Genomic DNA, 70,971 nt, shown 5'->3' with positions numbered 1-70,971 from the left:
CCTGGGGGGGAAAAAAAAAGCACAAAGAAGAAAAAAAATAAAAAGGCAAGCACCTCAGAACCAGCCAAAAGACACGAGCCACTGCCAGGAGGGTGGGTGGCTGCACCCTTTCTGTTCAGCCTGCTTGCGCGAATGGCCGCGCAAAACCCGACAAACAGCGTGCCAAAGCCGCCGTGCCAAAGCCGCCGTGCCAAAGCCGCCATGCCAAAACCGCCGTGCCAAAACCGCCGTGCCAAAACCGCCGTGCCAAAACTGCCGTGCCAAAACTGCTGTGCCAAAGCCGCCATGCCAAAACCGCCGTGCCAAAACCGCCATGCCAAAACCGCCGTGCCAAAACTGCCGTGCCAAAACTGCTGTGCCAAAGCCGCCATGCCAAAGCCGCCGTGCCAAAGCCGCCGTGCCAAAACTGCCGTGCCAAAACTGCCATAGCGAGCCCCGGTTTGCTGCGGTCTGGGTCACTCCCACTCCCCAGAGCCATTTTAAATTGCCTGCCAAGGACCAGGCGATCGACCCTCGCCGGCTTGAATGGATGGCAAGAGAGTCCTTTAGTGCCCTGGGCTTCTTGGTTTTCTGCTGTTCTCTATCTACTTACACAGTATCTGACTTCATGCAAGCTCTGTGTGTTCAAAGAAAATCCCCTGACATTTTCTGGCTACTTCCCTGGACTGTTTATTTCCATTTTTTCCCACTTGCCTGCCTCAGCCTGGACCCCAAGTGATCCACTTTCCTCTCAGAAGCAACTAGGTTTCCCCACAGTTAACTTCAGCCTGGTTTTGGTTTTGTGGGTTTTTTCCCAATTACATTAGTTTTCATGCCAGTTTGTGTCCTAGACTTCGACCAGGACATTTTGTTTTTCCTTACTTCCAGTCTTAGGAATGGTTTTAGCCCCAAGGCCACTGTCATGCTGTCGGAGAAGCTTGTGAGATCTCAGAGCAGAGAGGACATTTTTATGAGAGGAGACAGTGCAGGATCCTCTCCCTCTCAGCACATTCTATGACCATGCACTGGGATGGGACCCAAACAGCCCTGGATCATGAAAAAGTCTCTTCAGGAGTTTGCTGTCTCCCTCCTGCATGACAAAGTCCCTTTCCTTCTCAGGGCCTCTCTTTTCATGCCTATAAAACCTTGAATGTCACTGAAGGGATGCAATGTCTGAATTCACCAATTGCCTTTGGAAGTGCTCTGGGATGCTCTCATGGAAGGCAGAGTAGGGAACAGGGCAGGTCCAAAATGAAGGAAACAAAGAGTGATGCTGGTGACCTGTAGCTGCAACCCAGCTTCGCCTCCTCTTCCCAGGGAAGTCCTGCAGTGGGTGCTCCTTGATCTTGATCTGCTTCCCCTGAGGAGCTCAGTGGTAGGAAAAGCCACTTGAGGTGGCTGGTGGATTCCCCTCAGCTGTGGCAGAGGTTTTGGGCCAGGAGGTTCTCTTGAGGGCTGCTGGCTTTCGAAACCTCTCCTGAGCTTGTAAGTGTGGAGTAAAACTGCGTGCTGTGCCAGTGAACAACAAGTGATCCTCTGATCCATTTGGGACCCTGTGGCTCGGGGTCAGCCCCTTGCTGAGGAGCTGCTGCTGCTACTCCCCAGGTGCTTTGCTCTCCTGCACTTACACTGATCTCTGCAAATATGTGGCTTATTAAACAATCTGCTGGGTTTGTCTCTCCCTGTGGCTGCAGGCTGTATTATTTGCTTAGTCCGGAGAAAGAAGTCTGGCTGGAAAATTTACTGGAGGAGAAAAGAATAATGGAGGAGTGGGGCACTTGTGAAGATCGCACTGCCAGGCTGAGTGACATAGTCGATGAGGAGATGGCAAAGGTGCAACAAGACCCCATACTGTTCTTCAATGACATTTTTTCCATTGAACCACTGGTGAGTGATAGCTGAGAACCTCATCTCCTCTCCCTCTTCCTCATCCCTCCCCCCTTCCCGTCACCTCCCCCCCCATGTGGTCACTCGGCAGATCCTCAGCTGGCTTGATGTGCTGACAGGGAAGACACTGAGTTTCTGGTGAGGCTAGAGAGCTCGCTCCTAAAAGCATTTCTGCCCTGCGGGCTCAGGGCAGGGGTGGGAGCCTGACAAAGCCAAGCCCTGCTCCTGGGGCTCGACCTCAAGGGCACTCCATGCGTGTCCTTGCCATGTCCACAGGGACCAGTTATTGTAGGTAGGGGCTCCCCCAACACGTGGTGTGTGGGGTTTAGCAGGGGTGCTGGAGCACTGCCAGTTCACATATTGACCTGAAGCATGCAATGGTTCACTGGGAAAAGGAGGCCAAATTCAGCGCAAGTTTAATCACAGAAATGCCAATCCCTTCGTGTAACCACGACTTGCACTATTTCTGAGTCTCCCTTCCAGTGTCATCTGCGAGCCTGGACACAAGGCTGGCAGGTTTAAATGGGCTTTTTGGGTTCTGTTGCATAGAGGGACAGAAAACCTTTTCCTTTTCTGTTTATGCAAGCAAAGCCCCACCTCCTTCCATCAATCAGAGCCCTGATTCTGAGTACTGGCATAGTGAGAGATGATGAATGCCTAATGTCTGCACAGTGCAAAATCCCTTCTCATCTTGGAGTAAACCCTAGAATAATCCCAAGATCTGCTTTCTTTCAAAACAGGTTAAACTAATATTTTTATTTCCAAGGAAGGGGATCGTGTTCTCTTCATGGTTACTCCTGGTGCCCATCTAAGGCCAAGAGCTGCCAGTGCACAATGGCAGTTACACACCACTGTAGCTGCCAGCAGCGTGAAATCACCAAGAGCTTGTGTCAGAGCAGTAGGAATATTGTGGAGAGTGGGAGCTCATCAGCTGAGCATTAAGAGCTCCCAGCGGTGTGTTGAGCTTGGTTTGGTTTCCTCGGGCTCCTTGTGTTGTTCACTCCTGCCTCAACGTTGATGCTCTAAATAAAGGCTTACAGGACTGTGGGTGAAAGCAAGAAATGTGATGTTAGAAGATAAGTGGTTTGCTGTCTCTTTCTGTTTTAGGAGGGAGAGATCGGGCCAAATTGTTCGGCCAAAATCAAGGTGACCTTTAAACCCCGAGAAGCGCTAGAGTATCGAAGTGTGGCTTACTGCAACATCACAGGTACAGTTCCTTTCTCTTGCTCCTCTCACCCACAGTGAAGCCATGGTGCAAGCCCGAGCCTGTTGGGCTCCCACGTAACTGCTGGGAAGAGTCCGTGGTCAGCAGGGCAGTGCTGGCAAATCCCCACTGTCCCTGCAGCTTCCAGGGAGTCTCCTGTGCAAGGCCAGGGCTCAGAGCACCCATGTCTGGATTACTGATCCCAGAACAACCCAGGCAGTGCAGGGAGAAGCTTTCATGCCATGGCTTTGCCAGCATTTCCTCAAAGGCCGAAGAGCTACAGAGCAGAAGAGCTTTAGTGAATGAGCACTGAGTCCCTCTAGACCACTGACCTCCAGGATGGGTCCATTTTACATGGATCCATCAGCAGGCAGTGGGAGCTGAGTTAGAAATGTGCTCCCTGACCCTGGATCCCCTCCCACTGCCCAGACACCACCAGACCAGAGGTAGCTGAGGCCTGCTGAGCCCAGGGTGTTTGTGGAAGGACCACCCTTGGCCAGCACCTGCTTCTCTCCTGTGTGGGAATTGTCACCTTGCAGCTCTCAGTCTGTGGAAGTAGAACACAGTGCTGAGTGTCAGAAGCTGAGGGCTTTGGCGACAGAGTCCTGTGCTGCTGGGCCACCTACAACACCCAATTTGCCAGGTAGCAATTGCCAAACTCTTTCTGAGCTTTGTGCCTTCACTGAATGAATTTCAAAGCTCCTCTAAGTGCATGGGAAGGAACCCATAGAATCACGTTAAATATGTTAAGGATGGAATGGACCTTAAAGATCCTCTAGTCCCAAGCCCCTTGCCATGGGCAGGGCCACCTGCCACTAGACCATTTAGCTCCAAGCCCCATCCAGCCTGGCTTTGAACACTTTCAGGGCTGGAACCTCCACAAATTTCCTGGGCAACCTGTTCCAGTGTCTCCCCAACCCCTCAGTAAAAAATTTCTTCTAGTATCGAACCTAAATTTCCTTTCTTTCAATCTGTACTCATTACTCCTTGTCCTGTCACTACAGGACATCAGAGGTGTTTTAAACTCAGCAAACTGGTGGCTAAATGAGAAACCAGCCCAAGGAATGGGTTAGAAATTGGAAGTCAGCCCTAAGGGCTATCTCCTGAGGGAAGAAAAGGGTCCATATCAATAGCCAGAGATCTGCCGGGATGAACCACGCTTCTCATAGAGATGTGATGGAACTCCATTTATTCTATTGTCAGGCCCACAGTTACACTCTAATTCCTCAAGCACGCATAGGCAAGCTCCATACTGTTGGATTACAGCTACTGTTCACACGGCCTTTAGTAGCAAGTGATTGGTTATAGATTAATATGCACGCAACTAACTAACATGAGTCTTTCTCTTTCTATGGTCAGCATCCCCCTCCCCAACATCCTGTTGGCTTGCCACATCAGCATTGCTCCTCTCTTTTTTCCCTAGTCAAGGACAGTTCACTAATATAGCTTGGATTGTGCACGTACACATGTCCCTGTTCACTCAGCCATTTCTCTACACATATCTTCTCTTGGAGCATCAGGAGCTGGTTGCATCCAGCTCAGAGTCAGGGACAAGCATTGAGGCAGCCTGAAAAATACAGGATAACAGAGAGAATTACTGTACTGAAATGGACATCTCTCCACAGGCCGTGAGACCAGGCTGCCCCTGAAGCTCAGAGGGGAAGGCAAAGGACCCTGGGTTGAACTCAGCTATCATACACTGAACCTTGGGAACATTTACATCAACACACCCCACGCCTATGAGGTGAGCAGCAGGGTTGGGGTGGATCCTGATGGCTCCTGAGGCAGCAGTGAGCCTGGTGGACCTGTGGAATTCCTGGCAACTTGGGCAGTTGTGAGCAGGGAATATTTGACGTACTGCTCAAATCTGGAGGGATCAGAAAGGCATGTCTGCTGTTCATGAAACCCCAAGCCCTGATTTTTGTCAGCCTTCCTTGGCCATCAGCTGGGAGGCTTCCTGCAAAACCCCTTGGCCCATGAAAGCAACACTGAGTCAAAAAGCTGCATGTGCAGAGGCTTTTGTTCCAGTCCCAGGCACAAATCAGCTTTGTGCTCAGGCTGTCCAAAAGCAGCTGGAACAAACTGGCTGCATTGGAGTTTGAGTCCAGTGCAAAGAGTTTTCAGTCCAGTGCCTCCTGCCTATTCCTGGCAGTCGGAGGAAAGCCATGCACCCTCCTGGCTCAGCACTGGTCAAGGGGGCTTGGGAGTGCTTTCCCTTGCTGAGCAGTCCCTCACCACACTTCAGCCTTGGTGCATCTCTGGCTCTAGAAAGATGAAAGTGTTCCTGGGAATAAAGTAAAGGAAATTTCTACCTATTTGCCTCCACCCCAATACTGTCAAGTTTGCAAAAAACAAAACAAAACAAAAAAACCACAACAAAGAGAGCAACTGAAAGAGGTAGGAAATGAGGCACTACATCATGCCAGACACTTTCAAAAGCTTGGCTGGGGAAGGGAAAGGCACCCTGAGTTTTCTTACCAAAAGATGGTGCTGTCTATACATTTTCATGCTGGTGCCTCATTGTTTATCAATGAATTGTTTCTGTGATCTGAGAAAAGGCGAATGAGTAGATGGTCCTGTTGGAGCTGTGCTAACCAGGGCAGCAGCAGCAGCTCTGTGGTGATTTCACTACGCAGCTGCAATCACCTCACGTTGCTCCCAGGGCTAGGTCTGAATGAGCCTGGTGATGCTGACCAGAGGTGGACTGCTCTGTGTCCATGGGATAACCCCAGGGTGACTCTGGTTATGTGAAGTTACCAGTGCTTTGCATGAAAACCCAAAGGCAGAACTTGTCCTGTTGTATTTTTTTGTCTTCTGCCATTCAGCAGCACAAAGCATCTTCTGCCTTTTCCAAGTGTCAGTTGCTTCATTAGAAAATAACTCCCAAGAAGGGAAGATTCCACATGTATTTCCATTTTGCTTTCTTGCTGCTGCAGGTGGATCTGATTAACAAGGGCCCTATTGATGCTCCCTTCACCTTCGTGCCTCCAACCGCACACGTGGCCAACTGCTTCAAGTTTGAGCCCAGGAAGGGCATCATTGCACCAGGCGAGAGACAGACTATTCAGATCTCCTTCAAAGCCACCGTATTGGGGATGTTTGATGAAGAATTCCAGTTCAGTGTGGCTGGATCTCCTATGCCTGCAGCACTGAGAATCAAGTAAGGACCCTGGGAGCTTGGTGAGCCCATCTCTAGCTGACTCTGGGACATCCCCCACTTACCTCAGTTTGGGGTGGAGCAGAGAAACAAGATGTTTCCTGAGGTCATAATCTCTGCTCTGATCCTGACATTGCCTTAGTGTGAGGATGCCTGCTGGCCTGTGTGGGTACCTGGGAGCTGGAGCGACTCCCCCCTGCAGGGATCTCTCTCTGCCTTGAACCATGGCAGGCAGTGGGATGGATCAGCTTTGGGCAGTAGCTGCTCTGGCATGTCCCACCTGAACAGGCAGCAAGGCCTCCAGGGCTTTGGAGATGGGCCAGCCTGGGTGATTGTGCACCAGAAGCAGCATTTTTAAAATCTTCTGATAATAATTGGTCCCAAAGGGGCAGCAGCAGCCTCACCTCAGCTCTCATGCCCATACATGGAGACAGGCTGAGCTCCCAACTCCTGTGCAGAGAGTGCTCTGGTACCTCCTCTCCACAGCCAGCAAAGGGCTGATGTGGGACAGGGAACTCTGCAGCAGGGACTGTCACAAGAACTTGGCCTTCATCCCATGGGCTGGTGCCACTGCAAGAGATAATCCTTGCCCAGCAAAAGGGAGAAGGGGTGATAATAGGGGAGGCAGAGCTCACTTCTCAGAACCACAGCAGCGTGAGGGCTTGTCCCTGCTAGCCTGAGCCATGTGTTGGTGGGATAATGTAGTGTAAGCAGGAAAGCTGATGCTGGCTGCTCTGGAGCTTTGGAGCTAGGCTGCTGCTGCTGTTGGAGGGCACTGGGTCAAGGCAGTAAAGAAATGAAAGCAATCTGCAGTCGATTGTACCTTGTATCGATAAGGGGAAATGGATGAAAGAGAACAAGAAGGTTATTACTAAGCAAGAGAAAAGTGGTAAGTAGGTCTGCCCATAGTAGAGAAACAATTCTGCTAGCTTTGTTTTTGGAGGAAAAGTGCTGGGTTTTTATTTTGGAACTCAAGAGGGAACCTTTTAACATCAAATAATTGATTCTCCTCTGTCCCTCCCCCAAACTGGTCAGGGGCTGTTATTGCATAAGCAGCTTTCTCCTTGAGCAAGGCGTCTCTTGTTGATGTGCATAGAGCAGAGCCAGTGGCAGTCCTGTGAATACAATCGAAGGCACAGTTCACTGGTGCTTGATTTTTAACCAGAAGCCAGAGTGGGCATTGAGTGGCATCAACCATTAAATAAACTTGTGAGTGTTGTGCAGCTCCAAGTGCTGATTTCAATGGATGTTGGTGACTTTTGGAGATTGTGTCTGCTGAGTTCAAGGGCAGGTGAGGTGGTGTGGTAGATTCAGGACACCCATGTTTGGTTGTTTAAATCACTGCTCCTGGCTGTGTCAGCTGATGCACTGGGGACGAGCTGGTCCTTTCCTCTTAAGATTCATTTGTCCACTGAGTAGAATTGCTGCTGCTCTTTTCAGAAGATGTTTGGGGCTCCCCTGGCTTCATGTCTCAAAACTCTGTCTGTAATTACTCTGTGGGTCCTGAGAAAGCTCCATGGAAACACCAGTTATATCAGCTAAGAAGTAGCAAATCAGGGAAGGTGTGGCTGGAAAGGCTGGTTACAGAAGTCCATCCCATTTCAGATGGGGAAACTGAGGCACAGAGCCGTGTCTGGGTGTGTGTTCAGGGTCTTTCATGGGACCAGCAGCAGCTCTGGGGCACTTCCTGCCTGCCCTGTGTTCAAAGCCCCATCAGGGGCTGTTGGCTGCTGACCACTTGGCTTTGGCTGCCTCCTGTCCACATGGACACTGTGCTGAGCACATGGTGGTGTGTTGATTTGAAACCATGGTGCCCCTGACACCAGGTTTTCTGCCCCTGAGCCACGACAGGTGGATGCTTTGCAATTCCCTTTAACCAAGCCATTGCCTCCCTGTCCTTGTCATCGCAGGGGGTGCATCGATGGACCGAATTTACACTTGGACGTCAAAGAGATCGACTTCGGTGACATCGCCTTTGGTGAGTGTTCCCTGGGCTTGGACGCAGCGTGAGGGGTCTGTGCATTCCAAAACTGAGCACGTAAGAGCATCCATCACTCACGTTCTGCCTCTTCAGGCTGTGAACTCCAGGGCTGCTAGTGCCTCAGGTAGCATTTTGCCATCGTGAGATCAAATAGAACCAAGGAATAGAATGTCGGTATGTTCTGGTGTGTCTCTGTCCTGGTTTAAAAGACAGATGTCTGCCAAGAAAGGCAGGGATCTTCATGGAATGGAAAGATGACCCCCTCCCTCCAAATTATTATACCTTTGAAATTACAGGGCTTCCAGGCAAAGATCTGGGAAAAGGAACAACAGGTCTTTACTAGAATAGATCAGGACAGCACAAACAACACCACAGTAACAGAAGCTTCCAACCCGCCGAGTACTGTGTTTCCCTTTGGGTGCAGTTATGATCCCAGGCAGGAGGAGCTGTTGGCTCTGGTAGGGCAGTGATCCTCTCCCAGCTGGCATCGGCAGGGAAGGAAGCAGGGAAATCACTCCTTTTGCAAACTCAGGGGCAGCAGGCGATCTCAGCACAGCTGAACAGCAGCAGGCAGGAGGGGGGAAGGCAGGCAGGTTCGGTCGTAGTGCCGAGTTGCAGCGTAGCGGAGTCCCGGGGCCAAGCACACAAGCTCCCGCAGCTTCCCAATCCCTGAGAGGAAGGAAGGAAAGGTCCGCCCCCTGCGAAATCTCAGGTCCGAGTTCACAACTGCTCGCAGCATCACGCCACAATTCCTGAAGAACCCCGAAGGCAAAAGCCCACCCCCACAGCCAAAACCCCCCAAAACCTCTCTCCCCCTCCCCAGACCAAGGGAAAAATTCGCTACGAAGCCTGAACCCATAACAATGAAGTTCATGAACTTTTTAAAGAAAATTCATTGCCTTCCTGAGCTGCTTCTTCCCCTCCCTACATCAGCACTGAGGCACTTGTTAAGCTGCCTTTTGAATAAATGAAACAAGAAAGGCAGCAGGTAGAAACATGGTTCTGTAACAGGAGATTGATCCTATTGCTTAATCCAATTTCATTCCTAAGGTCCCTTCAGCTGAAGGCAGCTGTTGTGTCTTTGCTTCTTTTCAGCTGTTGACTGTTGTCTGCATGTGGTGACCTCAGTCTCGTTTGAGGTTGTGACATCTGTGTTTGTCCTTCTTGTGCCTCTCTGCCTGCGTGCAGAGTCACTGCTGGAGCTGGCAGTGGTCCTTGTTGATGGGCACGGAGGAGCTCAGGGCTGTGCCTGCTGTTGGTTTTTCCCCCCACGTGTGTTCAGATGACTCTTGGTGAGAAGCCTGGGGAGAAGTCTCCTCTCCACAGAGCTGTCCAGCCAAGCCAGATGTCCACTGCAGAGCAGGTTGTGGCTGGTGTTTGCGCTCTGCAGGACACCCCCACCATGCGTGGCTGTATCTCTGGTATTCCAGTGGAAAGCAAATCTCAGAGCTGAAGTGGCGTAAACCCTTGCAGGCACCAATCCCAGTGAGTGGCACGGGTGTGGATGTTATGTCCCCATTTGTTGGGTGAGGTGTGATGTGGTTCCTAATTGCAACTCTTGAAGCAAGGCTCAGGTTTGCCTCCAGTGGACTGGGCTCTGAGCTGTCACGTGCTCAGTCTGTTTGGCCCAAACAAAGAGATGCCTTAAGGATCCTGCAGAGAGAAACTGCACTGGGGTGCTTTGTAACATGTTCTGTTTCCTGATTCCATCCTCACTTTCTTTTGCTGTAGCTTCTTCTCAATGACAGCTCATTGTTGATACATCTTGAAAACAGTGGCAGTGTTGGCAGACTTAACAGGGAATTTTACAGCTTGAATTTTCAGAGGTGAATGCTCGGTCTGGGTGCACACTCATCAGTGAGAAATAACTGGTGCTGGTTTGGAGCAGGTGAGGGAGCTCCTCCCCATGAGAAAGAGAGAAACTTGTGGTGTTCAGCAGGGCTAAGAGTGGGCATTTTCAAGGCAGCAGTCTGGGATCAGTGTCAAAGGGAACTAAGTGACGATTAATTCCTCATGCAGCTGCTCGGTGACCTGTAGTTCAGATAACAAAAAGCTAAATTCCAAGCACACTTTCATCCTGCCAGGATATTCACACCAGGAGTCATGATGTAATTGGTGCCTAAATGGATATTTGTGTCCTTTTCCTAGGCCTTCCCTACACCAAGAACTTTCGCCTCACTAACACCTCCCCGGTGTCCCTGGCGTTCAAGCTCCGCATGTCGGACGATGGTTCAGGGCCTGTTGTTACCTGCCATGATCAAATGCGCAACAATACTGAGCCATCCTGGAGGAAGGGAATTCATTTCTATGTGGAGCCAAAGGAGTTTACAATGACTCCCAGACAAGGGACCATCCTCCCCCAGGGACACCAGGATATTGAGGTATGATGGGAAGAGTCCAGCCGGTGGGGCTGAAGGAAGCTTCACTGGAGTGTGGGAGGGCTTTAGCTCTGCCAGCTTTGGGCATCGTGTGCGTGAGAGACCTGCACCGGTGTGAGGCCTCTGTTAGCTGGGGTGCTGGGGATGCTCCTGAAGGAGCTGTTTTATCTCCAAAATCACAAGCTGAAACCGTGTACCAGATGATAAGTACAGAAGCCGTTCTTGTGCTTTTGAGAGAGATTTCTTTGATTGAAAGTGGGCAGAGGAAGGATGAGGACAGGAGGTGGCTGTTAGAGAGATGTCATTGTATAAGGCAGTTTGGTTTTCTTCCTCGTCTCATTTCTCCTCTCCTGGAGAGCAGATGAGTTGTGTTCACTGCAGGGATCTCCAGGGGAGACAGAAAAAACTCTGCAGCCATGAACTGCCCAGCCCCTGCTGGGCCACACTTTGCCCTCCATTTCTTGCTGTAAAGCTGAACTCGTTCTGTTCAAGACAACAGATTTCTTCTGCATTTCTGTCATTGCAGTCAGATGAAAAATTGGCCCCTTAATTTGAATGCAGTGGTGCATAGAGCCTTACTCTAATGTTTTAAATTAGCTGACCTATGCCCTGATAGAAGGGTGTGCTTAACAAATCCAGTATTGCCAGAAGGCTTGTGTTTCTCCCAGAGACTGTGCTCTCTACACATGGACCAGCAGAAGAATTAAGGCAAAATCCTCCCTTTCCTTACCATGAAACAAGAACTGGAGGACACCACACATGGGCAATGAGCTTTTGTAAGGAAGGAGTTACTGCTCTTCTCTTCCACCAGGTGACCCTGTGTTCCAACACCGTGATGGAATACTACCGGTGTATCCTGGTGGACGTGGAGGGCGCTGGCGAGAAGGTGTTGTCACTGACCGTCATGGGCAGGTATCAGCATTTCCCTGGCCTCCCCCAGCACACTGCCTTGCACAGGCTTTGCTGGCTGCAGCTCCCAAGGAGAAGTGTTGCTTAATGACCTCGTGTTCTGCCCAGCTGGACATGAGAACAGCAGTACTTGGAAAGCAGCCTGTGGTGAAAAGCACCCCTGCTCCCACCCCAGCATGACCCTGGGCCTTTTTCTAAAAGGAACAGGAATGATATAATTTATTGGCCTGGTTTTTGGTGCTTGAGGTGGAACAAATTTGCCAAGGGCCTCCTCTCCTTCTTTCTGCAAGAGGTGGAGTTGTGCTGGGTTGTGAGCACCCTGCAGCATTGGTTTGGGACACAGGGAGCAGCCTGCCGAGAGTCAGGGTCTGGCTCTGTTAATGACGGCACTTGCCAGTGGGGAAGTGGCTCACAGCAAGAGTGGTGAGGGCAAGATCTTATGAAGGGAAAACAGCCCTTGATGTGGCAAGTCAGCTCTAGTTTTTCTCCTTCCCTCTGCTTCCCATTTTGAGCTTTAATGTTCTCAGGCTTAACACAGAATGCTTAATGCAGAAGTTGTGCTTGCTGCAGCCAAATTCCATCCTGCTATGCTGCTGTGGACATCCATTTAACGACAAGAGGGATGCAGCTCCCTCTCCCAGGCAGAGCCGTGCGGTCAGTGCCTGGGCAGCAGTTTTGTCAAGCAAGTGCAAATGGGGACAGTCAGTGTAGAGACCCGTGGGGTGAAGGACCAAGGGAGCTGTGAGAGGTGGGAGAGGGGGATCACCCACTCCGTAGGGCAGGTGATGGCTTGTGCCCTCCAAGGCTGGGGCAAGCCAGCTGACTTCTCAGGCCAGGGCAACAGCACCATGGGAGAGAAGGGAGTCATTTTTACTGAGACACTGTAGTCTGGTGTTCTTTGAGCCTTGGTGAGCACTGGTCCTTGTTGGCAAGGCTGCCCCAGAGCTCATGGATCACTGGGACTGTTCCAGGAGTCCTTTCAAGCCTTCTTGGGTAAAGGAGGGGCTGAGGCAGCTGTGGGACAAGTGCTCTGCCTGGGCCACTTGGCAGCCTCTGGGTGCTGCGTCTCAGGGTTTGCCCCTCCTTGACAAGACATGTTTGAGTGGGAAGACTTTGAAGGCAATTTATCACTGTAGGGCTGTTAAATGTCGATTTGACAGTGACAGATGTGTTACGCTCCGTTTCACAACCTTCAGGGGCAAATGTTCTCCATCCTCAGTAGCTCTGATTCCCTTGTTGCCATCTCTTTCCCCAGATGCATCGTTCCTAAGCTGACAGCGTACCCCTACATCCTGCGCTACGATGAGTGCCGCCTGAAGGAGCCGTACGAGAAGAAGTTCCTCATTGTGAATAACAGCCACATTCCTGGCTGCTACGGGCTTATTGCCCAGGTTTGGCATCACATCCACCTCCTCCTCTCCAATATTATTGAGGAGATTATTAGGGGAAAAGAAGGGTTTGGTTTGCTGGTTTCTATTCCATCTTAAAGATCTGCTGAGAACAAGATCCTACCTGAATGTAAACTCTAGGGTGCAGTTTAACCTCCTGAGGAAGCAGTTCATGTTCCAGTCTTCAGGGTGTGGGAGATCTTAGAGGGTTGTGAAAAGCTGCTGCATCCACAGACACCAATGCCTGTGCTGGACCTTGCAGGACCCCCTGAGAATACTAAGCCTTCAATTCTTGCATCTTGTTTGTGCCTTTCACCTTTGTCCTGGGGATTTTTAGAAGTGTGTGTGAGTTGCCATTGTGGTGGATGTTAAGGTGTTTAAAGTTTCTTCCAAGGTCCCTCTGAAGTTGCATTTGATTCTGTGCCTTCTAGAAACGCAAGGAAGATACTCCTGTGTTCTACTCCAGCTCCAAACCCTGTGGGATAGTCCAGCCTTTCAGCGTAGCAGAGATTCCCGTTACAATTGAAGCCCAAAAATTGGGCAAGTATGACACCAATGTCCTTATTGGCGTGTTCGGGGATGAAGGAAACCCTCTGGTGAGTGCAAGGGGAGACGTGTGCCTTTGTGCAACTCAGCCTGGCAGGGTGCAAAGTGTACAGGGATTCTTCCAGAGAAAACAGGCACAGGCTAGTGTGGAGAAGAACAGAAGGGATTGGTGGCATAAACATGCCTTATAGGTGGTAATCTCAGTGTCTGACACAGCATATAATTCATCTAAGCTGGAATCAAAGATAATTTTAATTAATTAATCTTTAAAATGCTATTAACTTTGGAAACATCTGTTTAAAAATGTCTTGTCATCTCAAGAGGATGTCAGAAGATTTCTGGGAACCTTGAGCTTTCTGTAAAAGAAAGGAAAGCTGGCATTTGGAAAGTAGTTGCAAGGATTTAAACATCTTAAAACATACAGAAATGATGATGCCAAATCCTCATCACACTGGGGCAGTGTGGCACTGCATGTAAATCAGTCAACAGGAGGGCCAGGCAGTGCAGGCTGTGGCAGGGAGCCTGAGGTTTGACAAAACAGTTGCTTTTAACTATCACGCCCCTTACCTTAAAGAGGAGGGTTTCTCCCCCCCAGAATAACCAGTTGTTTAACTGTCAGCCTGCTCTTAACTACAGATTTCTTGCAAAGCTTTTACCTTTGGGCCAATAATTTGTAGTTTGAAACTTTCTCTTACCTTAATCCCTTATTTGGAGGTGAGTATGTCTTTTTTTCCCTCCCCACCACCCCCCCCCAAAAGCCCAGCATTTCAGCTGGAGAGTGGTAGTTGTCCCTAAAGAAATAACTTGAGCAGGATTGAGCTGTTTAAGCTTTTTTACCTTTCGCTGTTGTGGTTTGTTTGGGGTTTTTTTTTCAAATCTTTCTTGCCTGCTTTCTGGAACAGAGACACGTTTTACGGTGCACTGGAACGTGGGCAGATATCTACCCAAGTCCAAGACTGATAGAATTTGGCAAGATCCCAGCACTACATCATAATACACAAACCTTGGAGCTCGTCAATGAGGGTTTAGTCCCTGCAGAATTCAGGATGGAGGTCGTAAGTATCTGTGGGGCTGTTTTCCAGGGAAATTGACTGGTCAGTAGAAGCCATTTCTTGGTTTTTATATGCAAGATTGCCATATTGCCCTGTGTGAGAGGAGGCAAGATACTCCAATATTCCATCTGAGCAAGGCAAGAGGAACCTGGCTCTGGGCTGGTTTTAGCTGGGGCAGCCCTCAGTGAAATCAGGTGCAGAGGTGTTGAAGCAGAAATGAGTCTGGATTGTGTTGACAAGTACTCCCTTAATTTTATGGGAAGTCTTTAGCTGTGTGCACACTTTTGGAGCTCTGAGATCAAGAGAAGCCTGTGGCCCTTTGCTCCTGAGAGGGCACGGACTTCCCTATGGTTCCCCCATTCCATCTACATTTGCTTTGTGCCAAACTTCTGTTAATGGCAGAAACCAGGGTGTGAGATCTGCCTTCAAACTGCTCATGGGGAGGCAAGTTTCAGACCTCCTGTGGGTCAAACCAGTAGGGCTGTCTGCACAAAGACGTGTGGGGGTTGTGCATCTCCACAGCCTGTGATCTCTATGGCATTGAAGAGCATCTTTGTGGACCAGCTGCAGAGAAAGGCTGTTTAATTTGTGGAGGCTTGCATAGGGCAGAAGGAGCTGGGGCTGCTCCCCTGGCAGGGTGAGCAGGGCTGGTACAGCCAGCAAGGGCTTGTAGGCTGGGGCCAGGGCTGGGTGGGATGTGCTCCCCGCTGGAGGGGGAGATTTGGGAGGGGCTTGAGGTTTGTTCTTCTCCATGCTGGGTGGGTTGAACTTGTGGAGCTGGTTAAAACCTGACACTGTGGACTTGTTTGTGTCCGTGGATAAAGCATCGAGCCATGTGGGAGAGTCCAGGCTCAGCCTCCTGGGCCAAAGAGGAGCAGGGTGAATTTTCCTCTTGCTGCTTTTCCAGCTGTTTGGGGCATAAACAAACGTAAGCCCAAAGTGGGGGATTGCCAGGGCAGCTTTTCCTGACTCCACAATGAAATTCTGCTCTCCAGCTCTGCAGGGAGCAGAGCACCTTGGCTGGGTGGGCCTGGCATGGAAAGGATGGGTTTGACATGCTCGTACCAGGCCCTGGCCTGCAGAGCCAGCTGTCAGTCCAGCTGTGCTGCTGTAAGGTCTCTCCTCCCTCCCTGGGGCATTTCCAGCTCTCCTGCCCCATCTGCAGAGGGAGGTCCATGAGAAACCAGAGGACAAGAATGCTTAGGAAAAGGCCATGCCATGCCCACAGGGCACGTCTTGCAGGTGTTTTCCTGCTTCCTGCTTTCCTGCTCTGCTCTTACAATTTAGAGCTGACTTTTCCAAAGCAGAGGGCACTGGGGCACCCCTCTACAGCTGATGGTCAGTGGGAAGCGAGGGCTTCGGTCCTTTAGGGGATGTTGAGAAGCACTGCCGGTCCCTTGGGAGAGGAGACTTTGGGGTTTTGCTCAGCTGGCTTTGCAGAGTTATTCCTCAGGCTGTCAGCAGTGTCCTCCAGCTGTGTGGCTGCTGGGGTGGGATTTGAGCAGTCCTGACTTCCTCCGGCCTTGAGCCTTTGTGAGAAGCCAGGAGAGAGAAAGTAGCTTTCCTTGGCATGCACTCTGGAGAAAGACTGGGGAAGGAATACTCTCCTGAGGATAAGCGTCCCTTGGGTTGGGCAAAACTGGGTTAATTGGGTGAGTCCGTTAAAGGAGAGGAAAATACAGGTTGTATAAGCTCTGCTGTTGCCAGATACTGTAGCTTATATTTATAGAGAAATTAAGCCTTTATGATTTTTATCCTCCCCTCTTTAGTCTTTCCTTTTCTTATATCCCACAAGAGACCAGGCTGTATGGTTTCCATCCTAAATGCATATTATGTTTGTCTTACAGACTCACAAACCCAACGTCTTCACTATTGATCCCAGTGAAGGAGTGATCCCCCCTAAGACTGAGATTCTTGTGACTGTCACAGCAATCCCGGATGACACCGGGCTTTTTGCTGACATAGTGGAGCTGTTCATTGGCGACAGCCCTTGGACCACCTTCTCGATCACGGCTGAAGGCATTGGCACAACCATTGTAACAGATAAACCATTCCCCCCAGAGATCAACTTGGGATACCAATTCAGGTAGGAGATCTCTCTGCTCCCACCTCTCCTCCTGTCTCAGCAAGGAGCAGTTTTGCTGTCATCCTTCAGGCAAGATCTTCTTTAGTGTTCAAAGCCCTGACTCCTTCCCTGAAGGCAGAGATTCCTTTAGAAATGTGTGATGGCCAGTTCAGAGTTGTTAGATACCCTCAAAAGCCACTGAAATGGAAACCAGTTGCTAAATTACCCCTGAATGGTCTTTGTTTCTAATACATTTATGTCCTCACTTGATCAAGTAATGATCTTGCAGACTCCCCAGAACAAAGTGGTTCCTGAAATGGTGCTCGGATGAGGTGGCCACATGTGGCTGAGGGACCGAGGGAAGATGGCATCACACCCTTCCCTTCCAAAGTGGCACCTCCCAGGCAACCAGGGGCCCTGGGAACAAAGAGACAGGATGGTGACAACCCCCACCAGGAAGGCAGGAGCCCCCAGAGCAGTTCTAGAGCAGATGGAAACTTGCTGCTTTGTGTGGGGTCTGCGCCACTGCTGCCGCCGCTTCCTCGTGCCATTTGTGGGCTCTGCTGCTCTGCTCTGCCCAGGACCTCGCTCGTTTTTTTCACTGCCAGCAGAGTTTACAAAGTTCACTTCAGAACAGTTTCTAATTGCAAAATGCAGTTTCTACAAATGGCTACGAGTGCAAAACCAAAGCTGCCACGAAAGAGAGAGGCCCTGCTTCCCTGGTTTCCTCTCCTGGAGTAGGCAGCCAATTTTTGCCGGCTTGCTGGGATCATCCGGAGCTGGTTTTTAAAAATGCCTGCAATCATACCCCCACCCACAAGGTCCCCAAGTGCAGGATCTCAAAGACTCAGTAATAGTTTTGGCCACAGATTAATACAAAATACAGTAACAGGATTAATTGCCCCAGAACAAACATTTTGGAGGAAAACACCTGTCAGCATCTCCTGGAAAATGCTACATTGCCATGATAAACATATTTCTCTTTGCAATGATGACATCAGAAGGTCAGCTTATCAGACACTGTTTCTGGTCCACATTAAGACCTGGAAATGAAGACAGTCTCCAAGCTATTAACACCTCAAATTGTTCATTGGGAGCAATCTGATGACCAGGGAAATATAGCTACTCCCATCCTATTTTCCATCTTGTCTTCTCTTCTAGCTTCATTCCCTGCTTTCGTCGGTTCAAATTCACAAACGGGGGCTACCATTTCCATCGGCTCCACTGGACCGTGGAATGTTACAGACTACCTGAGGAGGAGGGCCAGAGCCTCACATCTGTCAGTAGCTCCAGGGATGAAGAGGATTCCCAGAGCCCCGAACATACCCCGCTGTTTCAGCTGCAGCCACGGTCAATGGAGCTGCAGCCAGGCGAGTCAGCTCACATGGTGGTGCAAGGCTTCTCCAGAGTTCCGCAGGTGAGGTCCCCACCAAGGGCTGAGCCTGGGGAACCATCAGATCCCCTCCCCTGGGCTTGTTCTGCAGTCCCTTGACATTTGCCTGAGGGAATGAGCAGGGGCCTTCAAGAAGCTGGTTTAAGGCCACACGTTTCCATGGCAGCACCAGTTGCTTTCCTTGCTGGCCACCATCAGGCCAGCTAAGGCTTTATTGTGATTTCACATCTACCAAAACCCAGTGCTGATCCCAAAATAGGGGTGGAAGGAAATACTGCTCTTTTAGGGCAACCAGTGTTGCATGCTGAGTCAGCAAGGAAGGACAGAGAAATAAGTTACACTTAGACTAGGAGCCCAAGAAGAAAGTGAATTAAACAAGTGCCAAGTGGTTTATCCGGAGTAAGCACAGAGTAAGACAAAAGTTGTGTGAGAAGGGAGGGAGGGTGTCACAAGTGCCTTTTGTGGCTGTTGAGGTGCAGTGTTAGAGACAATTGAGTGCAGAATAAATAAGCTGCATCACAGGAAGAAAAGGGGGCAGTGACCATAACTCTGTGGCAGGAATAGAGCCCGTGGTGGGTGGTGAGCCAATTTGCTGAATGCCAGCACCCGCTGGTGACAAGTGTCTCTTGCATGCAGGCGGTGCAGAGTTACGTGCTGTGTGAAGCCATCATTGGGGAAAGCACAACCGAAGAGCCGATAATAGAAACAGTCCTCACCTGTGAGTTTATTGATCCCTCTATAGAAGTATCAGCCAAAGAATTATTTTTTCGAGTGGAGAAGGTAAGTCTCTGGATTGCATCCTGGCATTTAACAGCATGGCTGAGGAGGGTGTGTGCTTGTGTTAAAGCCCCTCTTTACCCTTCCTGAGGCACTTTGTAAAGTGAGTGAGGATGCTTTTAGAGATGAGACTGGTGTTTAACTTCCCCAAAGTAAAATTGCAGTAACAGCTGCACTGCCAAGGGGGATCGTGGCCACTTACAGAGAAATGCCAGTTTCTCTGCTCACTATAAAGGGAGATTTTTGAGGATCCTCCAAGGCAGGGTGATGTCTAAACACTGATGCTGTAGGGAAGCTGGAGAAAATGGGGATTCCTGTGAATTCCTCAGGCTTACAAGGAAAAATCCATCATCTCCTGTGTCTCTTTGCCTTCTCTGCTGTTGGCATGAATGCTTTATGGTATAGCTATATGGTATAGCTCTGTGCATTTCCCCAAGCCTCACCTGCCTCAAAGGACCCCCAGACATCCTGAAGCTGCAGTGACGATAACACTGGGGCAGAGCAGGTGCCCTTTAGTCTCTGGATCCCAACTCCTGCGTCATCTTTCCCTCTCCTGCAAGTTGTCTGAAAAAGAGATGTTTCATTATTTGGTTTCTGTAGTTTCAGGCCTCTCCTCTGGTTCCCAGGCTTCCACTGAATCACAGAATCCCTGGAACAGGCAGTTCAGATGTAATTAGAAGCTTTTCATCTCTCCCTGATTCTGCCTGGCTTCTGCTCAATGCCACACACACTGATTTATCACATACTATAGCACAGCACCTGTTTGGTATCAGTACATCCAGAACTAGTTTCCCAAACTCTCTGGTTTCTCTAAACCATGCAGAAAGCCCAGCACAATGCATAGACAGGAAGGAAGAGCCTAGGCTGATCAGAGCTTTGAAGCCACAGACACCTTGTCCCTGTAGCAAGGGCAGCAGGACACAGGTTGCAGATGAACTCCTTTTATGAGGCTGCTAGAGCCAATAAGGTTGTAAGAAATGACTGTACGTGAGTGAAGATCATCTAGTGCTGTTCTGCTCAATAGAGAGACAAAACTAGAGACCAATGCTCTGGATTCACTTTCTGCTTTAGATCTTGTTCAAGCAGCTGCCTCCTCTCAGGGGCCTATTCCCTCATCTGTACGTGGGAGTGTTTCCCTGTCCCCCAGAGGATGCTGTGGTTTCTAAACATGAAAACCATCTGCTATAAAGAAAAATCTCCTGGAAGGGTAGAAACAAATAGAAAGGGTAATAGAGATGGATGCACTTCTGGAGCTGAAAAATGTGAAATGCAGCAGAAGCAGGAGGAGGTCTGTGGCCACTTGAGGTTGTTTTCCCTTGTCTCCTGTTGCTGTAGAAACCCAGTGATGTCCTGACTCTGCAGTACCAGCTTTTGTCTTTAAAAAACACCTGTGCCCTGCCACTCGACCTTATGCTGTCCTTGGAGCAGCCGTTCATGGTCTGCGATGCGGACCAGCAGCCCCTCCCATTTGGCCAGGTGAGCAGCCCTGGTCTCCTCCAGGGGGGGTTGAAGAGGAGGGATGTGGTGGTGCCTTTCTGTTGGGAGGTCCTCGAGTCGAGAAGTTTATTCTGTAGTGTCAGCAGTGGATTGGCCTGAGCTGCATCAGCAGAGCTGCTGAAGGAAGCAAAATCTCATCTGAATTGAGAAGATCCGTCCTGGCTTTAAGGCATAAGGAGAAGGGAGCAGGCAACTAGGTCTGGTCCAGCCATGCAGTAAAGATGTCTCCTGGAAAGCATCCCAGCTCTCCAGCAGCCATCCCCTTGTATTGCTGCTGAGCACAGAAAGGGTAGCCTGAGAGGATCTTGGGCCAGAGCGTGGTGCCTGCAGTCAGACCCTCGCTGTAAAGAAATGAGGGTGAACTGAGAAGCCCACGTGGGGTCACACTTTGAACGTTTACTGTTTCCTGCTGTCAGACCTTGGGACGTCATCCCATGGGTGATTAATTGCTGTTCATCTCCTTGCAGCCTGTGACAGTGTATGCAGGGGAGACCAGTCATCTCTACATTGCATTTGACCCAGCTCATGAACTGGATTTTCGTAGCTGGAAAGAAGAGAAGGTTCTGACAATAGACATGGTCAGAGGCCATCCTTACAAGGAGTATATCACCCTTCGGGGAGAAGTCCACTTCCCGAATCTCCTTATCCAGCCCAGTGCCCTGGAGTTTGGCTGCATCAAAGCCGGCACTGAAAAAGTGCTTTCTCTGGAGATAACCAACAACAGCCCACTTTGTGTCAAGTACCACTGGTCATTCCATGAGGACAGCCAGGTGAACAAGTTGAGGTATGTGCCCCTTTGCCCTCTCCTTAAAGCTCTTCTTCCTGGTGTCCTGTTAATACTTTGCAAAGAACAAGGCTGTTTGCCTGGGATCTGGCAAATTGCTTCTGACTTTCCCTTGTGCAAGTAACACTGAACAGCCATGGTCAGGCTGGATGCTCAGGGAGTAGGTGTTTTCCACCAATTTGGTGTTGTGTAGCCCCCGTAGTGGTTTCCCCTGGGAAGGAAAGCTGGGGGGAAAGCTGCTTTCTCAGACCTCTGGTGGCCTGAGGCAAATGTCCACCTTGATGAAGGGCTCCTAGTCCCAGCTGCACAGTGCTGGTGGAGGTTGGCCCCTGTGCTTTGGGATGGGTCCTGTCTGCAGGCAGAGGAGCTGCTCTCTGCTCCTTGCCTTCCTCCCTGCACTGTGCTGGAGGATGCCCAGAAAGTCCCAGTTCACACCAGAGAAAGAGCTGCTTAGCGCCTGGGCTGATGCTGAACATCTTGTTACCTTCCCTTTCCTTCTTTTCTGAGACAACTCCTTTAGTGCCAGGACAACTTCTTTCCCAAGGGTCAGCTTTCAGTGGACACCTTGGATTCTTCACTCCCTTCCTTTTTTTGTGACACTTGTTACTCATTTTGACTTTTCCCCACTGCAACATGTCCCTTATGGGTTCTGTACTGCTCAGCAGCAGGACTTGTTTGTCACATCATCTCCCATCCCAGGCTCACAGAGAGTTTAATTTTAGAGTGAAAAATACTGTTGTCTGGGCACCATGGTCCTGGGAAGTTGCCTCAAGCCATTTATTAAAACTAAAGACAGTGGAATAAATTATTAGGGATCTCTTCGGGGTTATGATGGTTAGAGCCTCTCATGCAGAAATGAAACCCAGCCTTAGATAACAAGCTACAAAGCTAAAGACAGTTATTCTTTGAGGAGCAGGTCATTAAAGGCACTGAATTCCTGTCTGGGAATGGAGCATCCAGGTCGTGTTTGACTGTGTGGGAAACACTTGCAGCTCAGCAGGGTGTCAGGCAGGCACGGCTCAACTGTGCCCCTCATGTGGCATTAGAAACACAAGCAGAGTTACCCTGAGCACCTGCTTCAATTGAAAATGGGGAATGTGACCTGAGTCACCTGGGAGTGTTGGAAAATGTTAACCAACCCCCCCAGCACTGTCAGGGAAACATTCTGGATAAATACCTGGTAGAGATGCAGCATTTCTGGCCTTGGGCACAGCAGGGGCTGTGCTGGCTCATCACTGGCCAGGTCTGCCCCTTGGTGCCTCAAATCTCACCTTTTTGCATGTCTTCTCTGTCTTTTCCTCTCCCACTGTGCTTTTTTCATCCCCACAAGGTGTTAATCTCTGTCCTGTGTAGTTCTTCACTGCAAGCAGTTACCAGCTGGCTGCACCACTGCAAGCCCAGCATCATCCCTGGGCTGCTCTGAGCATGGACCTGCTCCAGCCTGGTTTGGGAAGGGCTGGATCAGACCATTTCTAAGCTCAACACACCAGCCCCCATCCAGGGGCTGCATCCTGACCAGGAGCTGCTTGTGCACATGTCCCTCCCTCCCACTGCAGGTCCCTGTTCATAGTCATGTTATTTTCCAGATATGAGCCTTACCCACCTAAATTCCAACCCCACCCACCAACGGAGAAGAAAACCTGTTTGGATTGCTTGACACCTCAACACAGACGCTTCAGGATTAGAAATGTGGAGGTGCCATCCCCAACCATTGAAGAATTAGAGCGTCTTGCCAGACAGGAAGGACTTATAGGAACAGAGGTAGATTTTCTTGTACATCTACTGCTTGTGTTGCCTCCCCAGTTTGCCACCAAAAAGTCATGCTCATGCCGACCTCCCTTTTTGCTGCCCTGCTGTCCTGTGCCCTGAGAGTGGGCCGGGCAGCAGGGCCAGTGGCTGGGCCTGGGGTATCTGGGGAGGGAGAAATAGGAGAGTTTTGCTCAGAGAAGCCCACTCACTCAGATCCTACAGACCTGTGTTGAGTGTGGGATTTTTTTGGCTTATTTTCTTTACAATGTCAAATGAGGTCTTTATCTGCATCATGATGATATTATAAGATCTCCAGCTTCCTTCCTAGAGCAAGCTGGGACGAGCCCTTATCTCCATGTACCCACTTCCCAACCCAGCCAGACCACCTGTTTCCAGGTCTCTGCCTTCACCCCAAAGCTGGTATTGCAGTGGTGGCCCTGGAGCTGTCTTATAAAATGAGACTTTGCAAAGTGGCTGTCTCTTCCTCCTAGCATGGAAGATGGCTTGTTTTTCAGGTGCCGTCATATACTCGTGGACACTCTTATGTCCCCCTAGGACTGGGGGCATTCAGACACTCCATCGATCTAAACTACAGTCCCATCCCAGTGGACCAGGTAAGTGGGAATCTGTCTCACTTCCACATATTCAGTGTGGCAAGCAGGTCTCCCTTTCAGTGTGGCAAGCTCCCAGTCCCATTGGTGGCCTTCAGCATAGCCCACAGAGGAGCCTCACATCTCTCCAGAACCAGACCTTCCAGTGCTGCTGAAGCAACTGGTCACTGGAGAGGCCGTGCAGGACATGTTGTAGGGCTGCCCCAGGATGCTGTGCAGCACTTATGGAGGCCATTGCTGCCCTTGGACCTCATCAGGTCCATAGGAAATTTTTGCAGGAGCTTTGCTGTAGCACCTTGAGAAAGCAGCATATAAATCAGAGAGCAAGGGGAAAAGCCTCGGGTCAGATGAGCTGGGCTGGAGTCCTTTCCTGAGCTCCCTGAGCTCCAACAGCACTCACTCTGAGTCGTCTCCTTTTCTAAAAGCAGTAAGAAATGCTTTTTAAAGGCAAGTTGTGCATCAGAGAGAATTTCTTGCTGCCAGGAGACATCCCAGTTCACTTTAATGTAGTGTATAATTAATGCATTGATCCATGAGTATGGGAGGTTTTCCCCACGGTCCCTCCACTGGTCAGTGGCATGGATGCAGGATGAGAATTGGGTGATTCTGGCTGTGTTTGAGGAATAGGCCCCTCCGGCTACAGCTGCACTTCGCTCCAAGCTGCTCTTCTGCATCCATTTCCATGCTCAACACCTCAATCTCTCCTGTCCTCCATCCAGGCTTTCACGATCCTGCCGCTGTTGGGTGAACTGCAGCCGGGAGAGAGCCAGCAGGTCACCTTCAGCTTCTCTGGCCACCTCAACAGCATCGCCCGTGTCACGGCACTGTGCAGTGTGGAGGGAGGCCCCACCTATGATGTGGAGCTGAGCGGGGAGGCCTCACGCATCCACTACTCCCTGAGTGTCCGGGAGATCAACTGCGGGGTCCAGGTACCGCACATGTCCCCTGGCACAGCTCCTTGCCTTGGAACCATGGCCAGCGGGCTCCTGCCCACCTCGCTCCAGGGCTCCCTCCCCTTCCCAGCTCCTTTGTTGGCTCTGTGGCTTGGGAGTACAACCTTTGAGGGCTATGTCCAGCATCCAAGCTGGTTTAAAACGGCCATCTCCACCCCCCTCCAAAATGTTGGAAACGCCTCCTTTTCAAGAGCTCCTAACAATGCCTGTGGGGCAGGCAGGGTCCCATGGGGATACTCTGAGGGGCATGTCCCTGAGACATCCCTCTGCTGATCCACTCCTAAAGCCTGACCTCCAAGGAGGTGCCCTTGTTTAAAGCTCTGGCTTAATCCACACAATAATCAAGGGAAGAAGTTGGGCTTCCAGCCACTGTAGTTGCAGAGACTGTCCCAGAGTAATCCCCACTTCACTCCTTTGCAGTTGAAAGCCCACAGATATTTCCAGCTGCTGGCCTTGTGTGACTCCCTTGTGGCCTGCACTATTTGCATGCAGGTGCCTTTTCTTCTGGAATGCCTCAGTGCCACCTCCTTTGTTTCTCCTGGCTGTTGGTGACCCCTCAGAGTGCACAGGACTCGTGTCCTCTGGTTCACTTATTACTGGCCCTGATGTGGTTGTTACCACACCTCTGTGTGCTGCCAGAGCTCCCTGTTTCTGGGCAGGTGCCCTGTGCCTGGGGGTTCCCCAGGTTCCCAAGTGCCTGTATCTCCTCCCCTGTCCCTACTCCCACGATGTGTCTGCTTTCAACCCCAGGAAAGAGGAAGGAGATTCCCAGCAGCAGGCCTGGGTCTGTAACTTCCCCCTCCTATGCCTTCTCTCCAGATGTTTAATGAAATTCATCATAGCAAGGTCGTCCTGACGAACACAGGCAAAATGGCATTCGACTGGGTGCTAAACCCCAGCACTGCCACTGCAGACCAAGCTCTGGATGGAGTGTTTACGGTCAAACCTACCAGTGTAAGTAGCACAAGTGACTGACCCCAGCCCTGTGTCAGGTGGCTCAGGAGAGTAAAGGGGAGAAAGGGGTGCAGGGGTGGGGAAGAGAGGGGAAAAAAAGAGGGAAAAAAGTGTGTGTGGCAGGGGGGAAACCCCAAACCCCACCATGAGAGAGAGAGCACTGCAAGCAATTTCTGTTGTGGGCAGAGAAGGTCAAACAAGTGCTCTCCTGTAGACTCCCCCATAGCCTTGGCTGTCACAGGGCAGACACCAGCGGGAGGCAGACGTGTATTGGTCACTGTCCTGCCCCTCTGTAAGGGGAGTAGAGGAGAGTTCTTTTTGATAGATTTCTCGGGCGAAAATAAGGCACAAACGCAACAAATATTCTATCTGAAAAATGTTTATTGATAAAGAAGGGGTATGGTCCAGACCAGCGGGCGATAGAAAAGAGAGCAGAGAGAGAAAACGAGAAGCGGAGAGGGTAACAGAAGGCAGGGACACGGCGCTCCCGCCGGCACCCGGGGGCGCTCGGGCGGCGTCTCGCCCGGCACACGGAGCGTGTGCGCTGCCGGCCGCACCGAGCGGGCGCGGCTCCGCGCCGGGCCGGGCACGGCGGGGCGAGCGCCGGGGCTGCTCCGTGGGCAGCGGCTGCCAGGGCCGGGCGCGGCGGCTGCTCCCTCGGGGAAACCGCCGTGGCGAGCAGGGAAGCGGCGACAGCAGGGCAGACAGACGGGGAAGAAGGAGCTCTGCAGGGAGCCGGGCCCTCCCGGTGCTGCCAGCCCAACGGAAAAAAACAAACAAAAAAAAACAACAAAAAAACCGGCGGGGAAACCCTGGCAGTGTTAACTGCTGTTCTATGCTCCTCCTCCTCAGCCCTTTTAGGAGGACTACTGGTCAGACGGGCAGAATTTTCCCGGGTTTCGGGGTCTGCCCCCCTCCAAGGGGGAGGTCGCTGGCAGCCCCCCAGACACAGAGCCTGCCTGCATTTTCTGCTGGCAGCCTCCTTAGCACGTGGGACGAGTTAAGGCTCCCAGCGCACGTACAAGCCCAACAGTAATTGTTCACCCCATGTAAGAAAATGGATTTATAACATACGTCAAGGCATAAATAAAAATGAAACCGGGTCCTCACAGTCACTCTGGGGACCCCGACGGCTGAGATCTCTGGCTGTGCTGGCACTGGAGCGTTTCTGAGGGTCGCCTTACCCAGGCTGTGTGATCACACAGGACAAAGTCCTTGGCCCTGCCTCCCCGCTGCCAGCGCTAAGCACCACTTACACATCCCTTACGTAGGCTTGAAGCTCCTTTGCCAGAAATTGTCCCAGCCTCTGTGCTGGTCCCTCCCCGCTCCAGCGTTGCTTCTCTGCAGCAGCTTTGTGGGGCCAGGGAGAAGCGGGGCTGAAAGTGTAAGGAGAAGTATTTGCAGCATCCCACCACTGTCCAAGCTGCTCAATCCTGCCTGGATGTCTTTGAGCCGAAGCAGCACTCCTGCCTTTGTCCCTCCTTGCAGTGGGAAGAGGAAGCTGATTGGCCTTCCCATTTCTTCATGCCTGTCTCCTACAAGGGATGAGAGGAGCTGCTGGCCCTGCTGAGTGCAGGGACTTCTCTTCCACAGCGGCAGCAAAAGAACCTTATTTTTGTTGAGGCAGGCCCTTGCTGGCAGAGGGCAAACCCCATTAGCAGCAGAGCCGTGCTCACATCAGCCTGTGCTGGGGCTGCAGCCTTGCCAGACCTCAGGAGGACACGCTGCACCCTGGGGCTGGAGGTGTGAGCTTTTGGGCACAAGGAAGTTAGAAAGCGATGTGGTCTGATGTTTTCTTCTAGATGAGAACCTGTCTTGTCTTCTCAGCCTGTCTGTCCCCTGAGCCATCCCCTATTAAATGCTCTCTGATTCATTCCCTCCCTCTTATCCCATACCTGCAGGGTTCCATTGGGTGTGGTGAGAGGAAAGAGCTGACATTCTCCTACCTCCCAGGATTACCAGGAGCCTTCTGCAGGACTTATGAACTTAAAGTGGCTGACCTGGACCCAGAAAATATCTACCTGAAAGGAAAAGCAGTTTTTCCCATTACCAGTATCAATCTGCCCTGGAACATCAAAGGTGGGCACTGCCTGACTGTCCCCAGGAAGGGCCCCTCTGGTTTTGTTCCCTACCATATGCCCCTAGGGCAGCTCATGCCCACCTCCACCAAGGCTGGAGGGTTGCAGGACTCCCAGACCAACTCAAGCCCTCTGGTTGCTTCCTGAGTCCTGAGCAGAGGATCCCATGTGGGCTTTGTCCCAGGAACCATCCTGCAGAGCTTGTCTGGTTGGCAGGCTCCTGGAAGGATGATGGCTAAACAGAAAGGCTTGGGAAAGCTGTAAGAGAGGCTGGCAGGGCTTTTGGCAGGGTTGGGTTTGCATGATACTGCAGGGGAAGAGAAGCTGCTCTGTGGGGAGGACGATGGGTGGGAATGAACATGAGGACTCAGAGAGCAGCAGCAGCAGCATCCACTTTTCATAGACAGCCTGAGGGGTTTGTTTCTGGGAGAGGCCAGTGTTGGGGAAGTGGGACTTTGCATCTTAAATGGGATGGCACTTTGCTAACATTTCTCTTTGTGGATGTTTTCTTCCTCCAGGAAATGAAAAATATGAGAAGGCACTGGAAGAGCTCATTAAAAACGTGCAACAACGCAGGGAAAAAGATAAATCACTTATTTGGGAGAAGGCTGAGACCCTGAAGGCTGAGACCCTGGCGATTCAGAATATGAAGTCACACATGCTTGGCTCGGACACTGTAGTAAGAACAGCTGCAGCCCTGTTTGGCACATGCCACCCTCTCCATGTCACCTGAGCCCCTTGCAGCCCACAGCAGCTTCCCGGTGCCCTGATGGCACTTGGGACCTCCCTGCACACTCCCGACCATGTGTCTGCTCAGCATTGGCCCAGGGGCTGCCCCTCTGGTCATGGTCTCTCCTGGGGTTGCAGCAGCTGCCTGGCTACCCCAGGGAGGGTTCCTGAAGGCCATGCTCAAGGGATGGAGTTGATGGTGCTTTGAAGGAGATGCAGGTCATTGCTAGGCAGTTTATTGGTCCCAACCCAAACCCTGCCAGATTGACAGACCTGAACAGCAGCTGCTTGATTGGGCCATGGGACTGTGCTGGCAATGCTCATCCCCAAGAGGCACCGGCTTGGTCCCGGTTCCTTTACAAGACAGCTTTTGTCCAAGCTGCTTTGGCACTGGCTGAGGGCAGGCGAGTGTCTGGAGCTCTGGCAGGTTCCTGGCTTGTCTGTCTGTGTGTCTGGCTAGATCAGCTTTGCTAACAGTGGCTGGGCAGGCAAAGACGCTGGAGTTACTTCCCTGGAGATGAGGACCTGGCTAAGAGAGCAGGCGGTGTCCCAGACACTGAGCAGCCAGACAGGAGCACCCCATCACCCCTCTCAACAAGAGCAGGGTGGGATACTCTATCAGGTACAATCTGGAACTTGGGAAGGACCTTTGCTAACTAGCCACTGTCTTCCCTTTCCTCAGTGGGACACTTGGATGCAAAAAAAGCTGGTGAAGAAGCTGATAAGGCAGGCTGCTCTGGAGAGGCAGAGAATTCACACCGGGAAGTTGTTCCCTGGCAAGGAGCTGCGCCAGAATCTTGTCAAGTGAGTGGAGACTCCCGTGCCCATCTCGAGGTGCCCCATGGGTAACACCCAGCAGTGCCCCCTGCTCCTGGGAGCTCCTTGTGCCTGCAGAACTGGCAATAGCTGGGGACTTGAGAAAGGGTCTGGCCCTGGTGGCTGCTGTGACACGCTCTCTGTGAGCAACTGAGTGCCCTCCCTTCCCCAGCATCATGCTGAACTTGGGACTGCTCAGCTTCCCACAAGTGTGGGGTTCTGCCCTAGAGCTCAGGGGACCCAGTGCAGACCTTCAAGCCCTTCCAGATAGCATAGATTCTGACCCTGTTGACTAGCTCTGAAAGAGACAACTCACAGCTGATGTCTTTGTTCCAACTAACAGAGCACACTGAACAAAAGGAGCAGGGAACTGCACACATCAGCAAACCCTTTAAAACCCAAAATCGGGTGGTTTACATGCTGGTGGGGTGGCAGGTCTTATCTAGGTGACTTTCCCTGTGCTCCTTCGTAATGCAGCACAGGCACAGGAAGCTCTACTTCAGGAAGAAGATGCTCTGCAAAACAGATAATTCGTGTGCTTTCCTGAGGTCCTGAAAGGACCTTCCTGTGAATTTTGCCAGTATTAACGGATTATTATGCTTATTGGTGCTGCTTTGGTGGCAGTTCTGGTTGCAGAGCAGTGAAGATTTCCTGTGCAGGCAACTCTTATGTGTAGGCCCCAAAGCAATTTCAGGCTCACTCTATACACCAGGCTAAACAGTTTCATTGAGACCAGTGGAGGCCCAGTGTCCTCACCTCTACTGGCTTTTCATAGCAGAGGAGCTGTGACCAGTGTCCATTTTAAACTGATTTTACTTTCAGGTACCTTTGGTAGCTGATAAAACCTAGGACCTGCACTCCCTGTGACTTCTTGAAGTCATTTCCAGGCGGTCAGGTCTGGGGTTTCATTGCTTGAGTTGAGTTTTTACAGGAATGAATACAGAATTAGCTGCTTTATTTGCATCCTCCGTCTGCTTGGACATGTAGCTGGGCTGTGGTTTAAGGACTGTCCTTACTCCTTCTTCCAGCATTGAGCTGCCTGAGTACATCCTGGACATGGGCACCGTCCTTAAGGGCTACACTGAGAAACGCACTGTGGAGATCAGCAACCCCGGGCCGATGGAAGTGTCCTTCCAGATCGATCCGTCTGTCCTGCAGGACACAGGTAAGCAGTGCTGGAGACACTTCCTGTGGGCTTGAAGGATGTGTCTCAGACAGATTAGTTTAAGCCACTGAACTTAAGGTTTTTGAGCTTTTTCCTCTCAGTGTCCCTGATGGGAGCTTCAGAGCCTGAACTCTCCTGGCCAGCCGTGCCTGGGGACCTGGCCTGCCTGCAATTGCCTTAATGCTTCAGTGCAGGGGCAGGATGAGCTCATCACCCTGGTCACCTCTGGCATCTTCTGTCCTTGGCTTCCATGAGCATCAAGTTTCTTTCAGCACTCTGTGGGCTTGTTTTGCAAACCAGTGGGGTCTGCTGTGGTTTAGAAGTGCTTTGTTTGAAGTTGACACTGTCACAGCACTTGTGTTAATCCTTTCTTGAGGAAACAGCCTTTGAGTTCCTCTGGTGGATCAAAACAGGTTCCAAAAGAGGCCTTGAGGCAAGCCTGCGCTTCCATCCCAGTGGTGCACTGTGTCTGAGGGGTGTTCAGGTGCACCCTTTAGGTTTTTGTCCCGGTCACAGCAGGGCATGAGGTTTTTCCCAGACTTCTCAGCCAGGACCCCTGTAAGGCCTTAACGTGCTTATGACACGTTTTGTGTTTCTTGTGTATCTCAGCTGCTTTGTTTTCATCTGTTCAAGGTTTCACAGTGAACCTGGAGGAGGTGACGTACCTGTCCCAGAGATACGCCATGTCCTTTGAAGTGCGCTTTGAAAGTGCCCGCCAGCCAGTGGGAGAAGTGGATGTGGTGCTGCCCATCATGGTACCAGAGCTTTTTGGGCAGACAGCAGGCTGGGCACAGCAGCAGATGTCACCTGGACTCTCATATGAATTCTCTGTCCTTCTCCAGGTAACAGAAGGCCCCACGTGTCACATCCACCTCCGTGCCAAAGTGTTTGGACAGTCGCTCAACCTCTCCAAGAACAGATTTCAGTTCCACGATACCATCGTTGGGCAGTGCCAGGTTGAGACAGTCCGGCTCTACAACTGGTTCCGAGTGCCCTGCGAATGGTTCATTTCTGAGGTCAAGCCTGAGGTAAAGCACAGGCGACATGGAACGCAGAACTTCTTGGTTGGGTTTTCTTTGTGTCTCTTGTCCTTTCTGCTCCTGCGGCTGCCTGAGCACTTGGGTCTACAGAGTGTCTGAGGAAGCTTCTGAGGGTCTAGATCAAGGCTGGTTTGCCTGGACCTGTTCCATTAGCTGATGCTTTGCTTTTCTGCCATCTTCACCCATTCCTCCTGCTCTGAGGACAGTAGTTCCCCATCTGCCTGCCCTGTCTGCAGGTTTTCCCTCCAGCTCGAGGCCATGGGGCCACACTTGGTTTGGCTGTGGGTGCTCTCAGCCCCATTCCAGTGTCTCAGAGCGCTACAGGAACTGAGGCTCTGTCCCCGCAGACCAAGGAGACCTCCCACGATTGGTTTCTGTGCCCAACAGAAAAAACCCTTTATACCGCCCATACGTCCGAAGCTGAAGGACAGGCCGAAGGAGACTAAGGAGGAGGATCCCTGTCCTTTCGAAGTGATGCCCTCCAGAGGAATCATTGGTCCAGGAAAGTGGCAGAACCTGGAAATCCAGTTTGCACCCAAGGAAGAGGTGAGATTGGCAGGTGTCAGCCCAGGGGTGTCAGGGCCATCTGGAAATGAGGGCCTGCTGCAGAGAGTGTGGGATGAGCTCTGCCTTCACGGGGAGCTTTCTGCAAGCCCCGTTCTTAGCGTGGCTCCGTTCACCCCACAGAGCACTCCTGTGAGATGTGCTTTGAAGTGCCCACAGGGAGCTTGCACAGAGAGCATCAGGGCTCTGTGGCTGCCTCCTGGCACATTGGGGGGATGTGCCCAACTGTTCTGAATGGATGATGTGGCTTTAAATAAGTCCCTGCCTTTTGCCCAGGCCTCTGGCAGCAGGCAGTAGCTTTATAGGGATGGGCCAGCATCCCAAAACCCACTCTCATTCCTAAGTTCTTTAATAATACCTGATTCAGTCTATGATAGAATGAATATTATTTAATAGACTTCAGAGCTAACAGACATAAGACTTAAAACAGACTATTACTACACAGGAATAAGGCAAAAAGAGACAACTTGTGTTAGATGCGGGGCTAAAGGTACCATTAATTTTACAGCTAGCGAAGAAATAATATAACTTAGGATCCAGTGTTTCTCACCATCCAATTCCTGATGGAGCACACATCAAAATCCTTTCCCTCGATTCCCAGGAAACTAACCACAGATCTTGCTCCAGACTGTGGGAAGAAGTCCTGCACGCCTTCATTGCATGCGTGTAGAAGGCTTCTGTCTCCATGATAATGGTGTGGGCTTTTCTAGACAGAAGAACCATGTCTTTTGGTCAAGAATATTTTTTTTTTTTCATCTCTTCCCACATTTGCTTTCCAGACTAAAATGTTGATTCTTAGCTGGGGGCCTGAGCCCTTCTGGTGCCAGAGATGACCCCTTGCTGGGCCTGTGACCCACCTGGGTTATCTCTTGCATATGCACCAACCAACTGTGGCAGAGAGGAGGTGGATGCAGCCTGCCACACCAACTCCCCTCAGCCTCCCCCTTGCCTGGCTGTATTTGCAGCTGCGACGTGGTGCAGAGCAGCTGCACACTGGCAGAGGATAACCCTGGGAGGGCTAATCTAGGCTCATCCTGCTGCTGGAATGGACAGACAGAATGGGCATCAGACACCTTCCTGGGTACAGCAGGGCAGTTACCTGTAGTGGTGTGCTGTCAGCAGTCCCTGGGGCTCTGGCCTGCCTGCACGTTCCCATGCAGCTGGGTATTCAACTTGCAGGATGGAGCATTCCCAAAAGTAGTTTGCCAGTGGTCACTGGGTCTTGGAAACTGACAGTGTGTACCAGGATGGACACAAGTGCTTCTGTGCCTGCAGACAGTGCCAGGGATCTTTAATTGCTTGAGAGATGTAACCATCTTGTGTCTGGCTTTGACCAGAGCCAAACACTAAGCAGGGAAGATGACCCTTATTTCTAGCCAGTGAGAACTCATTTGTCTCTCTCTCCTGGAGCTGACGTTTTCCTGATGCAGCAGTGCCAGCACTGTGTCTGGACACTGTAACCCTGAGGGCCCTTCTCATGAGCATTGCACTCTTGCATAACTAGGTGAAAACATCTGACAGTCCATTGTACATCCGTCTGATACCCAAATACCCGCTTACAGTGCACACCAGGATTCATCCCAGTTACTCAGACCCAGGACACAGACACTGTAGCCCCTAGCATAAGTAAATACCTGGTTTCCATTCACCTTGGAGGGACTGATAACACGCTGACTTTGGGGCAAGGGTTGTATTTGGGGTCCTGTCGCCTGGGACTTCATGGATGAGTTTTCTGCACTTTTCTCTTTTCAGAGGTCTTACAGGAATGAGCTGAAGGTTAACATTTGTGGGAGCAGCAATCACTTAAAGCTGTACCTCTCGGGACAAGGTCTGGAGTCACGGTTGGAGTTCAGTCCCCCAGCACTAAAGATGGGATGGGTGCTGGTGGGCAGCGAGGGGTTGGAGGCCACAGTGGTGGTGAAGAACCCGTGCAAGTTCCCCATTGAGTTTTACTCCCTGGATTTTGATGAGCAGTACCTTGAGGAGGAGAAGGTGAGAAGGCAGGTCTGGTCCCATGCACATGCTGCCCAAGCTTCTCAGCACTCCAGCATTCCCAGGCTTGTGCCAGGGAGATGGAGGCAATCCCCAGGGCACAGCCAACTCTGCTGACATGCTGTGGGAGGACTTGAATAGTTTGTAGTGTTGGGAGGAAGGGAAGAGGGAGAAAATGGTTTGCTGAGTCTGTTTGTGTGATGAAAGGCGAGGAAAGCAATCTTGCAATCTACACACACAGATTCTGCGGAGGGTGGTGGGATCTGAGTACCCAAAGACCTTTTTGATGCCTGCACGTGCTGTGGGTGAGACGCTGCCCCCAGAGGTGCTGGAGGACTACAAAGCACATGAGAAGCTGAAGGCTCAACAGGCAGAGCTCAAGGCCGGGGCTGAGGCTGAGGCTGAGGCCGATGCTGAGGCCCAGGACATGGGCAAGGCAGCACCAGGTGAGAAAAACAGTGAGGGTTTGACAGTGTCTGTTTTGACTGTGGACACAGCAGGGAGTCCAGCCCATACACCCTGAACTCTCTTTGACCTTGTTCTCCAGGGAAAGCCTATGCTTTTAGCAGCTGCCCGTCCCCCAGCTGGGTGGAGGAGCTCTGGGTGAAGGGCTGTTGCATCCTCTACCAACCCTGTGTAGCCAAAGCAAGCTCCTATCTGCCCACCACAGACTGGGGAAATAATCAGGATATTACCTTGTGTGCCTTAGCCACAAAGACTAGGACTGGACAAGTTCTTCAGCCAGTAGGACCAGGTCTAATATCACTGGCTCTTTTATATTTGCACCTTCCTAGCAACAAAAGAACAAGCTCATGTTGCTTTCAGCAAGTCTCCTTTCCTGGGATCTGAGGAGATGGGGAGGATGATGAGGATCAAAGGTAGGCAGGAGGCTGACTTTTCCATCTGGTTTTGCACTGCAGCATGTCAAGGGACTGTCGCATTCTGCCCAGAGCCCTTGGTGAAAGCAGCTGGGGATCCTGTCTCTCGGGCTGTCATGCGCCACATGGGCGTGGAGCTGTCTTCAGATGAAGCACAGCAGTGCAGAGGGATTGCTGTCATCGTCCACGGGGCACCCCGGGCAGGTACGTGAGCTGCAGCCCTGGGCTGCAGGCAGAGGGGGAAGCAGGAGAAACGCACCCTGGGGGACCATGCTGCTTGAGGCAAAGCCCTCAGCTGAGCAGAAGGTGAAGATGATCCTCTTGGCTCTAGAATTCAGAGCTTGTAAGCATGCTCAAGCTGCCTCCCTCATGGCCTCCCCTGGAGGGACACTTGCTTTCCCGCTGTCCTTGTAACTTTGAAATCCTGGTCAAGATTTTTCCAGGGCCTGTAATGCCTCGTGTGCAAGTGTCACCGAGCAGCCCTCCTCTCTCTCTCAGGAAAGTCAGCGGTAGCAGCGGCCCTGTGTTACTATTACGACGCGGACTACTTGTCCATAGACACCGTGGTGAAAAAGGCCATCGCCGACGATGGGAGTGAAGCTGGGCTCCGTGCCCGGGAGCTTTGCACCAAGGCTGCCAAGAAGCTGGAAGACGAAGAGAAAGGGAGTAAGGAGAAATGCTGGAGCTAGAGCCAGGGCTTGAGAAACCCACCATGACTGTGCATTTCTGCTTACTCAGAGCAGCAGTTGAACAGTCCTTGTGTCTCTTAGAGAACATGCATGAAGTGCATCTCTGGCTTTTCTAAAAAAAAATCGATTTTAAGGGCTCAGGAGTTCTTTTATAGTCCCCTTTGCTGCCATTCTTGGCATGTTTGTTTTCTAAGGGGGCTGAAGCATGCCTGTCTCTTTCCCAAATGTTCTGTATTTCCTCAAAGCTGAATTGAGCTTGCTCCTCATGGGCAGCAGGCAAAACTGCTGCCCACTTTAACAAGGACAAAGCCCTCTGAAGGGGCTCATTAAGCACAAGAGAACTGACTATGAGTGTAACCTCGCAAACGCCTTCCAGAGGAATTTCCAATGAGAGACATGCTATAGATGAGCTCTTTTCTCCAGAGATTTACCTATGCCCGCTGTCAGGTTACACAGCTCGTGCACATTGGGCTGTTCTCCACGTGCGACTGGAGACTTTCATGAAACCTATTGGGCAGTTGGGTGAAACCTATTGAGCTCTGCAGGGTGAGGCCAGACCTGGTTTGGTGCAGGGGGAAGTTTTGCATTGCTCAGTTTTGAACCTGGCTGGCTTGGGAGCTCTGATGGAAGGAAGAAGAGTCTGGGTCTCTGGGTCCCAGCTGGGGTTTTCCCACAAGGAGGATTTAGCTTCAGTGGAGACGGGTGATGCAAGTGGGGCAGGACTGCAGGTCTCCACATGAGAATGCAGGATGAGTGCAGTGTATGGAAACAATGGTCCTGGAGGACAGATCTTTGGCTTGATCCATGGGGGAGCTGCTGTGTGAGCCGTGTCATCTGCATGCACAGTTGTTAGGAGGGACATAGGGCTAGCTTTAAAATCAAGTATGGGATGGTGTGCTTTACCATGCTGGTAAGAGAAGCAGGGAGGGAGCTGTTTCTGGGAAACAGTGCTGCCAGTGCCCAGCAAACTGGGGAGAAAGTGCCCTGTTCCTTCCAGGGCCCAAGGTTGTGCCCATTGCGGTGAAAGGTGCCTACTTGCTTTTCACAGCCCCCCTGAACCATCTGTTCCCTGTGCAGGTAAAAAGTCTAAGCTTGCTGTTCACACCAAGAAAAAACAACGGGAAAAAATCAAGGGGAGCACCAAAGGCGAGAACCAAAAGAAGAAGGAGGCAGCCAGCACATCCGAGAAAATGGACCCCAAGGTAAACATGATCTGCACTGGTTGATGCCTGGGACCTTTGCGCTGTCTTTGAGATGGGCAGGGGCTGCTTACAGAGGAGGCTCTGTGCCAGCTAGACCCTGGTATGCGGGTCCATAGTGCCAAGCCCAGCTGGCAGGCTGGGCATGACTTGGGCTGGGAATGTGCTCTGGCAGACAAACTCCACTGGTTCTCAGTGGCTTGTTATCAAAGTGCAGTCCTGGCTAGTGTGGCTGCAGGCAGTGAGCAAAGCGCTGGGAGGCTGCACCGGGGGCTTGCAAGCTTGGGTCTCTGCTGGCCAAGGGATGGGCCCTCCAGGACCATCCCCTGGAGCCGCTGGCCTGCTCCGCAGGGTTATTCTGGTCTCTGCTGGTGCAGAACCCCAGCTCCAAGCCCAGCAGTGGGAGCTGTTCAGAGCGTTCCACTGGGGTTCATTTTCCTTACAATGGTCCACGTTACAAGTCATGGTTTCCACTGCTCCTGCACCACAGCCTCTGAACATCATCAGCAGCAGCGGGGAAGAGCTGAACTGCCTGAGCTGTGTGCTGCCCGAGGACCTGCTGGTGGACATCCTCTCTGAGAGGCTGAAGGTACGTGGGGTGGGGGAAAAGGAGACATTCCTGCTCCAGAGAGACAGGCAGTGAGGTGCGACTCGGAGAGGAGGAGGAAGAGGTCTGTACGTGCTGTTGGAGGGTCCTGGACTGTGTGCAGGGAACCTTGGGGAAAGCTGCAGATGCCCTTAGTTGGCAGAGCATAGAGAAAGATCCAAGCTGGCCTTAGCTAATGCACTTGGAACAAGGATAGCTGGTGCCTTGTGACATCTGGGTTTACTGTCCAGCTGCGAGCCCCCCCTGTGCGATGGCTGACTTCCTCTTGCCTTGATTCGCAGCACAAAGACTGCTACAAGGGAGTGATCTTTGACGGCTTGGAGAGTCTCTTTGTGAGCAGCCTGGAATCTTCTCTGCTCTGTGTGCTCAAAGCCGTCAAGAATCGTCATCATATCTACATTGTGAACCTGCATCAGGATTATGCTTCTTGCAAAGCCAGGGAGGAAGCTGATAGAAAGAGGGAGGAAGCTGAAAGACAGGAGGAAGGTGAGATATCTCCATCCCTCTCAAATCTTCTCTCTCAAGCCCTTAGCCTTATCTCTGTGTATCTGGGTTGGCAGGAGAGCTTGTAAGAAATGTTCTTATTCATCTTTCCACCTTCTGCCTCAGTGGAACCAGCACTCATCTCAGAGTTGCAGGAGATCTGAGGTTTTAAGTCTCACCTTAATCTCTGACATGAAAGCTTGGGCACAAGTGCAAGCTGCTGTAGCTCAGTGACGAACAACTGCCCCCAGCCTTGGTGCACTTAAGCAAGGCAAAGCACAGGAGCTCACTGCCTGGCCATAGTTTGGGGGATTGTCCGAATTTTGGAGCAGGGATATGAGCTCCCCAATATCTCCTGGTATGATAGGCTGGGTTGGGAAAAGCTGTGAAGCCTTGCAGCTGACCCAGAGCACCCAGCTCTGCTTGCAGTCACTCATGGTTTCTTCTCTGGTTTGTGCTAAAGAGCGGCAGCAGAATGAAGCTCTTGAGAGGAAAGTAAAATATCTCTTGCTAATGGATGAGGACGAATATGATGCTCTCCCTGAGGAGAGGAAAGCTGAAATGGATAGAATAATCCTGGAAAGGAAGAAAATACGGAGGGAGAGGTGAGTAAGCCTTCCACGGGCCTCTGCTCAGGGTAGTGTCTCTGGAGGGTTTACTTGCTCCAAGGTCTCTGTTAGAGCTCTGAGGTGTTTGACAGCAAAGGCCAGAAGCAGCACAAGGATGGCCACTCTCAGTTCCCTGGCTCCCAAGAGAGGAAGGACCTTCCTCTGTTGAGATGGAACATCATCTTCTCCATTTTAGTGGTGAGCCCTCCAGCTTAGATGATGCCTGCAGGGAGCTGGGCTCTGGGCTTGCCTTGGCACTGCCTGTGGAAATGTCTCTTCAGTCCATGATGTTGATTCGCACCTTCTTCATCATCTCCCTTCTTCACCAAAACAGTGGGATTGTGGTATGGGCGGGTGTGGGGCGCAGCTGTGCTGGCTTGGTTTGGGTCCTGGTCCTGCCACAGATGAAGTCCTTGCAATGCTGATCTGCCAGGGTTCTCCTCATGGTGGGACACCATAAAAGCTCGTGTCCTTTAGGCTCCCCTTCAGCTGCAGCAGTAGTCAAGCACAGGAGAAGCTCTGCTCCAGCAAGGCAGCCCAGCTCAGGACACACAGGAAAAGTGTGGAGCTGGGAGGGGAGGCTGCTTAAAGCAAGTCTGTGTATCAGGACTTGGTTCAGCCCAGGCTGAAGTTGGTTTTGTGGGGAGGAGACAGACGAGGCTGCTCCAAATGGTTCCCATGACAGATAGCACAAGTTTGCCTTTGTCACAGCTGGGTTCCAGCAGGAAATCTGGCTGTCAAGAGCCTGTCTTGCAGGAGAGGAGTTCCTGCAGCCTTTGCTTCCTGACTGATAGGATTATCCTCACTAAGGAACAGGCTATGCCCAGGGAGAAGGGGGCGGAATGAGTCGAGTAAGAATTGGAGGAGGGATAGGCAGATGTTAGCAATTTGTGATCTGGTTTAAAGTGGGAAATGAAGAGACAAAGGGCTCCTTCAGGCATCAGTGCAGAGAGATGGTGGATCAGCCTTTGGCAGTGGTCTGGAGGTGTCTGGGTGTGCCTTAAGAGGGAGGTTGCACAGTTGAGACCTTATGATGCCAAGGTTTAGGTTTGGCTGGTCCTGGAGGTCCTCTCCCACCTTTCCCCTCACTTGGGATGTTCCCAACCTCTGTGGGTTGCGGAAAATCCACAGAAATGGTCTCGCGGTTCTGCCTGGCCTCAGGGTCAAGGAATGAAGTGCAGGGCCAGCCAGGATTACAGTGAGCCCATGTTTCTGGTGGTGACTCTCAGGGATGCTTTCCGTTTTGTTTGCTGAAGGGAGCTGAAGCAGCTGGCTCAAAAGCTTGAGGAGTCAAAAGACTTTGAGGATGAAGAGGAGCTGGAGGAGGAAAAGGAAGATGTCTCCTTGGTGAAGCAGCCTGCTAAACCACAGAAGGGGAAAACCAAAGACCCAGAGAAGAAGGAAACCAAAGACCCAGAGAAGAAGGAAACCAAAACTCCAGAGAGGGAAGAAACCAAAATCCCAGAGAGGAAGGAAACCAAAACTCCGGAGATGAAGATAACGAACGTCCCAGAGAGGAAGGAAACCAAAACTCCGGAGATGAAGATAACGAACGTCCCAGAGAGGAAGGAAACCAAAACTCCGGAGATGAAGATAACGAACGTCCCAGAGAGGAAGGAAATCAAAACTCCGGAGATGAAGATAACGAACGTCCCAGAGAGGAAGGAAATCAAAACTCCGGAGATGAAGATAACGAACGTCCCAGAGAGGAAGGAAACCAAAACTCCGGAGATGAAGATAACGAACGTCCCAGAGAGGAAGGAAACCAAAACTCCGGAGATGAAGATAACCAGCATCCCAGAGAAGTGGAAATACACAGCCCCAAGGATGTGGGAAATCATAATCCCAGATAAGGACAACACCAAAGCCCCAGAGAAGGGGGAAATGAAAGCCCCAAAGAAGGGGGAAACGGAAGCCCCAAAGAAGGGGGAAACGGAAGCCCCAGAGAAGGGGGAAATGGAAGCCCCAGAGAAGGGGGAAACCAAAATCGCAGATGCCGCAGCTGAGATGGAGAAGAACTTGATCCTAAGGTTTCAGATCTATGAGTCATCGCAGCACAACATCACAGAGGTTTACTCCTACTGGAACAGGGTTGAGGGTACACTGCAGTTACCTGAGATCCAAAAGGAAAACAAGTCCCAGCCTTCAGCTGAACAAAAAGATCAGAAGAAGACCAATAAACCTCAAGAGAAAGTGGTGAAGAAGTCTGCACAAAAACGTGGAGACCACAGGAGTCTTCAGTCATCTCAGCTGGAGAGCCAAAGCGAAGTTGCAGAAGGGGCAGTCAGAGACAAGCATGTCGGGGTGCCGTGCTTGGACATCCAGGTCACAAATATGGAGGACATGTGTAAGGAGATCCTGCAGAGTGGGAGGCTGCCAACAGAAGACCAGGTAAAACCCTGCAAGGCTGAGATCCTGAGCTCTCCGTGGTCCTGGGCCTTGGAGCATTGGCTTCCCCCAGGTGATAATGGCACAGAGCCTTGTCCAGGCCCCTGATGATGATCCACAGTGGCTCTGTAGCATCCATGTGGATGGCGAGGTTATCACTATCCCTCAGATGGGTGGAAAGTGGGAGTGGTCTGTGTACAAGCATCCCATCTGTTCAGAGTTTCCCAGCCTGGAAATCATTAAAAACAGTCCCAGGGCAGGGCAGCTCACGGTCATTGTTTTTGTCAGCTGAGTCACGCAGGGGACAGGTTTGTCTCTTGGTCCCGCTTGTAGCTCCTGCCTCTGCTCTGGAGCCTGCTCACCCCACTGGGCATGACAAAGCACTTGTACTTGGTAGAAATCAAAAACCCCATTGCCAAGAGCTCAGTGCCTGGAGAGGGAGTGTGAGGGTGAAGGTGACAGAAGTAGAAACAGGGTTTTCTCTTCTGTTTTAGCTGCTGAAACATCTGGGACTGCATCCCGACGGGCCTCCCCTTCCCCCTACTGCTGTTCTTTCCATTGTCAACTACCCGGAGGAGCGGTCGGGCTCTGCGGAGCGTGTGAAGCCCTTCACCGTTGTTGCACCAGAAGGTGCTGCTGTGGAAGACAATCTGGTGGGTGCTCCTGTGGTGTCGGCACTGAAGGTGCCAGGGCAGGGACCGGGCTAGATGGGGGCATGGGGGGCAGGTTGGATGGAAAAGGATCACTGTGGAGAGGCAGTGAGGATGTGATGGGGCCCCGTGTCTGCAGGTATCCTTTCTGTCAGGGATGGGACAAAAGAGACAGCTCTGCTGGAGACAGAGCAGCTCTGTAAGACAGAGGGAAAAAATCACTTAAAACCGTCAACTGCCTTTGAGAAGAGGGTCCTGAGTGAGAAGGGGTGTCCTAGGCAAAACAAACACTGATAAGGAAGACCAAGTCCATGGGCAGGTGGACTTATTTATTTATTCTCTCTTCTGTTGGTTAACAAACCCCCATTTTACTTCCCAGGATGGGGACGTCTCAGGGCACAGCTCACCTCTCCCTCCCTTTTCTCTCGCCCCCTAGACTGAGACCCCAGATGCAAAGGGCAGTTCTGCCAAGGGCCAACCAAAGATGGATAAAGTGGCCAGCAAAGGCAAGTCTCCAGAGGAGAACCAAATCTCCACACAGAGCACAAAAAGTCCCCAGGATCCCTCCACAAGACCCAAAAGTTCATCTGAGGCGAAGAAGAGCATGCTGCCAAGTGCCTCACTCCCCACAGAATTCCTCAGGTGAGCTGCATGGGAGGAGGTGATGGCTCTGCTTCTTGATCCTCTTGCCAAACAAGGTCCATTGTCCCCAGCTCTGCAGCGAACCTGTGCCAGCGCCTCCATGGGATGGCGAGTGCACCCTCCTTGTTTCATTTGCTCCTTAGCAATGGCTGAAGCCTCCTCTTTAATTGCCAGGCTGAAGCGGTACCGGTGGATAGTGCCTGCCGAGGCTGAGGTGGAACTGAAGGTCCGCTTCTGCCCCACAAAGTCGGGGAAGTTTCAGCAGACACTGAGGTTTGAGCTTGTGGGAATGAAGCACCTGTACAAGCTGCCCTGCAGCGGCACTGGCCTGTACCCCAGCATCAGCCAGAACCCACGGTAAGGCTGGCAGCCCCTGGCAGCCTCCCACACTGCTGCCCCCTGAGCTCACAGCCAGGGCTGCCCCTTGGGCTTCTGGCCTAGGCAGATCATGCTGTCTGAGATTGCCCAGTGTCTTTTCCTGTGCTGGGAGCTGGGAAGGCAAATGGTACCTCAGCCACCAGGGAGGGTTATGGCTTTCTGACTACATTTCCTCCTTGGAGCATCTCATAGCTCCTCCTTCCCCACTTTCTCTGCCCAGGCTGGTGTTTCCACAGTGGAGGGAGACCATAGAAGATGATGAAATCGTCTTCAAGGAATATGTTGAGAGCACAAATCAGTTCCACTTTGGACCGCTGCTGTGTGGGAAATCACGAGAGTGGTATGTGCCCCCTGCTCCGGAGCGAGCATCCTGCTGTGCTGGCTGTAGGGAGTGAGATGCTGCAGTGGGATCTGCAGGGCCTTGTACGTCTCTGGACACACTTGGAGACATGCTGTCCCAGTGGCACAGTCCCAGGCAGAGTCCTGGGAGACACATGGGTTTGAAGGATGACACATAGGGGAACTTGAGCAGATAAGAGGCAAATGAGCCTTGAAGGAGCTGCTCTGCCTACCTGGTGGGTGCCTTGGTGGCCAGAGCCACAGGCTGCTGCCAGCCCAAAGGTGACTTGGGGGGCAGCTTTTGTCCCCCTCCACAGCTCAGCTTCACCCCTTAGGAGATGAACCTTATGGTGCTTTTTGAAGTGCTTTGAGCTCTGCAGGTAGCCTGATGGAGCAATTATTCTGTAGATGGTTTTGTAAACCTTTCATTAATCTGTAGTTAGTAATAAGGTTTTAGGACTGACCTGCCAGTAGGTGTCAGGGGGAACCTACAGCAGGAATTACATTTTCCTGTAATGACATTGCATCCTCACCGCTGGCTAAAGTCTGCCTAAACACGTTGGCATTGAAGCTATTGGTGTACTTCTACTTTTACTGTCTCTTTTTAAAATATAATATTTAACATGAAGTTCTTGTCTCCATGGGAGTTCTGCAGGGCTAGGGCTAACCCAAGGAAATGAAATGGAAATAGTTTAAAAACCAAAGAACAATCTTTAGCCAGGTTGATGGATGGTCTGGGATTTCTGTGTGCCTCTTTCACTCCAAAGTCATTTCCACACCTGAGAGAAGGGTCATTTGTTACCTTTTCCCATTCCTCTTGGGAATTGATGCTTTCTTTTCCTCAGACTTTGAGGTAACCCATGAAACAGTTTCATGACTTTTCTGAAAGAGATTAGCTAACCTCTTTTTCCAAAAGCCTTTCTTTATACCCTGCAGGGAGGGCACCCCAGGAAAGAAGGGGAAAGAACCCATGTGCCTGGTGTGCTGTTATTTTTCTAGGCACCTTTGAATTTATGTTGTATTAAAAACTCTTGAAGTGGCCTGTGCATCATAAGGCTTCTGGGGTGGAGGCCCCAAGTACAGGGAAAGGCATCAAAGTAAGGCAAGGCTGAGCACACGACCATGCCCCTGACTGGGATCCATCTCCCTCACTTGTTGGTTAGAGTGGATCTTCCAGCACCACCTCCCGCTGCTGGCACATGGTGCTTTCCTCGATGTGTGGCAAGGCCACAGTCTCCTCTGCAGCTTTTTCCCCTTTTGTGGACAGGTACAAGGCCCAGAACTTTCCTGGCAACTGGGAGAATATAACCATCTTCAACATCTCCCCCATGGAAGCAGAGGTCCACTTCTCCTTTGAGAATGATAAGGAAGGAGAGACGTTCCTTTTGGACCCTCCCAGCATGACCCTGCAACCAAAGGAGAAGCAGGTAGGAGAAGGGCAGGTAGAGCAGGCACCACACAAGTGCCCAGGAGCCGCTCCTCTGCTCACACCCAGTGTTCTTTCCATTTCTTGCCGTGTGGCCGGGTCCAGGAGCTGACCATTTGGGCATACCCCACTTCTGCTGGCTTCCTGGAAGACAAACTCATCTGCTGCATTGAGAAGAACCCCAACCCAGTGGTCTTCAGCCTGTGCTGCCATGGGGTGCTCGTGAAGCTGGAGGTCATCCCCCAGGAGCTGTCTTTTGACAAGTTGCTTCTGCACAGGTCAGTCCTCCCACAAGCACTCCAGACTTGTGACCAAATGTTTGACTCTGGTTTCTGGGGCAGGGATGGAGCTGCTCCAGGTTGCATTCGGTGGCGAGGCTGGCGGGACCATCCAGCAGCTGATGCCAGGTGCCTTCCTGTCTCTGCAGCACTGCCAGCAAGACCCTGGTCCTGAAAAACAACGCCCTACTGCCCATGGCCTGGCGGCTCAATGGGCTGGATGACCTTGTTGAGAACTTCTCCTTGTCGCAAGATAACGGCATCATTGATCCCTGCTCAGAGTTGGAGGTGACACTGAATTTCACTGCCAGGCAGATTGGCAGCATTGAGAAGACCCTCCGACTAGAGGTGAGAGGGACTGTGCCCTGCCTGACAGAGCAGGGCACGGTGAGCAGCCGCGTGCTCTTAGGGACAGAGTCAGGAAGAGCTGCACCTGACAGACACAAGGGTGCTGTGACCCCAACTTCTGCCTCTACGCAGTGTTTGCAGAACGTGCAGTGCATCCACATCCCCCCAGATAACCAGACACTGCATCCCAAGCCTGTACCACAACCACCTTGTCCCTGGGAATGGGTGAAGGTGGTTGTTTGGTTGTACAGACTGCAGCATGATCTCCACATTCCTCCTGGACTTTGTCTGAACCTCTTGCATAGAGGAATGAACTCTCCCTCTGGGATTTTGTTCCCCATGGTTTAGGGGGGCTGCATTTCAGAGAGGATGCGAGGTAACTGGAGAGGGTTGTCAATGCCACCTGCTCTGGGACACCTCACACTTCTTGGGGTTGTTCTTACATCCCTGTGCCTCTCAAGGATGCTTTAGCAGTAGCGTTCCCTGCTGTAGGAGTGCAGAGTTGGGCTGATAGGATTTTTTATTGCAGCAGAATTCCACTGGGGCAGCCCAGGAGATGAACATGTTAGGAAAGCTTAGGAGTCCACCCATGCTTGTGAAGCTGGGGAGGCCATGAGGGATGCAGCCAGCAGAGACAAGGACTTAGGGGCTGTCTACCAAAAGAATAATCTGAACAGTGTTTGTTTCTTGCTGCCTCAGGTTTCAGATGCAGAAAACATCCTGGGGATTGTTCATGCTGAAAACATTGAAATGTCTGCAGAGGTCTATGATGTTTCTCTGAGCATCGACATGCCTGAAGGTCAGTGGATGCCTCCCAAACAAAGTAGTCCAGGTGCACTGCATTACCTTGGGAGGTGGGCAACCAAAGCATTTGGGATGGGATGGGATGCAAGGATGGCATGGACACATAAAGCGCATACCCTGCAAGCTGCGTGGAGTAAAGCATTGTCAGCACACTGACAGCCTTAAGTCTCTCCCATCTGAACTCTGAGGTGTGCAGCTTCATGTGCAGATTGGATTTGGGGGCTTTGAAACAACAGTGACGTGAACAGGCAGTTGGCAACTCCCACAGGCTTAGCACAGCATATAAAGTAATTGGATTTGTGCTTGGAAGCGAGGAAATGGAAGCTGAGCTCCTTAGCTACTAAACCTGCAGGTATTTTGAGTAAGAAGAGAAAGGGCAGACAAGTAGCTAGAAAACACTTTCAAGAACGGAAACTTGCTGAAAAGGGTTTTGTGCCAAGACCTCCATGTAGCTTGTGACCTGGTGTATGCTGCAGCAGCTCACAAATACTCTTTTTGACCTTGCTCTCTGGGTTCTGCAGGTCCAGATGGAAGCTTGGAATTTGGAACCATTAATGTCCAGGATAATGTGAAAAAAGTCCTGAGTCTGAAGAACAAAGGGATATACAACATAGAGTACAGGTGAGTCCAGCTGCCTGGTAGTGAGCATTTCCTCAGGTTCCTAGGCCTGCATTCTCCCTCTGTCAATGGCTAGAACCTGTTTCCACGCTGGCTACCTCATGGTAAATACAAAACCTCGGCTCTCTAATCTCAACTATTTTACCAGAGAATCCAGCCACAAACCAGCAGTTCTTCACAGCTCAGCAGGAGCACAAAGGAGAGGCCCAGAAATTTCAGCCACTGAAATGCTGAAATTCATTGCCTTTCTGTGATGGTCACCTCTTTTTTCTTTCTGAGACTCTGTAAAGGAGTGGATGAAAAATTTCAGTGTCAAGGTTTCTTGCAGTAACCTCGCGATTGTCTGCACTCTCTGTCAAGGTCCAGGATTCCCTGAGCAGAGCTGGACTCTCTGTTTTCTTTTTTTTCTGGTTTTGTGCAAAGTCCTGGCTGTGCTGCTGGCACCTGTACTTTGAAGTGCAGAGGTCTCTGTTCCTTCCCTTTCTCCCCAGTTTCACGCTGAAAGGTGCAGGTCCCAGGATGCGAAACTTGGTATCCCACTTCAGTATTGAGCCTCAGTCGGGCATGCTGATTGCCTCCCAGCCTGGTGTGAATGTTGAGATACTCTTCCACCCCACAGCTGAGATCCTCCTCAAGAACAAACCCGTCCTATACTGCCAGGTGAGCTGCCTGGGCCAGGCTGTGTTACCACACAGTGTTTTGGGAGCGTAAACAGGATAGGTGTCTTCTGGAAGGAAGGCTTTAACTGGGCAATCCTCTCTCCTACATACACAAAAAAAAGTCTTTCAAAACCATTTGGGAGGCTTCCTAAGCGGAGCTGAGAATCTGACTCTGGAGGAGGTGTTTAAACACAGAGGGTAAACTGCTGGAGGCCTGGGGTGGAGGCTGTGGGCAGGGGTAGAGGCTGGCCTCCGCTTTGTTTACCACCCCTTCCTGTGGATGCAGGTGATAGATGCCCGCTCGGGTGAAGGAGGCCAGATTGTTGCCAACATCCCAGTGAGGGTGTCGGCAAAAGCTGTGTACAGCAAGTACAGTATTCAGCCTGCCTCGCCCATCAACTTTGGTGCCATAGTCAAGGGCACCAAGAAAACCCAGACTGTCACGCTGGAGAACAAAGGCATGCTCAACTTCAGATTCCGCATCCTCCAAGCACCCAAGGATGCACCTGCACTGGAAAGAGAAAGGTACGAGAAGCCCTGCACCACCCTTCATGTCTGAGGAGGCACCAGCCCACAGCTGGTATGGGGCAGACAGCCAGGAGACATGGGCTGACCAGGGATGCAAATTGTCCATTTGCATCCCTGGCTTGGGGAGCGGGAGCAAAAAAAATGCCTCAGTATCCCCATGTATAGTACGAAGCTGGTGATAGAGCTGCTCTGTCCAGCAATGGGTGCTGCAGGCTGCTGCTCTCTGTGAGCCATCAGGAGCAGGAATGCTTTCCTCCATGAGGAGGAAGGCCAGCTTTGGCCTCAGAGAAAGGCAGGGGAGCTCAGCATGACAGATACCTCTGCTTTCTCCTCTCAGTTCAAAGCAAGGGGAATCTGCTCCATTGGCTCCAAAGCACTCAGTGGGAAGGAAATCAAGCGCTGTGACACAGGTGGGTGACTCCTGCTCCCCCAAGACGTGCTGCTGCAGGGGATGTGAGAAGAGGCTGCTGTGCCCAGGCTGGGGGCTCATTGCCACAGGGTGGGATGTGGTCTGCGGGGTGGAGCCCAGTATCTGCTCAGTCCCACTGACAGCCCTGTACTCTGGCTCTGACCTGGAGTTGTGGGGTCAAAGGAGGGGAGCAGCTCCTGTGTTTGGTAGCTGCTAGCCAGCATAGGTCTATGAACACCACAGAAACCAAAACATCCCCCACCGAACTACCAGTCCACAGAGCTCAGACAACATTGCTTTTTCTTCTTCCCAGTCCCCTACCTCTCTCCCATCATTTCTCACAGCTATTTCTGCCTCTCCTGTGTTTTACCTCTGGAGGTTGAAGGATCACAGCTACCACCTTCATTCTTTACACTCAAACTCCTTCCTCTCTGCCACTTGGGACAGGCTTGCAGCTCCTCCTGGCTTGTCAGTCTCAGCCTTGGGCTGCCTTTGGGTCATGGAGTCATCCTTCCCTGCCCTGGGACTGGGTGCTTGGGCTCAGCTGGAGGCCAAGACGGGGCATACTCCTTGCTGGGGTGCTCAAGGCACAGCTCTTAGGCATCAGCCTCTCCTGGAACTTTTTCTGCAGGGTCACCTCAGTCTTGGCATGTTCACGGTGTCCCCTTGCTCCGGCTCCATCGCTCCGTGGGGCCAGCAGAAGATCACAGTGGAGTGCTTCGCAGGGCAGGAGGGGATGTGTGAGGAGCACATTTACTTTGACATCACGAGCAGAGACCCCATGGACAATCCCCTTGGCATTCCCTTTACCCTGACTGCCGAGTCCTGCCTCCCAGGTATGTACTGTCCACAGGTTCCCATGGTCAGAGGTGCTGCCGATCAGCACCTACACTTGCTGCTTGGATAGAAGGGCACGCTGGCCCTGGTGTCCCACTTTAAAATCCTCAGAGGTTCCAGCCCTCTTCAAGTCCACCAGTGGACTCATCCCTGCCAGGCTGGGAGGGATGTGTGGAAGGATAAAAGGAAAGCAATGCTCTTTAAGACTGGGGTTGACTGAGCTCCATCCTCACAGCCAGGTCCCGCACGCAAGGCTGGGTTTAGCAGTCATCCGGGCAAAAAGGGCTTATCAAGCCTTCTGAGAGGCCAGCAGTTTCCAGATAAATTCATCAGGGAGGCTTCTCCATGCTCATCCCTCTGGTCTGTCCACAGCACTTGTTGAGGATGTCACGTTAATCTTTGAGGAGTACCCGATCTGCAGCAGCACCAACCTCAGCCGCAAGCTGCGGTCGCTGAAAGGCAACAGCCTGTTCATCAGAGATGAGAACAAATTCATCTTCAACAAGGTTGTGGTTGGGCAACAGGCAGAAGCTCACTTCAAGATCTACAGTGCAAGCAGTCTCTCATGTGACGTGGTCCTCTCCATCAAACCCCTGCATGGAGAGGTAAGAACAGGAGGCCAAGGTGCTGGTTGCCCTCTAAAGGCTGTGTGAGAGCGTGCTTTGTTCTCCAGATGCATTGCTTCCTCTGGCCCAGACTAGTCTAGCTCAGTGCAGGTCAAACTGCAGGGGAGAGCAGCAGAGCCAGGGAACAGTTGTGTTGAATTGTGCATGTCTCGGGCAATGTTTCAGCTCGCACCTCTGGGTCTTCGGTGGGAGAAGTGAATCCTTCTGAACCTCTCTTGGAAGCGCACTCAGAGAGGGGCTGTTAGGAACTGACATGCCAGGGCTCCAAACAGAGCATTTCCTCAGGCTCCCTGGCTCTTCCTTCTCAGTAAAGGCCAGTTCTAGGTTATTTGCAGGGTTTTCCATGCAGTGCCCACCTCCCATATATGCTGGAGCAGCTTCCAGTGCTCTAAACACACAGTGCTTTAGCACGAGGTCAGCATTGCCTGGGAGGGAGGGAGCCTGCCCAGGGAAGCAGGAAGGAAGGCACACTGTCAGGGGCTGTCCTCAGTGATGCATTTATGAATAAAACTGTGTCATGTTGAAAGGTGTTTTCTCCTAACACTGCTCTGTGGGTTCCCCCAAGGATAAAAGCCCTATCAACAACATTTTCAAGTTGCATCCAGTCAAGCTGTCTGTTCCCGGCTCATCCTGTGCCGTTGCTACGGTGACCTTCACCCCACAAGAGGAGCGGAACTACGAATGCACCTTCAAGGCTTCCCTTGTCATCCCAAAAAGGTAACTGACCCTGTGAAATATTGGGGGAGGCCTTTCTGAAAGCTGCCTCTCCATTGGGAAGGCACAGACCTCTTGTTAACTCTAATGCTTTCAGTAGCCTTAGGCAGAGTGCTTGGCATGGGATGATCTGGGAGGCAGTAACTGTTAGAGCAGAGCAGAAAAGTGAGGCTCATGCTTTAGCCTGTACGAGGAGCTATGAAGACAGGGCAACATTAGGTAGCCAACTGGAAGTTACTGAGATGTGCTGCAGCTGAGCTGGGCATTTCCAAGGATAGAGACTTAGATGAAGCAGTTTCTGTGCCAGCAAGTTGGCAGTCACAATTTCCTCCTTGTTTCTGTAAAATTAAGTGATCCTCTGTGACTCCCTGACATTTATTAAGCTATTTTATGTGAGTGATTGAAGCTGATATGAAAGAAGAGCCCAGTTCCTCTGCCCTGGAACCTGTGTATTTGTGGCTTTGACCTGCTCTTCCTCAACCCTTTCATGGCTGAATTGGAATAAGAGAAGTCTAATTTGTAATAAGCAATTGCTTTTTTACTGTTCTTGGAAATAATCTTTACTGATGGTGATGCTGATTTAGTTTTGCCTTCTTGTTCTTGTACTGCTTTCATGCTGTGCTTTTGCTTGTTGCATGTCTCATCTCATTGCAGCCAGGGGATTTGCCATATTTGCCTCATTACTTACCTGCTGTACTGCATGATTCAATTAAGTGAAATTATTTTTGACTGTTGTTCTGGAAGGCTCTGGCTCTTTGGAGCAGATTCCTCTTGTGAATGGCCCTGAGTAGACTGGGAAGGGGCTGGTGGGAGGCTGTGTTGTGGGGTACAGGAGCACCAGGCAGGGAAAACACTGTGGGTGGTCCTTGCTGCTTAGCTTGCCCAGTGAGAAATGGGTTAGTGCCAGCTGAAATTGTTTCTGTGCCTCTCCTGCAGCCCCGTGAAAATTAAACCCCAACACCTGACCTTCACCATCAGTGGGAAGGGGCATGAGCCACAGGTGACAGTCGTGTGCCCAAGTGCTCGCAGCCGGAGGGGAAATGCTGTGCTGCGCTTCAAGAGGCTCCAGCTGGGGGATTCAGAGATGCTGCCCCTGGTCTTCCGTAACAATGGCATCGTACCTGTCAAGGTGAGGACTTGCTCAAGGAATGGTCTGATTTGGGACCCAGTGCTTGTGGCATGGGGGTCCCAAAAAACATTGCAGACCTGGGAAGAGGTGTCAGAAATTCTTTTTAAGCAAGTGACTGATGTCTCTTCTCCAAGAAGGGAAGTTCTTGGAAATTTTCTGTCCAGTCTTTCTTCTTTGAGTTGAACACAAGAAAGGTGGTGGAGTATTTTCCCCCCTGTCTCTCAGGTCCCCTTTTGTTCTCGGGGACGTGTGTGATTTCCAAGTTCCGTTGGATTGTATTTGATGCCGTTTAGTATGTTTTAAGTAAACTTAGTTGTGGTTTAATTACATTCTGCTCATTACTTTCTGTCCTGTTTAGTTCTGTGTCAGTTCTATCCAAATGCCTCTGAACACCCTTTTTTCCTGGCTAGTTTGACTTAACTTATGTGCTAAGTGCTGTTTGTAGTGGAGGGAGGTGCTGCGTTCCCATGGTGGAGCAGCAGCACTGCAGTGCCAGTCCACATGCCATCCGGTACTCACACCAGCGTCATTGTGCTCTGTGTTCCCTTTTCTCAGTTTATGGTACATCTGGAGGATGAGCAGGGAGCGTTCTTTATGAAAGCCAGGAAAGCCACATTCAAGAGATTGCACACTGAAGATGTGGAAGAGGACTCCACTGAGAATGGTAAATTCATTAACCATGAAGTGTGATCATGTACAGAGGGGAAAACGTGTGCTCTGCTCTTGGCTTGTCTAAGCAGCAGCCAGATGTTCGACCCAGTTTCTTTCCTTGGGCTCTCTGTCCCCAAGCTTTTCTTGAGTACCCTTTGCAAGGTTTCCTCCTAGCAAGTTGTAGGAAGTTCTTCTGTTCTTCTAGACATGGTGGGTTGAGTTGTGGCACACTGTCACTACCTCAGTGGAACCTCTGAGATCTTTGCCGCACGTGGGAAGGCACCAGCCTGAACAGGGGCAGCCCTTGAACACACAGCCAGACAGCTTCTGCCAAAAGCACTCTTTGGCTCAGCTTTCCATATGGCTGGAGCTGGCTGGAAGCAGATGGAATGAGGGCTGGGCATTAGCAGCTGAGGTTAAGCTGCTTAAGTGGTGATGTATCTGGAGGTGGCAGTCTTGTGAACACAGGAAGAGGGTCTGGAACCACTGGAGGGAGAACGTGTGCTTAGAAGGCAGCTGGTTTCAACCTCTTATTCCTCATATACCCTATGGAAATATTTCCTCTGTACAGCTGTACGACTTAACTCTGATTTCCATTGCTGTGCAGTGAGCAAGCACCCAAAGAAGCCCTTCCTGCTTCTGCATCACGGGCAAGTGGCAGAGTTTGATGTAATTTTCAAACCCACCCTGGCTCAACATCTGGAAGGGAGGATTTGTGTGTCAGTGGTGAACATCTACTCTAACAAGACCCAAATAGAGCTGGTGGGTGAAGGCCACGAGGATGAATTCACCCTCGATGGACTAGAGGAAGACACACAGGAGAGGAACGCTGAGAGCAGTGTGAAGAGAGACATCATTGATGGTAAGAGAGGAGAGGCTGCCAGGCTGGAGCAAGGAAGAGGAAAATGTCTCATCACATGTGTCCTCTCTCTAGCCAGGCCTGGCTGTTACCCACTGGACTTGGTGGCCTGTGGGTGTGGCAGCCATGCATGCAGAGCAGTGTGTGCTGTGCTGCATGTCGCTGGCTTAGGGATGTGTCAGGGTGTTTCCCTGAAAGTGGTGGGATGGGGAACTGTCTGGGGAGCTCTGTCCCAGAGGGAGGAAGGCTTGGAGCAAGGAAGCACTGGACACACAGGTGTCTGTGCACGTGAGGGGAGTGGGTGGACCTCACTGCATGCTGAGATCCCTTGCTCTCCTCCTTAACAGCTGTCAGAGTGAATCACATCCAGTTTGGGGACTGTCATGTTGGGAAGCACTACTGCAGGACCTTCACCATCACCAACCACACCCGTACGAAGGTCATGTGCTTTGAGTGGGAGGCAGATGCCCCATTCCGGTTCTCCCCGAAGGTGAGTGTGGACTGCTCTGCCTTTCCCCATTGCTCAAGCCCTGCCCTGGTGCACCCAGGAGCTGGCAGGGAGTCCTCACGTACCAGTGATAGCCCATTCCAGTGCCACATAGGAGATGTAGTCCCTGGCTTGGCTGGGCCAAGGCTGCCAGCCTTGCAGAAAATGCTCCATGTTATGGGAGGTGGCACCTTCTGTTCATACTTTTGTCTATCAAACTTCACATATATCCATGCTGAGGTGCAGATTCCTGGCACAGCTGCTCACCGCATCCGTACCTTTTGCTGTCAGTACTGGTCTTGGCAGTGCTCCCAGTTTGGTCTTGACTCCCTGATTCTCCCTAGGTGGGACACCTCCACCCTGGCTGTGCCAAGAGCATCACAGTGACCTTGAAATCAGATATCCCAGCCACCTTCAGGAGGCATCTTGTGAAATGTAAGGTGGCCGAGATCAACTTTGAGCTGCCACAAACGAAGGTTGAGGACTGGGACGACGGAATGCGTGTTGTCACGTGGAAGGATACCACCAGGAAACTCCCGGGAGCCAGATGGCCTATAAAAGAGAGGGTAAGAAGCAAAACAGCAAAAAATCCAGCAAAAAAAGCCAACCCAGCTTTTACAAAAAGAGCCACCATAACACCACCACTGCTGGCTGAGCAGCTCCTGCTTCCTCTGGACACTGGACAGCCGTGAGATTCACCAGCAGTGCATTCTAGGGGAGAGGTGGATGCACAGTGACCCCATACACTCACACAAGAGGGGGAAGCCTTTTGACAAGAGACTTTTAGCCACACACAAACTCTCAGTCTGTGCCACAAGCACAAGTGTTGCAGGCCGTGTTGAATGGGAGACAATATTTTATGATTCTGTCCCATTTTATGGTGTTAGCAATCTCTTCACCCGATTCGGTGCCTTTTCACCAACAAGGAGTTAAGTCTGCTGCACTCTGTTCTTTTGAAGTGGAGAGAAGTACACTCTTCTGCATGTGCTGGTGAGCTCCACATTCTGTCTGCATGGATACCAGAGATTTTAGTTGTGATCTCTGTATTGTGTGGGATATCTCATCATGGAGTAGCCCAGGCACTAGATGACAGTATGGAGGAGTCTGGAAAAGGATCATCTCCAGAAACTCTTGCTTTTACTGTCATCATTGCCAAACACACTCATCTTGGGTGAAGGTTCTTTCCGAGTTTCTGGACCATTCTAAGGCCTCTAAACCATCCTCTTTTCTATCAGAACATCTGCAGTTGGAGACTTTCCTGGTGAGATCTTTCACATCCCAAAATGCCCATCCCCAGCTCCCAGCAGTGTGGCTGCTGCTCCACACGACATCTGGAGAGCACTTGCTCCTAAGACAAGAAGAAAAAGGTGCTTTCTAGAACTCTTCAGTCTTTGGGTTTTCCATCCACAGAGCTCCAGCAGGGAAACTTAACCCTAATTTTGAGACCTGCTGGATTTATAGGGAACCAAGAAAAAAGTCAGTTCCTCTACAAAGTTGAAGTACAGGGACTGGAAGGCAGCTATAGCCTTCATGGATATATTAACAGCTGTGGTGGAGACTGCTGTGATCAGTGGGTTGAAACAAATACTGTAGCAGAACAGCCCCCATTTGGTCATCTTTCCAGGGAAGTAAAAGTGAATGCTCCTTTCTAGTCCCTCTATGAGGCTGATCTTGGAGGCCAAAATATTTCCTTCTCAGCCTGGCTTTCTGGGCTCTGCTCAGTGATTCTTCCCTCCTCTGTTCCCAGGTGCTCGAGACAGTCCCAGAACCAGCTCACACTGTGGTGAAGGAGAGCAGCCATGAGGCCGAGGTGTACCTCAGTGCCCTTGTTGCCTACGCCGAGTTTGAACTGAGCACCGCCGTGGTTCGGTTCAACGATACCTTCCCCTTCCAGACAAGGACGGCCACGTGAGTGCTGGAGGCCAGGCAGGGCCCTGCGAACAGGAACTGCCTTTGCCCAGGGCTGGTTGACCCTGTGCCTGCTTCCCAAAACTCTACCCCAGCCAAAATCAGCACAGGCCCCTTTCCATGTACACAAAGCCAAGCAGGAGATGGTGGTCAGGAGAGGTTCAATGCTGCCATGCCTTTCTGCTGAGAACAGCCATGGGTTTGCTTTCACTGCATGTCCCCTGTCCTCATCTGCTCAAGAATAAGTTTGCAGTCAAACCAGGACCTAAAGTCCAGAGTAAGCCCCTTAGCTTTGACATCCTGGGCCACCCAGGCCCAGGGCACCATGTTGGCCCTTTCCTCTTAAACTTCCAGACTTTGAAATACTTTTTTGGGCCACCCAGGACAGCAGTCTGAGCATGGCAGGATTTTTTTTGCCTGGGGAAGAAGATGCTCCTCAGCAGAAAGTGGTACCAGGAGTCCATCAGACAATGTTGCTGTGCCATTTGCTTTACATTTATTGGATGTTTTCTTTTTATTTCTCCTCCTTGCTTTTCAGTTTCACGATGCACAACACAGGAAAGGTAGCCCTGGAATACTCCTGGGAGAAAGTCAGAGATAGTGATGAAGAGATAGTGATGAAGCCGTACTCAAAGACTCTGATGTGTAAGGGCATTTCACTTGGTAGCTGAGGGCCTGGGGAGAAGACCCTGCCACTTCACCCCAAAACATGAATTGCTTTTTCACCCTTGTCCACATGTCCACTTTCATCAGCATCCTCCCAGCTGCAGCTGGAGAGTTTTCTCCTTGCCCCCCGTTGCCTTTCAGCCCTTCTGTTCTTGCTCTGCCACTTCTGCTCTGCAAAGGAGCTGAGCTGGGCTCTGGGGAGAGCCACGTGCTGGGTCACGACTGGGAAGGGGGACATCAGGTCATCTCTTTGGGAAGTCTGAGACTGGGAAAAACAATGGCGTAATGAGTGAGCTGCCCTGCAGCCACTGTCTGTGTGCAGTTCCCCACCCCAGGGCAAGTGCAAAGTCACTGTCTAAAACCAACCCTCCTGTTTTGGCACGGGAGTGTGTGCTGCAGGCAGAGACCCTGCTCCCAGATGCTCTATTTCCTGCTGAAGGTACTTGTCCAGAAATGCTCCCAGTGCATGCCAGCTCTCTTCCACCCACGTGCAGCAGGAGGCAGAGTTGCTGGGAGCATAGGATTTTGTATTTGAAAGGTGTCCTCTTCCTCTCTGCAGGCAAGTTCCTCTCCTCTGATACTGTGAGGCATCGCGGAAAACTGCTGCGTCATTTCTGGAGGCAGCAGGAGCATCCTTTTGAGATGCAGCCTTCTGCGCTGCAGGAGCAACAGCAGCTTGCCAAGCTGCGTGCCGAGCCACTGCAGCTGGATTCTGAGGAGGAATATTCCGAGGAGAAGGAGCAGGATTTCCTGGAGCAGCTGCAGCAGTATTGCGAGCAGCTGCAGCAGGATTTCGAGGAGGAGGAGGAGGATTCTGAGGAGAAGGAGCAGGATTTCCAAGAGCAGCTGCAGCAGGATTCTGAGCAGCTGTTGGAGGATTTGCAGGAGCAGCTGCAGCAGGATTCCAAGCAGCTGCTGGAGGATTTCCAGGAGCAGCAGCAGGATACCGAGCAGCTGCTGGAGGATTTCCAGGAGCAGCAGCAGGATACCGAGCAGCTGCTGGAGGATTTCCAGGAGCAGCAGCAGGATACCGAGCAGCTGCTGGAGGATTTCCAGGAGCAGCAGCAGGATACCGAGCAGCTGCTGGAGGATTTCCAGGAGCAGCAGCAGGATTCTGAGCAGCTGCTGGAGGCTCTCCATAAGAAGATCCAGGAGAATTTCAAGAAGATGCGGCAGAATGAAGAGAAGTGGCAGCAGACTCTCCTGGAGCTGCGGCAGGAGTGCGAGGAGCCGCCATTCCAACGCGTGGAGTGGAACGTGGATGCCATGGACCGGGTGATAGAGATGTATGAGGCAATGCGGCTTTACTATAGGGAGCACCGGGAGTCTCTTGCAGAGCAGCAGCTTTATTTCGATGAGCAGTGGCTGGATAGGTGCCTGAGCGAGTATGAGGAGTTGTACCCGGAGCGGCACAAGCCGCCGGATTTCCATACGGAGATGCAGCGGATGTTTCAGAAGCACTATGAGAATCTAGATAAGCAGGAGCAGTATTTTGGTGAGAAGATAATGCAGCAGTTTGAGGCGTACCGTATTTACAAGAAGCGGCAGCACGAGATCGCACAGGCACAGCAGGAGGCTGAGTACCAGCGGCACCAGCGGTACCAGCAGGAGCTGAACTATTTCAAGCATCTGCTGGAGAAGGGTGAATTCAAGAAGCTTGTGGAATACATTAATCAACAGCCAGAGGACTCGAAGAAGTGGCAGCAGGAGATCACGCAGGCACAGCAGGAGGCTGAGTACCAGCGGCACCAGCGGTACCAGCAGGACCTGAACCATTTCAAGCAGCTGCTGGAGCAGGGTGAATTCAAGAAGCTTGTGGACTACATTAATCAACAGCCACAGGACTCGGAGCCGCAGCAGCATTCTGAGGAGAAGCAGCTGGATTCGAAGAAAAAGCATTCCAAGAAGCGGCACCACTCCAAGGAACAGCACCCCTCTCAGCAGCAGCAGCCTTCCGAGGAGCAGAAGCATTCCAAGAAGCGGCCTGGCTCCAAGGAACGGCACCCTTCTCAGCAGCAGCAGCAGCAGCCTTCCAAGCAGCAGGAGCAGCCTTCTGAGCAGCAGCAGCAGTCCAAACAGCAGAAGAAGCTACACTTCTCGAGGCAAAAGCACCTCTCTCTGCAGCGTGTTAGTTCCTCCCTGGAAATCTTCCCAGATCTCGTCCATGACCTGTTCTCCATCAAGCCCTACCAGGGCACCATCGCTCCTGGCCAGAAGCAGACCTTTCACGTGCTGTTCTCCCCGGAGTGCGCAGGGAAATTTGAGACCACCCTGTTGTGCAGGTGGGAAATGTCTGGGCACTTGCCAACTCATGCTACTGATGGGTATCACTGAATCACAGGGTGGGACAGGTTGGAAGGGACCACAGTAGGTCATCTGGTCCTGCTTCCCTGCTCAAGTGGGGTCATCCCAGAGCACATGGCACACGGTTGTGTCCAGAGGGCTCTGGAATAATTCCAGTGAGGAATACTCCACACCCTCACTGGGCAGCCTGTCACCCGCACAGGAAAGAGGTTCTTCTTCGGGTTCAGGTGGAACTTCTGTTCAGGTTCTGCCCGTTGCCTCTTGTCCTGTTGCTGGGCGCCACCAAGCACAGCCTGGTTCATCCCCCTAACACCCCCCCTTCGGTCCCTCTGACTGGGATGGGAGGGTGGGCCTGGAGACAAGCAGCCCCAGGGAGGCAGCAGAAACACCTACATACAGGAGCACAGAAAGATCATCATCTGGCCTTGGTAAAAGCAAGTAGGGAGACACTGGGAAAAGACACTGTATGGAACATTAAGCTCCTAGAGGGTTGCAAAATCTGGAATGAGAGGTCCAGAATGGCTGTCAAGGAACCAGCCAGTCCCTAGCTCTGCTTCCTTTTGGGACAAGCAAGGCCTGCTTCTCTACACAGAACACGGTGTGCTGCAATTGGTCCCCAGGCACTTAACTGGTCACATTCCTGCCCTTCCACTTCTGTAGCCTCCCCGCAGTGAGTGCAGTTGTTTACTTTGCTGCTCACTGCTTGCACAGAGAGAGGATGCAACACTGTGTGCTCTGAAAGGAGACAGAAAAGCAGCTGGCTGGAAATGGTGTGGTTAATACCAGTCCCTTTCTTCCTAGGATTCCTAACCTGAAGCCGACTCAGAAGAAAGCACGGGTGATTCTGAAAGGCAGAGCCCAGGAGCGCAAGAGTCCTGATGAACCGAAACTCTCTGCATTACAGCAGACAGAGAAGGGCCAAGGACCCAAGAAGCACGTGCACTGGAAACCAATGCATGAGTGACAGCATTTGTGTCAGCTGGAGCATCCGGAAGGAGCCAACAACATCGTGTTTTCTGCTGCTGATGGTCTCCCACCCTTCACCAGAGACCTCTGCAGCTATCCTTCCAAGCTCCAGTGAACAAACTTGTTACCTTTTTGACTACCTCAATTAATTTTGACTACCTAAATTACATCTTCATTATATTGCTAATAAATTGTTAAGGCATCAAATTAACTGTCAGCTTGTCTTGGTTTGAAAGACAGGTGTCTGTCTTTAGGACCTCCCTGGAATGGAGAATGTGACCCCCTTCCCTCCAAATCATTATAACTTTGAAATTAAGGGGCTTTCAGGCAAAGATATGGAAAAAGGAGTAACATTTCTTTACTAGTATGTGTAACAGTGCAAACAAACAACAACAGGGGCAGCAACAACAACAAAGAGGAGCAGAACGCAGCACCGGCCTCTCCTGGCTGCAGGCCCTTTCCGCCTCTGTGCAGTGGTTCCCCCGCGCCTGCAGGGGGCGCTGTGGCGCCAGCGCGGCCATCTTTCTCCTCATGGACAGCAGCGGACACGCCGGTGGAAGGGATGGAAAAGGGGCTTGCTTTACAACTCACAGGGCAGCCAGTCCCGGTGCCCCTGCGAATAGCGAAATCAGCTGTAGCAGCAACCTTGGAAGCAGCAAGCTGGAACAGCAGGGACAAGCAAAATCCCAGAGCAGTAAGCAAGATACGTCAGAAACTCCACAGAAGTGCCACAGCGGTACCGGGAACCGCGGGGCATTCCGGCAGGCAGGGACTGCAGGGCCACAGAGTAGCAAAAAACGCCAGAGCAATAGCAGAGGCACGGCGGGGCTGGGCAGCAGCAGCCCAGCTCCTGAACATGGCTGGGAGAGGCTCCCCTGGAGGGGAAAAGGGCCCTGGGTCCCGGGATTTCCCCTGAGGCATGTGAGCAGATGGTGAAATAACACAACCGGGGGCTTGTCACCACGAGCCCCGGCGTGCCCTCGGGCAGAGGGACGCAGCGTTGGCCTCCACAGCGTCCTCGCTGGACGGCTCAGTGGAATCGGCGTGAGATGGGTGCGTGCGCTGGCTCCTCCTCAGAGGAAACACGTCGGGCAGCCGATGATCAGGCTGGCGTTTGCCCGGAGGCAAAGAAGGCAAGAGGGGCTTCTGGTGTGACTTCCAACAGGTTTATTTGCAGGAGGGACCAGGGACCAGCAAAAGCCCCAAGGAGACGCGGGCTAGTCCCTTTATGGGGGTGGTGGAGTAAGGCGGAGAAAGAGAAAACAACCAGTGGGATACAAGCAGAAGGGAGGATACAATTTTTCAGAACAAATGGGGAAAACAGGGAGGCAGGAGTCGTAACAGGGAACCAATTAATAACTAAAGAAGGGAGAACTTTCTGGAACAGGGGGAGGTAATTTAGGATTGGGAGCCACCCAGGGGGAGGTAACCTAGAGCTCAGTGATCTCTTCTGGTGACTGACATTTGATGGTTTCAGCCCGAGAGCTGAGCCACCCCAACAGTGGAAGGGCGCCCCCTAGTGAGGTAGGGTGTTAGAAAGGCTCCAGTACAATGGCTGCTACCACAAGCAGAGCTTCGCCAGTAGTCGGGGTACCAGGAGGAGTTGTGCTTCAGTGCCGATGCCCTCCGAGGCGGCCTTAATTCCGTCATAGGCAGCCAAGATTTCCTTCTCTGTTGGGGTGTAGTTGGCTTCAGACCTTCTGTAACTTTGGCTCCAGAATCCCAGTGGTCGGCCCCGAGTCTCACCAGGCACCTTCTGCCAGAGGCTCCAGGACAGACCATTGTTCCCGGCTGCAGAGTAGAGCACGTTCTTCACCTCTGGTCCTGTCCTGACTGGGCCAAGGGCTACCACGTGAGTGATCTCCTGTTTGAACTGGGTGAAGGCTTGCTGCTGTTCAGGGCCCCAGTAGAAATGATTCGTCTTGCGGGTAACCAGGTAGAGAGGGCTCACGATCTGGCTGTACTCGGGAATGTGCATCCTCCAGAAACCTATGGCACCTAGGAAAGCTTGCATTTCCTTTTTGCTGGTCAGTGGGGACATCGCAGTGATGTTATTGATGATCTCGGTGGGAATCTGACACCGTCAATCTTGCCACTTTACCCCCAAGAACTGGATCTCTCAGGCTTGAGACTTTGCTTGACTTTGTTCTTTTTGATGACAAAGCCAGCTTCCAGGAGAATCTGGATGATTTTCTCTCCCTTCTCAAATACCTCCATTGCCATGTTCCCCCACACAATGATGTCATCAATGTACTGCAGATGTTCTGGAGCCTCACCCTTTTCTAGTGCAGTCTGGATCAGTCCATGACAGATGGTGGGACTGTGCTTCCACCCCTGGGGCAGTCGGTTCCAGGTGTACTGCACGCCCCTCCATGTGAAGGCAAACTGAGGCCTGCACTCTGCTGCCAGAGGAATAGAGAAGAATGCATTGGCAATGTCAATAGTGGCGTACCGCTTGGCTGCTTTGGACTCCAGCTCGTACTGGAGCTCCAACATGTCCGGCACGGCAGCGCTCAGCGGTGGAGTCACTTCATTCAAGCCACAATAGTCCACAGTCAATCTCCATTCCCTGTCAGACTTCTGCACAGGCCAGATGGGGCTGTTGAAAGGTGAGTGGGCCTTGCTGACCACACCTTGGCTCTCCAGCTCGCGGATCATCTTGTGGATGGGGCTCACAGCATCTCAGTCCAATACTGCCAGCAGTGCACCATCCAGGTGGCAGTTGGGACACACTGCTCTTCCACCTTCAGGAGGCCAACTGCAATAGGATTTTCTGATAGTCCAGGCAAGGTGTTCAATTGCCTAATGCCCTCTGCCTTTACAACAGTTATCCCAAACGCCCACCTGGGTCCTTTTGGGTCTCTGTAATAGCCATTCCGGAGGAAGTCTATGCCCAGAATACACGGGGCCTCTGGGCCGGTCTCAATAGGGTGTTTCTGCCACTCCTTCCCAATCCAGCTCACCTCAGCTTCCAACAGGGTGAACTGGTGTGATCCCCTGTCACCCCAGCAGTGGTGCCCAGAAACAGGTTCTGCCCCACATGTCCCAATGGCATTAGGGTACACTGCGCACCAGCATCGACTAAGGCTTCATATTTTTGTGACTCTGATGTGCCAGGCCATCGGATCCACACTGTCCAAAAGACCTGATTCTCCCGTGCCTCTTCCTGGCTAGAGGCAGGGCCCCTCTAGCCCTGGTTAGCATTCCCTCCCTGGGCGTACATGCTAGAGGTTCCTGCAAGGGGATCTGATGTATCATCCTCCCTTCTATAATATCTGGCAGTCACAGGAGGCTGAAGCTACCTTCACTTTAGCATAATTCCCTTGGTTACTTTTTTCCTCCTGGAGGTCATGCACCTGTGCTACCAGTACAGAAGTAGGTTTCCCATCCCACCTTCTCATGTTTTCCCCGTGGTCACACAGGAAGAACCACAGGTCAGCTTGTGGGGTGTACCCCCTCTCCTCTCCTCTCCCTAGCTGGGGGATGTTGAGCTCTGACTTGGGGGCCTGTGACTTCCACTGGTGCCACACTGTTTGTCCTCACCTCCCCAGTCTGCTCTTTAAACTCCTCTTTGAGGTCCCTAACCACAGCAGAGACATGAGCCTACATCAGGCCATTGACCAAACTCTCATCATTCCTGAGCCTGTTGGCGACGGAACCCACTGTCTCTCAGTTGTCCTTGGCATTAATCGTTGCAATGAAGGTGGTGTATTTGGGTGGCCCTATGTCAGAGACTGAAATACTATATTTTATGACTTAAACATTTTCTTAAAGGACTTTAAAAACTGTATTACAAAAGCTGCAAAAAAGACTACTGCACCCTGAATAGGGCCTTGAGTGAGGCCTTTCACCACTCGCTGATGAAGATAAGATAAAGTAGCAACTTTAACTGAGTACAGATCCAGCAATCACTCTTATAAAAAGTTTTGGACACATTTTGGACCACAGTCTTATGCAAATCATGGGGTGAACCCTGAACCATGGTTACCAGTTGGGCAAACAGCAAACATGTTGTCTCGGTTTTGAAAGACAGGTGTCTGCTAAGGAAGGCAGAAGCCTCCCTTGGAATGGCAGATGCAACCCCCCTTCCCTCCGAGTTATTATAATTTTGAAATCAAGGGGCTTTTAGGCAAAGATGTAGGAAATAAGAATAACAGTTCTTTACTATTATATATCTTTATGTGTATAACCAGTCAAACAAACAACAACAACTATGACAGTAACAGCACACACAAACCCAGTCCCAGCCTTCTCAGCTGTCAGGCCCTTTCCCCTCGGGTGCAGTTCCGCTCGCAGCCGGCAGGGGCGCTGGCGGCTCCCGGTGAGCAGGGCAGGTGCGATGGTTCCCCCGCGGCTGCAGGGGGCGCTCCGGAGCGAGCTCGGGGAGCACGCGGGCAATGGCGGCCTGGGGTCCTGGGGAAGGGATGGAACAAAAGCTTCACAAACCCCTGGGCAGCCGATCCTGGTGCCCGGCCGGACCCTCGGGAACGGCAGGCTGGGATGGCAGGCTGGAATGGCAGGCTGGAGCGGCAGGGACGAGCACAAATCCTGGGTGGCAGACGAGATGTATCCAAACGGAGAACCCCCCGGAGGTCTGGGCAGGCAGGGCGAGCAGGGCTACAGCGTAGCGAAGGCTCAAAGCAGCGGCGGGGCAGGGCGGCCATGGCCCAGCCTCCAGCTGGGCAGGGAAGGTGGGCCGGTGATCCCGGGGTCTTTCTCCGCAGAAGGAAAAAAAACCAGCCGACGAAAAAATAGCTTCCCTCTCCGGCGTTCGGGGACCGAACTGCCCACACACCCAGGTGAAACAAAAGAGTAGCCAGGTGCCCCCACCCCCAGCGGGTAGCTCTTTGTTTTCCTGAAGTACCCAGCAGTTTGCCCTCTTAGCAACAGTATGGGGGAAAATTCCTTTAACAGAAAAAAACCTAGGAGAACTCCTAAAAAAACCCTAACACATGTAAAAAACAGTTTAAACTTCATCTTTCTGATTTGTATCCGTTTCTGTCTTCTTGGTAGTTTCAGGAGAAGAAACTTTCTTCACCCTGGAGTAGTAAATCCACAGTCCCTTGACCGCAGCCTTGACCGCAGTAAAAGTGGCCAGGAAAACTTGGAATGGTCCCTTCCACTTGGCTTGCAAGGGGTCGCTGTCCCAGCACTTGATGTAGACCCAGTCTCCAGGCTGGAACGGATGAGCAGCTGTGTCCAATCCTATTGGTTTGGATAACACGATGAATCTCTGGAGCTTCTGCAAAGTGGAACTCAGAGCCATTAAATAGTTCTGCAAATCATTTTTACCTTTCATATGAATTTTCCCCGGGATATGTGGAACCTGGTATGTCCTGCCATATGATATTTCATAGGGACTGATGTTGTCCCTTCGCCTTGGCTGTATGCAGACTCTCAGCAAGGCTATAGGCAGGGCTTGAACCCTTGTCATGGATGTCTCTGGACAAATCTTGCAAATCTGGGTTTTGAGGGTCCTGTTCATGCGCTCAACTTTGCCACTTGCCTGGGGCCTGTATGGTGTGTGCAGGTCCCAGGTAAGTCCCAAAATCCTGCTAACTTCCCCAACCACTGTTACAACAAAATGTGGTCCCCTGTCTGATGACAGTTCCAAAGGAACCCCAAATCTTGGTATTATATGGTTGAGCAAAGCTTTCACTACTTCTTTTGCTGTGTTGCTGCGACAGGGGAAAGCCTCAGGCCATCCACTGAAGGTGTCAGCCAGTACCAGTATATACCTGCATCCCTCTTTGCATGGCATCTCAGCAAAATCTATTTGCCAATAATCTTCTGGGAGATCTCCTGTCTTTGTCACTCCTAACACAACTCTTTTGCTTGTGTCAGGGTTGTTTTTACAGCAGGTTTCACACTTGCTTGTTACAGACTGTACAATATCAGTCATCCCTCTCCCTATCACTACTTTCCTCAAATGTTTTAAAAGATTTTCTGTTTCCCAATGGGTACTTTCATACTCTTGTTGGGCTATTTCCCGAAGGATCAGGGGTGGAACTACAACTTGTCCTACCAGGGTAACACCCCCACCCACCTTCTTTGATTTCAGCCTTAAGCAACTTGATTAATTTGTGATCCCTCTGATCGTATTTTGGGGTAAATGATGACAAATCTGTCCCTTTCTGTGCTACCACTGCAAAAATGCCTTTTTCTGCAATCCCCCTGGCTGTTTCGTCAGCAAAACAATTTCCCAGTTCGGGGGCTGTTTTCCCTTTTTGATGACCCTTGCAATGCATGATTGCCACTTCCGTAGGCTTCCAAATGCTCTGTAAAAGTGCAAGAATCTGTTTAGCATGCTTAACTTCATTACCTTGAGCAGTCAGCAGGCCACGTTCCTTCCAAATAGCTCTGTGGGCATGAACAACACTGAAGGTATATTTGGAATCAGTCCACATGTTCACCTTCTTCCCCTCGCTCAGTTCCAGAGCTCTCGTTAGTGCAATGAGTTCAGCTTTCTGTGATGATACATCTGGAGGCAAGGCTTTTGCCTCAATGATTTTATCTGAGGTGGTTACAGCGTAACCGGTCATCTTCCTACCGTTTCTCATGAAGCTGCTCCCATCAGCGTACAATTCCCAGTCTGGATCCTTCAAAGGAACACCCTTCAGGTCTGGTCTGCTGGAATTAGTTTCCTCTATTGACTGCAAACAATCATGCTCAGGCAGACCATCAAGTAACGTGGATGATAAAAACATCACAGGGTTTACCACAGAAGTTGTCTTCAGAGTAACACCATCCTGTTCCAACAACACAGATTGGTATTTGAGCATCCTGCTAGGGGAGAGCCAGTGTCCCCCCTTTTGCTCCAGCACATTTATCACTGCATGGGGTACATACACGACAATGTGCTGCCCAAGGGTGAATTTATGGGCCTCCTGTAGCAGAAGGACTGTTGCTGCCACAGCTCTCAAGCATCCTGGCCAACCCTGGGCTACCTTGTCTGGTTGTTTTGAGAAATAGGCCACAGCTCTTCACTGGTCTCCAAGGTGCTGTGCCAGTACCCCCAGAGCAACATTCAGTCGCTCATGTGTAAAGAGTTCAAAAGGTTTAGTCAAGTCCGGCAGCCCCAGAGCTGGGGCTGACATCAAGGAATGTTTCAGTTGTTTAAATGCAGCCCTGGCATTCTCTGTCCTCGTGATTGTCCCTTTTTCAGCTGCTTTAAGCACCTCATATAAAGGTCTCACCAGTATACCGTAGTTTGATATCCACAGGTGACACCAACCCACCATTCCCAGGAAGGCCTGCATGTCCCTTACGGTATGGGGCTCTGGAAGTCGACAGATGGCTTCCTTCTGTTCTCTGCTGAGTTGGCGATGTCCACGGAAAATTGTGTCCAACGTGTCTTGGCCGCTATCAAGATGTCATCAACATACTGGAGAACCGCTCCTCCTGGTTCTTGTTTCCTCCAGTCCTCAAGCTCCTTTGCCAACTGGTTTCCAAATATGGTCAGGCTGTTTTTGAATCCTTGTGGTAAAACTGTCCAGGTGAGCTGGGTCTTTCTCCCTGTTTCAGGATTCTCCCACTCAAAAGCAAAGAGTTCTTGGCTATTCTTATGCACAGGAATGCAGAAAAAGGCATGCTTGAGATCTAAAGCAGCGAACCACCCTAACTGATTTGTTAGTGTTGTCAAAAGTGTGTAAGGATTTGCTACCACTGGGTGTATGTCCTCTGTTATCTTGTTGATTTCCCTCAAATCCTGTACCAACCTGTAGCTTTTACCATCAGCTTTCTTTACTGGCAAGATTGGTGTGTTGTACCTGGATTCACATTCTACTAACAACCCAAATTTGAGAAACTTTTCAATCACAGGTACTAATCCCTTGCGAGCTTCTAATTTCAGAGGATATTGTCTTTGTCTTACTGGTGGAGCCCCTGCTTTGAGTGTAATACTCACAGGTTCAGCTTTTTTGGATCTCCCAGGAGAATCATTGGCCCACACTATTTGAATGACAGCCTCTTCAACTTCTTTGGGAATTTTTCCATGGCATTCCTGTACAAGTATAGCAGCTGCTTTGATAATTTTAGATTCTGGGATTATAACTTTCACTCCCCCCTCCTTGGAAAACTTAATTTCTGCTTCCAATTTTTCCAATAAATCTCTGCCCAGTAATGGCATTGGGGAATTTGGCATATACAGGAACTGGTGAGTGACCCAGTGTTTTCCCAATTTAAATTTTAAAGGTTGGAGAAAAGGCCTTGTTTCACTTACCCCTGTAGCTCTGAACACATCCAGAGTGTCTTGACTCAGTTTACCTTTTAAAGTATTTAACACAGAATATGTTGCCCCTGTACCAACCAGAAATTCACCATCACCATTCCCCAGCTTAGCTACAACCGAAGGCTCTGCTGGGGTAGTTACCTTCGGTCCCCGTCAGTCCATATTTACAGTTAGTTCCAAAACTGGGGGCTTCTTTTCTGCTCACGATGGACACTCATTTTTCCAGTGCCCCCGTTTTTTGCAAATCGCGCATTGGTCCTCAGCTAGGGGAAAAGGGGGACCCCTTTTTGATGTTCCAGATGACTTTCCTTTATCATATTTCTTTTTGTGGTGTGGTTTATTATGTTAATCTTTGTTTGCTAAGTCCCTGTTCTGCTATACCTTCCAGGCTACATTCAACAATTTACTTATGTCCGGTGGCCCATCTATCTTTTGCAGCTTTATGTCATTAGCAGATTGACCTATAAACAGGTAGGCCAGGTGGATCTGCTGCTCAGGTGAGTCAGGGTCTAAGGTAGTGTATTTTTGTGCAGCCTCTTTAAGCCTATTTAGAAACTCTGTGGGGGTCTCATTTGGATTTTGTTTGATCTCATATAACCTAGCCCAATTCACTGCTTTAGGAACAGCACATTTTAGCCCAACAACCACCCATTTCTGGTATCACTTCAGCTTTTCCATCTATTCTGGGACACTGGGATCCCAGCCAGGGTTTGCTAGGGGATAGATGTCATTAATTGACCCTTGGAGACTCCCAGTTGCAATTTGAGTTTCTATAGCAGATATAGCAGCCTTGTTGACCATTTCTCTCTCTGTTTTATCCAATAATTCATCTAGCATAACATTTCGATCACCCCAATCTGGGTTTGGGGATTTTATGGCCATTTCTACACACACAGCTACTCTTTCCGGGTTGTCCCTGTACTTCCCAATTGAGTTTTTCCACTGCTGCAATTCTCCAAGGGAAAACGGTGTTTTCATATAAATCACTCCTTGATTTCCCACAGCCTGTCTCAGAAGTGCTTCTAATGCAAGTTCTTCCTGCCCCCCTTTATCTGCTTTGGGCCTTGTGTGTTTAGCGACGGGACTGACTGCTCTCATAGCTTCTCGGGCTATCCTGCCCCTTCTTCTACCACCCTCCCTGTGAGAACCATCTGTATCAGAATCATCCCATTCGCTTTTAATTGAAATTGCTTCATTGGTTTTAAAGATTGTTCCAGCCGAATGTTGATCAGGAGCTGTCTCGCTCTTTGCGGCAGTGGAGGGGTAGGGAGGCAGGGGCTGCAAGCAGCTTCTCCCGTCCCCTGGCTCTGTAAGAGCCGCCTGGGTCGGGGCCATCCCATGTGCCCTCAGCTTTAACACTGCCTGTGCCGCGGGGTGGGGAGAGCGAGCGGCTCTGCCTGTCCCCAGGTGTCAAGCTTGTGGTTCTCCGTACCGGGGAATGCTGCTGCAATTGCCCGTGTCCATTCCTGCCTTCACTTCCGTGTTCAGGGTACCTGGGGAAAGGCGGCCAGCCTGCCCCTTCCCCTCCCCCTTCCCTGTCTCTGCCTCTGGGGCGGTCAGGGGGCGGTGGCACACCCGCATCTCTCCCGCCTCTGTGCCCGCCCTCCGCCCCTGACGAGGCCGGGCTGGGGGAGGCTCTGCGTCGCTCCTCGGCTCGGAGCTGGCTGCTCGCTCCCTCCGCCACTCCTGCTCGGACAGCAGCGGAGGCAGCGGCGGCAGTGGTAGTGGAAAGCTGGAAAGCAAAATGCTCAGCTGCCCCATGGCCATCTCCACTTCCTTCCACAGCTCCAGCCTTGTCCCTCTTTCTCTCCCCTTTACTTTGCACCAGGTTCTCCCTCCTCCTTTCCCAGGCAGGTCGCAGCAGAGACATTTCACCCACCGGCACCACCTGTTTCCTCTCACTCCGTCCCAGTTTGCCCACTTTGAACTACTGTAGCCGCCTGCCCGCGGAGCCGGACCCGCCGCGCGCCTGGGTAATGGTGGCGTGAATTATCGCAGGGATTATTGGGGTGGGCTGGGCCTGGCCAGGTGCCTGGTGGCAGCAAAACCGCTCTGTCCCTCTCCTCCTCACCCTGGGCAGGGAACAGAACACATCAGGAAAGACTTGAGGATCGGGAAAAGGGCCTAGACAGATCACTCACGGGTCACTGGAGCAAGAGACACGACTGGGGGGAATAAATTGAATTTCTTGTCAAACAAATCAGAGCAAGAGAATGAGAGGTAAACCTGCAGGGGTTCAAGCCTAGGAACGAGGACTTTTTCCTCGGCAGCTCGCAGCTGCACGAGGGGGATAAAGGATCCCCCGGGGCCCCCGAGCAGTGGCTCTGCCCCTCCTCAATGGGGATGTGTCCAGACCCGCCGGTCCATCCCGGGCTTTGGGGGGCAAGAGTGGAGCAGGCGCTGAGCTGCTCCATGGAGCTTCCAGCCCCTGTTTGATCTGTCGGGGCGTGACACAGTCACTGCTGGGCGTCCGTCGGCGCTCGGTGTCTGTCGGAGTTTGCAATCCCGACAGATAAATTGAGTCCAAACCGGCAGCGCCAGCTCATCTTTACTGTTCTTTTTCAATTTCTTAATGAATTAAGGGAAAACTCCCTTTAGCCACCATTTCAAAAGTCTTGAATCAAAGGGAAAACCGAGGTTCCCTCTCAATTACGGGTCTAAATTGACGCATAAGGAGGGTCTCCTCTAAATTTAAACCCAAATAAAAAGTGAATCAAGGGGGAGGTTTTGCTCAATTTAGCCTCCTAAAATGAGGGAAAATGCAACTTCCTCTTCAATTTCCCTCAAGAAACACCATTTTGGGGGCTTTTGGACACATTTTTCCTCTATGAAGGTCCCTTCAAATGGAAGTCCCTCGATGGAACTCTTATAATGGTACATAAAGAGGTTCTTCTCAAGGGAAGCCCTTTAAAACCAGGGACAGCAGTGTTTTGCCCTCAATTTTAACCTTAAGATGATGAAAATGGGGCGGTTTCCCTCAATTCAAATCCATCAAACAGCACCATAAAGGCTTTCTTCTTCCATTTAGATACGAAAATAATGGAAAACGGTGATTCCCTGCCAACATACAAAATCATGAAAAAGTTGTGTGTTACTTCAATTGAGACCCTCCAAATCGTAGATGAAGTCGGATCTTCCTAAGTTCAAACACAATTACAGAAACTGAGTGTTTTCCCCTCAGTTTAAATCCTTTTTCTTCTCGTACCCCCCCCCTTTTTTTTGGGGGGGGGGTGGGGGGGGCGGGGCACTGGGAGCACTTCCTCCTCCTCACTGGTCGCACTTGGGGCTGCTGCACGTTGGAGAGTGCTGGGAAGTTTCCTCCCAGTTCCCTCCAGTGTTCCCAGTATCTCTTCCAGTGCTTCCACTGGCAGAACACTGGGGGACACTGCATGGTCTGATGATGGGGGGGTGCACTGTCGAGGATCACAGAGGGGCCCGGGGGGTCCCGGGCGTCCTTGGGGGGGTTCCAGGTTCAGCAGTAGGATTTTTCTGACTATGAGTGAGCTGTGTGGCCTTTGGAGGTGTCCCTTCCTCTCCTGCTCACAACAGAGCAGCTCAGAGGTGCTTTGGCTCCTGAGCGTTTCAATTTAGGCGCCCAAAAGAGAGGAGGAGCTGCTGCCCACATTACACCTTACAGCTCTGCCAAGGGGCATCTAACCCCATGTGTGCTCAGGAGGTGGGGATGCAAACCCCAAATCCCATCTCCACCTCCCTCTGCAGTCCTTTAAGGGGTTCCTCTACTCTGGAAAACCAGTCCCATAACTACAGTAAACCCAGAGTCTCCTGAGTGAGAAACCACATACTTGTAATTCCTCTGCAATAGCCTCATCCCACCTCCAGCAGCCCCTGGGAAGTTGCAGGCAAGAACACCTAACCTGGTAAGCAACTCCATTTCTTGGCAGATTTCCAGGGCAATGCAAAAACAGTTCAAAACATTTTTTTCAAAACATCTGCTTATTGTCCTTTAATGCAAAATAGTGGTTCCATACCTGTCCTAAGAAAAAGAGGCTCAGAG

The sequence above is a fragment of the Coloeus monedula genome, assembly GCF_965178545.1.
Source record: "Coloeus monedula genome assembly, chromosome: 8".
Classification (NCBI taxonomy): domain Eukaryota; kingdom Metazoa; phylum Chordata; class Aves; order Passeriformes; family Corvidae; genus Coloeus; species Coloeus monedula.
This window is presented reverse-complemented; position numbering follows the sequence as displayed.